Genomic DNA, 71,707 nt, shown 5'->3' with positions numbered 1-71,707 from the left:
CAGAAAGAGCTATATCCACAGCAGCAGCCCAGGGAACTACAGAGACGTATGGATGTAAGGTGGGCATGCAGATACATGGCATGCCGTAATCTGAGGGACAGGCCTCCAGCAGTTCTGAGAGTGCTACAGGATATCATACTTGAAAATAGTGGTGCTAGATCAGTGGAGGCAAGGGGCCTTCTTTCTCAGATAGATTTACATTTAATGGGGCTTTTGGGTACCTTTTGTAAAGTGCTTGGTGATGCCAAATGTCTTTCTGACATGCTCCAATCAAGCTCTCTTGACCTAGCAAGGGCTGTGGATCTAGTAGGTGCCCTTACAGACACATTACAGGACTACAGAAGTGAGGGTTACTTTGGAGAACTATGGAAATAGGTTGAAGAGATTGCAGAGCACTGCAAAATAAGTGTACAAACAGTGTGTAAAAGACAGTCTAAAACAAGCTTAAGATTTCACGACTCATTGATGATGAGCACTGTAGGACAGAAAAATAGTGACCAAAGTGATGGTGAGAGCTTCCAAATAGCTATCTTTTATCAGGTGCTTGACAGTCTCGTAGCTGAGCTGGGGAGGCGTTTTTCAAAGAAGAATTGCGAGATAAGGCAAGGGGTCCAGTCTCTCAACGCAGAGTACAACATTCTTGTATGACGAGCCTCTGTTTGCCTTTGCTCAGACCTTTGAGTCAGATTTAGAGGACCTCAAACATGGTTTATTAATGAACCTTCATTAATAAACCAAGTGGCTTCTTGATAGGTGAGAGAAAAGTGGAAGGGACAGACCGTCTACTCTCCTTGTTGTGTTTCTAGAACCTTATAAAGAGGTCTTCCATGAGCTATTTCAACTTTGTAAGATTTCTGTTGTTACACCAGTCAGCAGTGCTTCTTGCGAGAGAAGCTTCTCAGCTTTAAAACTAATTAAAACCCACCTAAGTAGAACAATGGTTGTGTACTTCCGGTCCGGAGCGAGCAGTCGCACTTCGCTTCGCTCCACAGGTAATATTACACTTCTTTACATTACAACGGTTTGGTTTGTTTGATCTGAGCAATTTTTCTTAGCTATCAAAGATAATTGTGTAGTTTAGAGTAATTATCGAGGCTAGCTATTTTTTTCGTCCTCCTAACGTAGTCAACACTGCTAGCTGCTAGCTAGTCAACACTGCTAGCTAGCCAACCTCTACCGACTAGCAGCACTGTAGAAACTATTACATTACAACGGAACGACTTGATTAGTGTAGTGTTAGTGTTAGTTAGCTAGCTACATAGTTGTCTTTGCTGTCTTTGTATCTAAGATAATTGTGTAGTTTAGAGTAATTATCGAGGTTAGCTAGCCAGCCACGACGCGACGCCTTGTCCAGACTCCAGACTTAGTCAACACACCTAGTCATCAAACCCACTGCTAGCTAGTGGGTTTGCTAGCTAGCCAACCGTTACCGACTAGCAGCGCTGTAGATACTAATACATTACAACGGAACGATTTGACTAGTGCAGTGTTAGCTAGCTAGCTACATAGTTGTCTTTGTCATAGCTTAATAATTGTGTAGTTTAGTAATTATCGAGGTTAGCTAGCCAGCTATTTCCGTCCCCCGCGACGCCATTGTTCCATACCTAGCCAACTATTACCGACGAGCAGCATTGTAGAAACTAAATACATTACAAAGGAACGTCTTGATTAGTGTTATGTTAGCTAGCTACAAAGTTGCTTTTGTATAATAGCCAACCTCTACCGACTAGCAGCACTGTAGAAACTATTACATTACAACGGAACGACTTGATTAGTGTAGTGTTAGTGTTAGTTAGCTAGCATTTTCGTCATTTTAGTCAATAAGATTTTCGCAATGTAAGCTTAACTTTCTGAACATTCGAGACGTGTAGTCCACTTGTCATTCCAATCTCCTTTGCATTAGCGTAGCCTCTTCTGTAGCTTGTCAACTATGTGTCTGTCTATCCCTGTTCTCTCCCCTCTGCACAGGCCATACAAATGCTTCACACCGCGTGGCCGCTGCCACTCTAACCTGGTGGTCCCAGCGCGCACGACCCACGTGGAGTTCCAGGTCTCCGGCAGCCTCTGGAACTGCCGGTCTGCAGCCAACAAGGCTGAGTTCATCTCAGCCTATGCTACCCTCCAGTCCCTAGACTTCCTGGCGCTGACGGAAACATGGATTACCACAGATAACACTGCTACTCCTACTGCTCTCTCCTCGCCTGCCCACGTGTTCTCGCATACCCCTAGAGCATCGAGCCAGCGGGGTGGTGGCACTGGAATCCTCATCTCTCCCAAGTGGACATTCTCTCTTTCTCCCCTGACCCATCTGTCTATCTCCTCATTTGAATTCCATGCTGTCACAGTTACCAGCCCTTTCAAGCTTAACATCCTTATCATTTATCGCCCTCCAGGTTCCCTTGGAGAGTTCATCAATGAGCTTGACGCCTTGATAAGTTCCTTTCCTGAGGATGGCTCACCTCTCACAGTTCTGGGTGACTTTAACCTCCCCACGTCTACCTTTGACTCATTCCTCTCTGCCTCCTTCTTTCCACTCCTCTCCTCTTTTGACCTCACCCTCTCACCTTCCCCCCCTACTCACAAGGCAGGCAATACGCTTGACCTCATCTTTACTAGATGCTGTTCTTCCACTAATCTCATTGCAACTCCCCTCCAAGTCTCCGACCACTACCTTGTATCCTTTTCCCTCTCGCTCTCATCCAACACTTCTCACTCTGCCCCTACTCGGATGGTTTTGCGCCGTCCCAACCTTCGCTCTCTCTCTCCCGCTACTCTCTCCTCTTCCATCCTATCATCTCTTCCCTCTGCTCAAACCTTCTCCAACCTATCTCCTGATTCTGCCTCCTCAACCCTCCTCTCCTCCCTTTCTGCATCCTTTGATTTTCTCTGTCCCCTATCCTCCAGGCCGGCTCGGTCCTCCCCTCCTGCTCTGTGGCTCGACGACTCACTGCGAGCTCACAGAACAGGGCTCCGGGCAGCCGAGCGGAAATGGAGGAAAACTCGCCTCCCTGCGGTCCTGGCATCCTTTCACTCCCTCCTCTCTACATTTTCCTCTTCTGTCTCTGCTGCTAAAGCCACTTTCTACCACTCTGAATTCCAAGCATCTGCCTCTAACCCTAGGAAGCTCTTTGCTACCTTCTCCTCCCTCCTGAATCCTCCTTCCCCTCCCCCCCTCCTCCCTCTCTGCGGATGACTTCGTCAACCATTTTGAAAAGAAGGTTGATGACATCCGATCCTCGTTTGCTAAGTCAAACGACACCGCTGGTCCTGCTCACACTGCCCTACCCTGTGCTTTGACCTCTTTCTCCCCTCTCTCTCCAGATGAAATCTCGCGTCTTGTGACGGCCGGCCGCCCAACAACCTGCCCACTTGACCCTATTCCCTCCTCTCTTCTCCAGACCATTTCCGGAGACCTTCTCCCCTACCTCACCTCGCTCATCAACTCATCCTTGACCGCTGGCTACGTCCCTTCCGTCTTCAAGAGAGCGAGAGTTGCACCCCTTCTGAAAAAACCTACACTCGATCCCTCCCATGTCAACAACTACAGACCAGTATCCCTTCTTTCTTTTCTCTCCAAAACTCTTGAACGTGCCGTCCTTGGCCAGCTCTCCTGCTATCTCTCTCAGAATGACCTTCTTGATCCTAATCAGTCAGGTTTCAAGACTGGGCATTCAACTGAGACTGCTCTTCTCTGTGTCACGGAGGCTCTCCGCACTGCTAAAGCTAACTCTCTCTCCTCTGCTCTCATCCTTCTAGACCTATCTGCTGCCTTTGATACTGTGAACCATCAGATCCTCCTCTCCACCCTCTCCGAGCTGGGCATCTCCGGCGCGGCCCACGCTTGGATTGCATCCTACCTGACAGGTCGCTCCTACCAGGTGGCGTGGCGAGAATCTGTCTCCGCACCACGTGCTCTCACCACTGGTGTCCCCCAGGGCTCTGTTCTAGGCCCTCTCCTATTCTCACTATACACCAAGTCACTTGGCTCTGTCATATCCTCACATGGTCTCTCCTATCATTGCTATGCAGACGACACACAATTAATCTTCTCCTTTCCCCCTTCTGATAACCAGGTGGCGAATCGCATCTCTGCATATCTGGCAGACATATCAGTGTGGATGACGGATCACCACCTCAAGCTGAACCTCGGCAAGACGGAGCTGCTCTTCCTCCCGGGGAAGGACTGCCCGTTCCATGATCTCACCATCACGGTTGACAACTCCCTTGTGTCCTCCTCCCAGAGTGCTAAGAACCTTGGCGTGACCCTGGACAACACCCTGTCGTTCTCCACTAACATCAAGGCGGTGACCCGATCCTGTAGGTTCATGCTCTACAACATTCGCAGAGTACGACCCTGCCTCACACAGGAAGCGGCGCAGGTCCTAGGCCAGGCACTTGTCATCTCCCGTCTGGATTACTGCAACTCGCTGTTGGCTGGGCTCCCTGCCTGTGCCATTAAACCCCTACAACTCATCCAGAACGCCGCAGCCTGTCTGGTGTTCAACCTTCCGAAGTTCTCTCACGTCACCCCGCTCCTCCGCTCTCTCCCCTGGCTTCCAGTTGAAGCTCGCATCCGCTACAAGTCCATGGTGCTTGCCTACGGAGCTGTGAGGGGAACGGCACCTCCGTACCTTCAGGCTCTGATCAGGCCCTACACCCAAACAAGGGCACTGCGTTCATCCACCTCTGGCCTGCTCGCCTCCCTACCTCTGAGGAAGCACAGTTCCCGCTCAGCCCAGTCAAAACTCTTCGCTGCTCTGGCACCCCAATGGTGGAACAAGCTCCCTCACGACGCCAGGACAGCGGAGTCAATCACCACCTTCCGGAGACACCTGAAACCCCACCTCTTTAAGGAATACCTGGGATAGGATAAAGTCATCCTTCTAACCCCCCCCCCCCCTAAAAGATTTAGATGCACTATTGTAAAGTGGTTGTTCCACTGGATATCATAAGGTGAATGCACCAATTTGTAAGTCGCTCTGGATAAGAGCGTCTGCTAAATGACTTAAATGTTAAATGTAAATGTATGACAGGTTAAGTCACCTCGGAATTCTCAGTGTTGAGTCAAGGCGGGCACGCTCCCTCAACATGGATGAGTTTGTGAAACATTTTGCCAGTTCTCACCAGAACCGTAGAATTATGCTGTTTAAAATCTACCTAGGATAATTTGGCACTTAGGCGGTTCCTCTGGTCATGATTAAAACCTGTACTGTGTATACTGACATTCTAAAAGGATAAATCCAAAGGGTATCATGTCACACAGATTTAATTTGGTCTTGATTAGGCCAATTCCAAAACTTTTCTTTGCTATTAGTTAACATAAGATATATGAGCCTAAATATGATACTGTAAGTTTGTAATATTGATGGGCACCAAAAGTATAATTTATTTTCAAGTCCATTTCTGCTTCATACCTGGTATGTAAAATTACAGTGTGTTCTTTTTGTAAATTTACTTTTTTGTAAATAAACTATGCAATTTATGTAACACACAAGTGCTATCTTATCTCCCTGCTGCTTGAGCTTTATTTTCAGAAAATATTTTGGATGTTCAACAATTATAGAAAGAAAGAAATTGAGCTGCAGTTCCGAAGTAGAGACACTGACTATTCATAGTATGTTAAATAATTCAAGTGAAGTAACCCTTTTTGACCATCTGCTACATTGAAGAACTCCGGGTTAAGTGAATTATTACTTCTACCTCTAATCAGCAATCATAGGATTCATTCATGCTCCTTAGATGCCAGGTTAGGGTTACACACATTTTTTGTCATGGTCTATGGACCCCCTGAAGTAGCCTTGGCCACCCCATGTACAAAACTCTAGTTCTGCCAATGGGCAGAAGTCATGCTGGATTGACAGCATGGCCAATGTATTCAACCTTTTCTGGCCCATGGTGTGTTGCGAGTGAAGGGCTTGCAAAGGGAAGCACAGCCGCGAGCTGCCCAGTGACGAGCCTACCAGACGAGCTAAATCACTTCTATGCTCGCTTCGAGGCAAGCAACACTGAGGCATGCATGAGAGCATCAGCTGTTCCGAACGATGGTGTGACCACGCTCTCCGTAGCCGACGTGAGTAAGACCTTTAAACAGGCCACCTTACACAAGGCTGCGGGGCCAGACGAATTACCAGGACGTGTGCTCTGGGCATGTGCTGACCAACTGGCAGGTGTCTTCACTGACATTTTCAACATGTCCCTAATTGAGTCTGTAATACCAACATGTTTCAAGCAGACCACCATAGTCCCTGTGCCCAAGAACACAAAGTCAACCTGCCTAAATGACTACAGACCCGTAGCACTCACGTCTTTAGCCATGAAGTTCTTTGAAAGGTTGGCAAGGGCTCACATCAACACCGTCATCCCAGAAATCCTAGACCACACCAATTTGCATACCGCCCAAACAGATCCACAGATGATGCAATCTCTATTGCTCTCCACACTTCCCTTTCCCACCTGGACAAAAGGAACACTTATGTGAGAATGCTATTCATTGACTACAGCTCAGCGTTCAACACCATAGTACCCTCAAAGCTCATCACTAAGCTAAGAATCCTGGGACTAAACACCTCCCTCTGCAACTGGATCCTGGACTTCCTGACGGGCCGCCGCCAGGTGGTGAGGTTAGGTAGCAACACATCTGCCACGCTGATCCTCAACACTGGAGCTCCCCAGGGGTGCGTGCCCAGTCCCCTCCTGTACTCCCTGTTCACCCATGACTGCATGGCCAAGCACGACTCCAACACCATCATTAAGTTTGCAGATGACACAACAGTGGTAGGCCTGATCACCGACAACGACGAGACAGCCTATAGGGAGGAGGTCAGAGACCTGGCTGGGTGGTGCCAGAATAACAACCTATCCCTCAACGTAACCAAGACTAAGGAGATGTGGACTACAGGAAAAGGAGGACCGAGCACGCCCCCATTCTCATCGATGAGGCTGTAGTGGAGCAGGTTGAGAGCTTCAAGTTCCTTGGTGTCCACATCACCAACAAACTAGAATGATCCAAACACACCAAGACAGTCGTAAAGAGGGCATGACAAAGCCTATTCCCCCTCAGAAAACTAACAAGATTTGGCATGAGTCCTCAGATCCTCAAAAGGTTCTACAGCTGCAACATCGAGAGCATCCTGACTGGTTGCATCACTGCCTGGTAAGGCAATTGCTCAGCCTCCAACAGCAAGGCACTACAGAGGGTAGTGTGTACAGCCCAGTTCATCACTGGGACTAAGCTGCCTGCCATCTAGGACCTCTACACCAGGCGGTGTCAGAGGAAGGCCCTAAAAATTGTCAAAGACCCCAGCCACCCCAGTCATAGACTGTTCTCTCTACTACCACATGGCAAGCGGTACCAGAGTGCCAAGTCTAGGACAAAAAGGCTTCTCAACAGTTTTTAGCTCCAAGCCATAAGACTCCTGAAGAGGTAATCAAATGGCTACCCGGACTATTTGCATTGTGTGTTCCCCCCAACCCCTCTTTTTACGCTGCTGCTACTCTCTGTTTATCATATATGCATAGTCACTTCAACGGTGTTGATTCATGTACATACTACCTCAATTGGCCGACCAACCAGTGCTCCCACACATTGGCTAACCGGGATATCTGCATTGTGTCCCGCCACCCACCAACCCCTCTTTTTCGCTACTGTTACTCTCTGTTCATGATATATGCATAGTTACTTTAACCATATCTACCTGTACATACTACCTCAATCAGCCTGACTAACCGGTGTCTGTATGTAGCCTTGCAACTTTTATAGCCTCGCTACTGTATATAGCCTGTCTTTTTACTGTTGTTTTTTTCTTTACTTACCTATTGTTCACCTAATACCTTTTTTGCACTATTGGTTAGAGCCTGTAAGTAAGCATTTCACTGTAAGGTCTACACCTGTTGTATTCGGCGCACATGGCAAATAAACTTTGATTTGATTTGATGTTTATCCTTTTAAGCTTGGAAAAGAGACCCTTAAACCATGACTTGGACAACACACTGTCTCCACTGAATAGCAGGCTAGTGATTGCTTTGCAAAGCTTGTAGTTAGCCACTGATTCCTTCCAAACCACTCATTGTTGAATTTGCAATTTCCAACTTGTTGTGTAATGTTTATGTCCAATGGCCGATGAGCACTGATACATTTTATCTATAATTTCTCTTCATAAGGATTGAAAGGGATTTGCCAGTAGATTGTCAACTTGATTCATGATGATGACTGCTTGTCTAGCTTGCTAGCTAAGATTTTGAAACTATGAGGTTGACATCAGTCCAATCAAAGCTATGGTAGATATAACGTGATTTGATGTCCTTTTATCTGTGATCAACGACCTCGAGCCTTCTTGGATGGGCAGTTCTAATGTAAATCTATGGCAGCACCCAAGGGGATAGACTTTTCGAGCTCTCAACGTAGATTTTGCAGTGATGTAGTGCCCCCATGAGTGACAGAACACTGAGCCAATCACGGCGCAACTAGGGAACATTACCAACCCCTGCGCTCCGTATATTCTACTGGCTGCCCCACCACCACAGAAAGCACTGAACTAGGCTGAAATACCTACATTTTGGAGCTGCCTTACACAAGAAAACAAAAAGAGAACATGTTTGTATGCAGCTTTATTAGCTCAATTAATTTAATTTTTTTTAATGTTTGCAAACTGATAGGTGACACATATTATTGCCAAAATAACATGCAAAACAGGCACAAAAAAACAATAAAAAAGGTATTATATACAGTGTATACAGGTACCTGTCAAAAGTTTGCACACACCTACTCATTCAAGGGTTTTTCTTTATTTTCACTATTTTAGAATAATAGTGAAGACCAAAACTATGAAATAACACATATGGAATCATGTAGTAAACAAAAAAAGTGTTAAACAAATCAAATTATATTTTTGATTTTTGATTCTTCAAAGTAGCCACCCTTTGCTTTGATGACAGCTTTGCAAACTCTTGGCATTCTCTCAACCAGCTTCATGATGTAGTCACCTGGAATGCATTTCATTTAACAGGTGTGCCTTGTTAAAAGTTAATTTTTGGGTTTTCTTTCCTTCTTAATGCATTTGAGCCAATCGGTTGTGTTGTGATAAGGTAGGGGTGGTATACAGAAGATAGCCTTATTTGGTAAAAGACAAAGTCCATATTATGGCAAGAACAGCTCAAATAAGCAAAGAGAAACGACAGTTCATAATTACTTTAAGACATGAAGGTCAGTCAATCCGGAAAATTTCAAGAACTTTTAAAGTTTCTTCAATGCAGTGCTATGATGACACTGGCTCTCATGAGGACCGCCACAGGAAAGGAAGACCAAGAGTTACCTCTGCTGCAGAGGATAAGTTCATTAGTGTTACCAGCCTCAGAAATTTCAGCTCGAATACATGCTTCACAAAGTTCAAGTAACAGACACATCTCAACATCAACTGTTCAGAGGAGACTGTGTGAATTAGGACTTTGTGGTCGAATTTCTGCATAGAAACCACTACTAAAAGACACCAATAATAAGAAGAGACTTGCTTGGCCAAGAAACACAAGCAATGGACATTAGACCAGTGGAAATCTGTCCAAATGTGAGATCTTTGGTTCCAACCGCCGTGACTTTGTGAAACGCAGAGTAGATGAATGGAGGATCTCTGCATGTGTAGTTCCCACCGTGAAGCATGGAGGAGGAGGTGTTATGGTGTGGGTGTGCTTTGCTGTTGACACTGTTGTCATTTATTTAGAATTCAAGGCACACTTAACCAGCATGGCTACCACAGCATTCTGCAGTGATAAGCCATCCCATCTGGTTTGCTCGTAGTGGGACTATCATTTGTTTTTCAACAGGACAATGATGCAACACACCTCAAGGCTGTGTAAGGGCTATTTGACCAAGAAGGAGAGTGATGGAGTGCTGCATCAGATGACCTGGCCTCCACAATCACCCGACCCTAATCCAATTGAGACGGTTTGGGATGAGTTGGACTGCAGAGTGAAAGAAAAGTAGCCAACAAGTGCTCAGCATATGTGGGAACTCCTTCAAGACTGCTGGAAAAGCATTCCAGGTGAAGCTAGCTGAGAGAATGCCAAGAGTGTGCAAAGCTGTCAAAGGCAAAGGGTGACTACTTTGAAGGATCTAAAATACAGGATATATTTTGATTTGTATAAAACTTTTTGGGTTACTACATTATTCCATATGTGTTATTTCATAGTTTTGATGTCTTCACAATAGTAGGTGTGTCCAAAATTGACATAATTTGAATCAATTGGAGGTGTACCTGTGGACGTATTTCAAAGCCTACCTTCAAACTCAGTGCCTCTTTGCTTGACATCATTGGAAAATCTAAAGAAATCAGCCAAGACCTCAGAATTGTTTTTTGACCTCAACAAGTCTGATTCATCCTTGGGAGCAATTTCCAAATGCCTGAAGGTACCACGTTCATCTGTACAAACAATAGTACGCAAGTATAAACACCATGGGACCACGGAGCTGTCATACCGCTCAGGAAGGAGACGCGTTCTGTCTCCTAGAGATTAACATACTTTGGTGCGAAAAGTGCAAATCAATCCCAGAACAGCAGCAAAGGACCTTGTGAAGATGCTGGAGGAAACAGGTACAAAAGTTTCTATATCCACAATTAAACAAGTCCTATATCAACATAACCTGAAAGGCCGCTCAGCAAGGAAGAGGCCACTGCTCCAAAACCGCCATAAAAAAGCCAGACTACTACTACGGTTTGCAGCTGCACATGGGGACAAAGATTGTACTTTTTGGAGAAATGTCTTCTGGTCTGATGAAACAAAAATAGAACTGTTTGGCCATAATGACCATCATTATGTTTGGAGGAAAAATGAGAGGCTTGCAAGCCGAAGAACACCATCCCAACCGTGAAGCACGGGAGTGGCAGCATCATGTTGTGGGGGTGCTTTGCTGCAGGAGGGACTGGTGCACTTCACAAAATAGATGGCATCATAAAATCAAAACTGGAATCTTTCCTCAAAAAAAAGGCTGTAAATGTATGCTAGACATTTATAGAATAAATCATACCTAGTTTGATGTTTCTGTGACAAACAGTGAATTAGTTATTGATTTTGACATTTTTAAATGGCTTTTGGCGAATGTCTGTTGAATGTCTGATGAATGTCTGTTGAACGTCCGAATGTGTGAATATAAAACCAACTTAACCTCGGTTGTCTACGTGGTCATGCTTTTTACTTAACATTACACCTTCGTTATCGTTCAGGGGATGCGCTGCTGTAACAGGCAAGCTGTCTTTCCAGAGTGCGCACTGATGCTGTAACTAGTAAGTTGGTTGTCTCTTCTTTCTTCAGTCGCGTGCTGCATGCTGTTGTGTGAACGATTGGCTGAGCCTTGGATACAGCCAGTATTGCTCCAAACGCACATCACTCGCTCACAGGCAGTAGTGATCCAAACCCCCCTCCCTTCCCAAACTTTTCTCATCAGATCTACACAAATCACTTAGGTCACCTACTTTGGATTCAAAATGCCGAATTTCACCGAAAAGGTGACTAGTTTGCATCCCTGTGATGTGTGTGAATTGGACCATTTTCCTGTCCTGCTAAGCATTCAAAATGTTATGAGTACTTTTGGGTGTCATGGAAAATGGAGTAAAAAGTACATTATTTTCTTTAGGAATGTAGTGAAGTAAAAGTTCTCAAAAATATAAATAGTAAAGTACAGATACCCCAAAAAATGACTTAAGTAGTGCTTTAAATTATTTTGACTTATAAGTACTTTACACCACTGATCATTTCCTGTTTCCATCAGCCCGGTCGTCAAGTAATTAATTTGCATGAAATGTTTGGATAAGGTATGGGCAACTTTGATGGGGGTGGGGTTAACAAAACATCTGAACTCATCATGAGGGTCTGCAGTGGCTCGCTGGTTTCCATACCCACATAGTCAAAACCGGCCCTAGCCTTTCGGGGCCCCAAAGTTACATTTTATCAATTCAACATCGATTCCACATTGGTTCAACAATATTTAATTGAAATGACGTGGAAACAACATTGATTCAACCAGTGTGTGCCCAGTGGGATATGAATGGACTGACAAGAGGAGTAAATGGAGAGGCAAGACTGCAGGTAGACAATAACTAGAATGCACTAATCCAAGTAAAAAGAATATGAATACTTTATTGTGACAAGTAAACAGTGATCTGTATGACCGTCCACAAATCCTGCCTGCGGTTGCTATGGTAACAATCCTCTCACCACAACATCAGTAAAAAAATACTAGAGAACAACGTGGCTTCAGGAAGTTCAAATCTAGATGACTAATACCAAACTTCTGTAAATACTAAAATACCAACAACAAAAAAATACAGAAATATTTTAGGCTGACAGCTGTAGACAACCTAATAACCAACAGTGCTGACAGTTTAAAAAAACAATTTTAGGCTACAGGCTGTGCTGTGACAACATTGACACTAATTAGGTGAATGTGCTCTAAAATCACTGACAGCCGGCCTGAGATGATGAACTGGGTTTAGGCCACTGTAATTAGTCAAATAGATCATTTGCAGAGAACCACAAAGCCAAGGAGTCTATTGGGCCACTTCAAGTACAGTATATGGGCTTGTTTTCCTGTTTGAAGTACAGACCATTTAGGAACATATTTGGATGCACACACACCTTCAATGCAATAAAATTGATCAGCCAAATAAGAATCTTTCAATTAAACTAACACATTAAGGATACAGTCACCATTAAAATGAATATAGTCCTAAACACTGTTGGTGAGTGTTTTGAAATAAGTAGATTTAATGTGTTGCCTTATGACCTGAAGGGTACAAGAGATTATTCAATATTCATACAAAATAAATAGTTAGCCAAATAGTTGCATTATAATGCATTACAGATCAGACAGCGCAGTATAGCTAAGTCACCTGGTTACAATGTGATCCCTTCCTGTCAGAACTCATCATCAGAGGAAGCTAATGCCTCTTTAGCCTCAACATAGTCTCTGATCTCCTGAGGAGTACGGATGTAACTGTCAATCTCACTGTCTGAGATCTCCTCATCACCAGTCACCTCCACCACCGGGACCTGCACCCTCCTTATCTTAGCGTACCTCACAGAAGGGGGTTCAAACAAACTCCTCTTGCCAGAGTTTAGTGCTGAGGGCTGGCTGTACTGAGAGTCTGTGCCAGGCCCCGTATGTGGTAACACCTCCATTACAACAGCGTATGTCAGGTCAACGTCTCCTTGTTGCTGGACGTTCCCTGTGTCTGGTTCCCCCACAAAGGGTTCTTTAGGGGTCTGCCCTGGGGTCTGGGATGAAGCTGCACCCTCCAGGCAGGGCGTGTTGGTGTGGGATCCAGGTAGGGAGTCCTCTAAGCTTGGTGGGAGTACCGATTCAGAGGCCAGGGCTTCCTCGTGGCTGCTCAGGGCCCTCCTCAGTAGCGTGAGTCTATGGTTCAGGATGTCATCCACCATCTGGATCACAGTCTGGGGTGTCACCTCGTCCCCCCTCAACCAGGGCAGCTCCTGGCCCAGCTTACACAGCACCTCCTTCAGCTCGGTCACCCGCTTCGGAGCTATGGAGGACTTGGTCACCTTGGCCATCTGGCAGAACCTGGCCAGTGTGTATTTGAGCCGGGCCTGGGTGGGTTTCAGGGACTGCCAAGCCAGGAAGATGGAGGCCGTGAGGATGGGGACGGGCTGGCGGCCAGTCACTAGCCAGGCATCTGCAGCCAGCTCCAACAGGACAGCAGCTCGCTTTGTCAAATCCTTGGAGGACTCCGACAACTCTTCATGGACATGTTGAGGGCTTAGTTTGTATCTGACAGAGAAAGGAGAGAAAAGACAGTTTCTCAATAAGCATCAAATGTCTACCTAATAACAACATGTGCTTAGTCAGGCAATTTATTTATCATCATGCAATCAAGGCTAATGTTTATAGTTGAGGTGATTGACTTACGCCTGACAGTGTGTCTCCAGTAGGTCAATGATACTGGTGGGGGGAGCCTCTATCTTCAGAGTCTTCACCATCTCCTGGTAGACCACGCCTATCAGCCTGGGGTTCGCCTCCAGGAGACAACAAATAGTTCCCATGGCAATGGGCCAGCTGTGCTGCCTGCAGGTCGCCAGCACGCAGCATCCTGCCAGAACCTCTTTCTTCTGTAGGCTGACCCTGATGAAGTTAGGGTGCTCATAGGCCTGCTTAAAATGGGTCTCTGCAGTCTCCTCCATGAGGAAAGTGAGTCTGAGAATACGACAGAGAGCACGCACCCGGTGTATGCCTGTTTGGAGGAAGTGATACAGTATTGCCAGCCACACATGATTAAAATACACAGCATTTTGTGATATCCAACCCTCACATTGTGTCAGAAACAGGTAGTCAGTAGTTCTACAGGGAAACGGTGCAGTTCCTACCATTGATTAGATTCCGGCATGGCTTCTTGTCCACTTCTGTGCTATTAGTGTATCTTACATCTACAGGACCAAAACAAGCAGACAAGGAAATACAAACAAAGTGCTCAATTAAATCAGAGTCATAATATAGACAGCAGGCATGTGGAATAGCCTTACAGAAGACTGCATGACCAACAGTCAGTATGAAAGCACATTCTTACAGGCAGCTGCATAAATAATTGTGCTAAGAAGGTGACAGATAAACCAGTTAGTTAGATAACTAGCTACCTGTGCCCTGTGTCTCTTCACTTCGGGTAGTGGTGAGTAGACCTTCGGATACCACAGCGCCACAATCTGCACATACAAGTTGTGGCTGTGAATAATGTTCGTCATCCACTATGTCGAGCGAGCCACAGTCCGGACACTTCAGACCGACAGTAGCCATCTTCAGTTTGATGTATGTTGGTAAACGTTAGCTAGCAAATCATAAACTTGTGAGTCAGCCAGAACCTACTACAATACCGTTCATGTGCTGTGAACGACCAATGAACGTTTCGAATTCTTAACTTGAGCTCAACCTATATAATCCGTGTGGAAACAAGGCATCCTTACTTTCGTTCCGCTATTGAAAGCTACTGCAACGTTCAACTTCTATTGGAAGAGCGCATTATATCCATACGTTACGTTCATCGCGTGGAATAGATGCGTCAAGCTTTATTTAAAGGTTTATCACAAGGTATTAATACACACTTTACAGATGAGAGAGCGATAGAAAGTGTGCGCGAGTGAGAGACAAAGAGAGAAGAGAGAGAAAGTGGTGTGTGTTTGTCAACCGGAGGCTAAATAAATTACATTATTTTTTGAAAATGAGTCTTTATTTTATCATTGTAAAATAGGCTTTACATGGACCGAATATAAACGTCCCGACTTTCACCTAATCTCTCGTGGACAGATGTAATTGAGCGTTTGACGCAATTACGTGGGATACATGAGATTTTAGTTCTGGGTGTCCGAGATTAACTTTCCCCCCCAACTATACAGTAATAATGTGTATGACCAAAGGCAGACCAACATACTCTGACACATCTTGCTACTATATCTACCTATGGCCAGTGGTAGCTGGTTTAAGAAAACAGTCTCTGAATTTCAATAGCTTTCTTCACAAGGAAATGCCACTTTGAACGGTGTCTATAGGTTACACCCATGCAATTTGTTTCCAGAGGTGCATCTGTCAGTGAGATTGCCTTTTGATGAATGCACTCTCGATTCATTGCATAGTCCACACTTCCCAGTAAACCTTGCTTATCTGTAGTCTAAATTGTAAAAATTATCAATCCATGTTTATCTCTTAGACTAGCAATTTATCAATTATTTCCTCCTCAAAGTGATTCAACATGAAGTTGACAATAGGAAAAGGACATCTCTATGTACAACATTTATACGAGTTATACAGTATCAGGGAATAATATCTGTACCTCAGACAAGCAATACAAACACTTTACCGACAGATATTACTCATTACGTGATTATAATTCATTGTAATACTTGTCATAAGCATGTATGACACCTTAATATACCAGTCTGTCTGCTTCACAGAAAGTGTTACCAAATATGCAAACTCCACTGTTCTGTTGGAGCTTTTATTATTCAATTCATTCTTCAGTGTCATTGCGCTGGATTTAACCTTCATATCATACTCATCGTAAGAAAATCAAAACATTAATACTAAGAAAAATCAAACTGTCAAAAACATAAGGCAACTTCCCACAGGCTTATATGGACTTGTGCTTTGTTTGTGTTCTTATACCATCTTTACACACCATAAAGTAAAGAAATCCTTTAGTCAAAATGTAATGAACAATCAAATAGTCAACAATCAAAATGTAATGAACAAAAGTGCATCTGTTCAGTAGAAACAGAAAGCCAGTGTTTGGTATGGTATACTGTACATGGGTGTTGGGTGAATTCAAAGTTATTTGGGAGGAAAGCCAGAAATATTCAACCAGCCCAATACATGTGCATTGAGGAAGATTCACATTTTAGGAAGGCCCTGCTCTGAATGATTAGGAACACTCATTTGAGTGAGTTCATGGTCATCAGGATACTGGGTTGCTCCTCGATGATGCGCACTAGCAGGTTGTCAATGTACTGCTCCAGCTCCTTGATCTTATTGCCCCTTTTGGAGAGCTGCTCCTGCTGCTTCACCACCAGGGAGATCAGCTCTTCCTGGGTCAGCTGGGAGTAGGGACCTTTAACCCCTGTGTCTTTGACCTAGAAGGAAAGGGAGGGAATGGAGGTGGTACAATCAGTCAGTGCCATTTATATTTTTCCATAGACTTCTCCGAGTATACTATATGCCATACATTATCTATAATGTCTGGCGGCAGGTAGCCTAGTGGTTAAGAGCATTGGGCCAGTAACTGAGAAGTCCCTGGTTTGAATCCCCAAGCCAGCAAGGTGGAAAATATTCCATTCTACCCCTGAGCAAGGCAGTTAACCCCCAACAACTGCTCTCTGAGCACTGATGACGTTGATTAAGGCAACCCCCCGCACCTCTCTGATTCAGGGGGGGTTGGGTTAAATTTGGAAGTCAAATTTTGGTTTAATTCAGTTGTGCAACTGACTAGGTATCCCCCTTTCCCTATAAAGCAATGTTTGAACTATGCACAAACCCTTACATAGAGAAACATTCAATGCACAAGAAAGGTCTAGCTTTCAGACACTAATAATGGAGGGCATTGGATGGGTGCAATGTTAGCTAAATCTCCATTCTAAAAAGTCTTTGAGCCTATGATATGGGCACAGAAACGCAGAGGTTTGTGAGCTCTGACAGCTTTGTGAGAACTCTGTTAGAGCTCGTATGTCTCAGATCCCAACACGATAGGCAAAGCCCAGTGTTATTCACAGTGAGCTTATGGTGCGCCATCGACAAGAGAAAGAATGTTGTAGAATAGATCAATTCATCTGTGGCAATTCTTTACAGGGAGCATTTGGTGGGAGGGCTTGTTGCGACTGTGTTTGTATGTATGTGAGTGTGCGTCCGTGTTACATGTAGCTAGAATGGGATTTTATTGTACTAATGTTTCATTAAAACCAACTGTGCATCAAATAACTTGTTGGATAAATTGAAACAGCAGCACAGGACATTTGCATGAGGTGCCTGGGGGATTGATTTCAAATATATCCTGGTACGTTAATTGCATAAGATTATTATGATAATATTATCAAAAAGAGCCCCTGCTGTGCATATTAACACTTTTCCCAACATACACTCTTAGAAAACAGGGTTCCAAAAGGGTTCTTTGGCTGTTCGCATTGGATAACCCTTTTGGGTTCCATGTAGAACCCTCTGTGGAAAGAAACCGAAAAGGGTTCATCAAAGGGTTCTCCTATGGGACAGCCGAAGAAGCCTTTTAGGTTCTAGATAGCACCTTTTTTCTTAGACACAATGGGGTCTGATTATTCAGTACACATACAGAGGGGTGTGGTGCCATTCTTTTAGATACGGAAATGCATTTGTTTTTTTTAAATGACGTCATCATTTCTCAAAGTTTGTAACAGATGCATTATAGAATAATGCATCCTCCAACTGCAACATCTGCCTATGCCCACACATATTGTCTCAAATTATTCCCAATTTTTTGTTGTTGCCCTTTTTCTCCCCAATTGGTAGTTACAGTCTTGTCCCATCGCTGCAACTCCCGTACGGACTCGGGAGAGGCGAAGGTCGAGAGCCGTGTGTCCTCCGAAACAACCCAGCCAAGCCGCACTGCTTCTTGACACAATGCCCGCTTAACCCGGAAGCCAGCCGCACTAATGTGTCAGGGGAAACACCGTACACCTGGTGACCATGTCAGCGTGCATTGTGCCCAGCCCACCACAGGAGTCGCTAGTGCGCAATGGGACAAGAACAGCCCTGCCGGCCAAACCCTCCCCTAACCCGGACGACGCTGGGCCAATTGTACGCCGCCCCATGGGTTTCCCGGTCACAGCCGGCTGCGACAGAGCCTGGACTTGAAACAGGATTTCTAATGGCACAGCTAGCACTGTGATGCAGTGCCTTAGACCACTGCGCCACTCGGAAGGCCAAACGTTTCTATTTTTATTACCCTCACACCAAAATAGGCAATCATGAATGCTAATTATTCAGGTGTAATGTCCAAACTCCATGCTATTCATTTGATCTCAATCAGTTTCATGGGAATATGCATTTAGATCTTCTTGAACTACTGTTCTGTAAGCGAATTACAGCAGATGGCCTAAACAATTAGCCTTTCTTGTATTTTGTTTCAATCGAAGCATAGACTATACATCCTGCCGAGTTGTGTGCTCAGTTGAGTTTTGGCCGCATGAAAAAAAAAAAAAAGTGACTTCAGCGAGAACCCTAAGTCATAAATTACTGAGGTGGTGTTTTTGGTGTAACAGTAATATAGGCCTACTTCTACGCTATTATATTCGGGTCTGTTATGTAAATACTAATTAAATCATTAGGCCTATGTGATCTTGCAAGACATAGGCTACACTTGGACAGGGCAAGTTCATTAAATGCGTTATACATGAGCCCAAGTCCATAAACTATTTTGAGGACAGACGTCTTAGCAGCCTGGTCTCGAACTAGACGTACCATAGTAAATGTAAATCCGGGACACTGAAATTAGTATGTGTTACAATTTGTATGGTTACATAAGACAGGTTGCTTAAGGCAAAAATGAAAGTAAGGTGGCTGGTCGAGTGTATGACGCGAACATCTCGCAAACCAAAGGTTGCTTGTTCGAATCTCATCATGGACAACTTTAGCATTTAAGCTAATTAGTAACTTTGCAAGTACTTTTTAGCTATTTTGCAACTAATTAGCATGTTAGATTCTCCTTCCCCTAACCTTGCAAAGTAGTTGTAAAGTTATGTGAGAATGCTGTTCATTGACTCAGCATACAACACCATTGTTCCCTCCAAGCTTAGGACCCTGGGACTGAACTCCTCCCTCTGCAACTGGATCCTGGACTTCCTGACGAGCCAACCCCAGGTGGTGAGGGTCGGCAACATCCCCTCCGCCACGCTAACCCTCAACACAGGGGCCCCACAGTGTGCCTAGTCCCCTCCTGTACTCCCTGTTCACCCATGACTGCGTGGACCCACATGACTTCAACACCATCAAGTTTGCTGACAACACGAAAATGTGGTGGCGGGACAACAGCCTATCCCTCAACGTCAGTAAGACCAAGGAGCTGATCGTTGACTACAGGAAACGGGGGCCGCGAGCATGCCCCCATACACATCGACGGGGCTGTAGGGGAGCGGGCCAAGAGCTACAAGTTCCTCGCTGTCTAAATCACTAAGGACTTAAAAATGGTCCACTCACACACGTAAAGTTGTGAAAGCGTGACAGCGCCTCTTCTGCCTCAGGAGGTTGAAAAGGTTTGGCATGGGCCTCAAATCCTCAAAAAGGTTCTACAGCTGCACCATTTAGAGCATCTTGACTTTTTTAAAATATTTTTGTTATTTAACCTTTATTGTACGCCGCATTTAACAGGCTGCATCATTGCTTGGTATGGCAACAGCACCACCCTTGGTCGCATGGTGCTACAGAGGTTGATGCCGACAACCCAGTACATCACTGGGGCCGAGCTCCCTGCCATCCAGGACCTCTATATCAGGAGGTGTGAAAGACCAGCCACCCAAGCCATAGACTGTTCTCTCTGCTTTCGCACAGCAAGCGGTACCAGTGCATCAAGTCTGACACCAAAAGGCTCCTGAACAGTGTCTATCCCCAAGCCATAAGACTGCTAAATAGCTAACATAATGGCAACACAGACTAAGTTGACCCTTGTATTTTTGTTGTCTCTATGCACACTGAAACGCCAACATACACATAACATGCAGTCACATTTATACTGACTCTATACACATACATAATAATAATTTAAACTACTGCTACTCTGTTTATCATATATCCTGATGCCTAATCACCTTACCCCTATACATATCTACAGTTGAAGTCGGAAGTTTACATACATTTAGGTTGGAGGCATTAAAACTCGTTTTTCAACCACTCCACAAATTTCCTGTTAACAAACTATAGTTTTGGCAAGTTAGTCAGGACATCTACTTCATGCATGACACAAGTAATTTTTCCAACAATTGTTTACAGACAGATTATTTCACTGTATCACAATTCCAGTGGGTCAGAAGTTTACATACACTAAATTGACTGCGCCTTCAAACAGCTTGGAAAATTCCAGAAAATGATGTCATGGCTTTAGAAGTTTCTGATAGGCTAATTGACATAATTTGAGTCAATTGGAGGTGTACCTGTGGATGTATTTCAAGATGTATTTCAAGGCCTACCTTCAAACAAAGTGCCTCTTTACTTGACATCATGGGAAACTCAAAAGAAAATCAGCCAAGACCTCAGAAAAAAATTGTAGACCTCCACAAGTCTGGCTCATCCCTTGGGAGCAAATTCCAAACGCTTGAAGGTACCACTTCATCTGTACAAACAATAGTACGCAAGTCTAAACACCATGGGGCCACGCAGCGGTCATACCGCTCAGGAAGGAGACGTGTTCTGTCTCCTAGAGATGAACGTACTTTGGTGCGAAAAGTGCAAATCAATCCCAGAACAGCAGCAAAGGACCTTGTGAAGATGCTGGAGGAAACAGGTACAAAAGTATCTATATCCACAGTAAAACAAGTCCTGCAACTGCACATAGGGACAAAGAGCATAATTTTTGGAGAAATGTCCTCTGGACTGATGAAACAAAAATATAACTGTTTGGCCATAATGACCATTGTTATGTTTCGAGGAAAAAGGGACGCTTGCAAGCCGAAGAACACCATCTCAACCGTGAAGCACGGGGGTGGCAACATCATGTTGTGGGCGTGCTTTGCTGCATGAAGGACTGGTGCACTTCACAAAATAGATGGTATCATGAGGAAGGAAAAACATGTAGATATATTTAAGCAACATCTCAAGACATCAGTCAGGAAGTTAAAGCTTGGTCGTAAATGTGTCTTCCAAACGGACAATGACCCCAAGCATACTTCCAAAGTTGTGGCAAAATGGCTTAAGGACAACAAAGTCAAGGTATTGGAGTGGCAATCACAAAGCCCTGACCTCAATCCCATAGAAGATTTGTAAGTAGAACTGAAAAAGCTTGTGCGAGCAAGGAGTCCTACAAACCTGACTCAGTTACACCAGCTCTGTCAGGAGGAAGGCGCCAAAATTCACCCAATTTATTGTGAGAAGCTTGTGGAAGCCTACCTGAACGTTTGACCCAAGTTAAACAATTTAAAGGCAATGCTACCAAATACTAATTGAGTGTATGTAAACTTCTGACCATGTGATGAAAGAAATAAAAGCTGAAAGAAGTAATTATCTACTATTATTCTGACATTTCACATTCTTAAAATAAAGTGGTGATCCTAACACAGGGAATTTTTACTAGGATTAAATGTCAGGAATTGTGAAAAACTGAGTTTAAATGTATTTGGCTAAGGTGTATGTAAACTTCCGACTTCAACTGTACATCTTTTGTCTTGCCCATTCCCCCTCAATGGCACACATACACACGCCATGTCTGAGTTATCTCAAGGCTTAAAAATTATTCTTTAACCGGTCTCCTCCCCTTTCGTGTGCCGTCGACTTGTAAAAGACGCTTCAGGAGGGCGGTCACATGGTTTTGGGATTGAGCCCGTGTGATACGAATCAGGAGGAAGTGGTACTTGCTAACCAAGCGGCGTGACGTCCTTTACACTGGCTAACATAATGTAATATCCTACATAGAGTCAGTTCAGCGTCTAGTTTTTATTTACATTTGGCTGAGTTGTCAACTGACATGAAATCATAAAAAATTTGTACCATCATCTTTGAAATGCAAGAGAAAGGCCATAATGTTTAATTCCAGCCCAGGCGCAAAAAAAAAAAAACTATGAAAACTACAAAGGCTGGCATTTCTGTAGTCATACTGGCCGAGGGCTTTGTGTGAATGACATCACAATTAAACAACTAGCAGAGAAAAATGACATCTGCATTAATGACTTAGTAGCTAAGTGCTCTTTGATGACATAATATACTGTTACTATACTGTTCCTTTTGCTTTATGTTAAACTCCATAATAATAATAATAATAATAATAATAATAATAATTAATAAAATAGTACCAGCTATGATTTCCTTTGCACAATTTTTGAAAGTATTGCAAATACAACCTAGTCACAAGTTAGTGGTCAGATGACATGAAAATAGAGCTCTTTGACCACCCATACCAGTGGTGGGTTTGAAAAACCGAAGCTTACACTGTATGCAGAAAAGTACTTCATACCTACAGTTAAATATGGTGGTGGTTCTATGATGTTATGGGGCTATTTTGCTTCTACTGGTCCTAGGGCCCTTGTTAAGGTCACCGGCATCATGAACTTTACCTAGTACCCGGACATTTTAGCCAAAAAACCTGGCCACAAGTGGATCTTCGAGCAAGACAATAACCTCAAACACTGATCAAAATCGACAAAGAAATGGTTAATTGACTATACAAACAACATTTTACAATGGCCATCTCAGTCTCCGAACATGGAACCCATTGAAAACCTGTGGTTTGAATTGAAGAGGGCCTTCCATAAGAGCAGACAAAGGATATCAAGGATCTGGAAAGATTCTGTATTGAGGAATGGTCTAAGATCCCGCCCAACATGTTCTACAATCTCATAAAACATTTTACAAAAAGCCTCATTATCCTCGCAAGGGGAGGGTGCTAAAGTATTGAAAATAGAGGTGTCAATTATTTTGTTAAACAAAATCTTTCTCTGAGCAAGCGTATTAGTATAAAATAATACAGCTCAGTATTTGTATTATTTATTTTATCTTTATCAAGGGTGCCAATAATTATGGACCTGACTGTATATTCCTTTAAAGTACCTTTATCTTCTCTTGAAGGCCACCGAGGATCCCTGTACATTTGCCAGCCTGTTCCTCGTGGATGTTGGAGGCTGGCTGGTTTTCCAGGGAACTCAAGGGCTTTACTGGGTGTGGCCTGAATCGAGAGACAGAGACAGTGAGAGTAAGAGACTCAAACTTTTCTGAAAAGTATTGTGTTATTAGAGGGGATGCAGCAGGTGGATGTGGGGGATATCGGGATAAATGCCTTTTCTCAAAAAGCAGGTCTGATTATTATCTGTCTCCTAGCACAGAAAAAAAAAGAGTTGAAGCTTGCTGCCAACAGTGGGAAACGATTTGTTTGATCAGTTAGAAATTACAAGAAATCTGAGCAGGGTTTGTCTTCACAATTGACTGTATCTGTACTCTTCTTTACCTCTTAGATAAGGTTAGACTGCAGAGGATCCACAGTGTACACACAGTCTGAGTAATGGCATTTTACAGGCTCCACTGAGCTTTATCAGATTCTACAGGAAGAATAACATGACAAAAAGCAATGAAAGCTACAAAGGCTGGCATTTCTATAGACGTGATTCATACTGGCTGAGGGCATTGTGTGAATGACATCACAATTAAACAACTAGCAGAAAATAAATGACATCTGCAGTAATTAGTAGCTAAGTGCTCTTTGATGACATAATATACTGCTAATTGCTCTGGGGAGCTATGTTCCTTTTGCTTTATGTTAAACTCCATAATAATAAAATAATTAATAAAATAGTACCAGCTATGATTTCCTTTGCAAAATGTTTGAAAGTATTGCAAATACAACCTAGTCATAAGTTAGTGATTTAATTCAGGAAAGTGCAGATAAACATTTGATAAGAGAGTAGAAGAGTTTTATAAAGGGTCACATTCATGAAGTGTTCTGGAACAATGCATTTTACAAGCGATTGGGGAGGTTTAGTAATTCTAACTACAGTACATTCTACAGGAGAGGTTTGGTGGACAGCACATAGCTGCTACACGCTTCAGGAAAAGGCTGAGATCTCTCTCACCTGCATGTGCTTGAGGCAGACCTGTCCCCTCTCCCTCCTGCCTCCTCTCCACTGCACTGCTCTGTAATGGAGGGCAGAGCTCCAGCATGAAGCAGGGTCTTCTGGCCAGGGACAGAGCTTGTTGTCTGGGGAGGGCAGTCTCTCCTGCCCCCTGATCCCTTCAGGGGCTCGGGGTGGGGTATGGCGGAGGGGGCAGGTGAGGGGAAACATGGGGGCTGGGCAAGGGTAACACATGGTAGTGCCACACCCACTCCGCAATTCTGCTTTTTTACCCAGTTACCTGAGGAAAGCTTACTCGAAGTGGGAGCCCCTGGGCTTTGTAGTTTTCCAGAACTCCGTTTACCAGCTCCCTCCTCTCTAAAGGTGGATGTTATCTTCACTGGAGGCAAGGGAGCACGGGCCCGCTTTGCTGATGTGCTTTTGGTGGGACAGGAGACATCCTCAGCTGGCAGAACATCTGGCGTTGGAAGCTCAGTTGTGTCCCCAACCACATGCTTCTGAAACGGACCTAGATCTGCATCTGTGGAGGTACAACTCTGTTGATTGTGAGAGTCCAGGCTCTCCTGACGCTCACCAGTTAGACTCTGTTCTTCACCACATCCAGAGGACTTCTCCATTCTGCAGTCTTCTGCAAAGGGATTATTTGGACCAAACTCAACTGAAGAGTCATGTTCCTCAGTATTTGATTGCTCATCTAACACATCAACTGTTGGCATTGTCTTCCCTGGAAGGTGCTGGGGCCTGGAGGGTGCTGGACCTTTATTGTGTTTCGCAACCATCAACCCCCCAGTGGCTGATGGCATGGGTTCCTCTGCTTGATTCCCATGGTGGGCAGAGCTCTGGCCTCCACTGATGTGTTCTGTTGTAGCTGTGGAGGAAGATCTCAGTGGTGTGATCATCTGTACCACACGTTGAGAAACCTTGGACATGGAGGCACCCACTCTGTCCTTATGTCCCTGATTCACACTGGTCATACTCTGGTCCCTCTGTGTCTGGCTTGGAGCCTGGATTGGTCTGTCAGGAGGCAGTGGAGCAGGACGCTTGTCCCTCCTGACACTGGAATCATCCTGACTAACACTCTCATTTAAGTGCTGGTCATGTTCGCTTCCCACCAATGACGTGGCAGAGTGGCGTCTTGGAGGAGGCTGTGGTTTTGTTGCCGTTTTTTGGGTGAGGGTAGGAGTGGCAGATTCAGGGTTGGACTTACTGGGCCAGTTGTCCTTATGAGCCCATCGCTGGTTGTCTGGAGGCAGTGGAGCTGGGCCCTTATCCTGTCTGACACTGGAATGGTCCTTACCACTAACACTCCCCCGGTCATCCCCACTTCCCACCAATGACGTGGAAGATTGACGTCTGAGGGGAGGGGGCGGTTTTGTTGGCTTTGTTTTAGCGAGGGTAGGTGTGGCACAATGAGATTTACTGGGCCAGTTGTCCTTACGAGCCCAGGGCTGATTGTTGGGAGCCACAGGGTCAGGGTCTTTCTTCTCCATCAGATCAGTAGACGGGTCAATAGCGTCTCCGGTTTCCCCATCGCCTCTGGGGGAGTCCATAGAACTCTCCAGTTCAGGAGACGAGGACGATAAGAAGGGGTTGGAAGATATAGCAGGCTTTGAAGGGTTCCCCCATGAAGAGGGTCTGGAAGAGCAGGGTTAGGAAGGGGAGGGTGCAGTGAGACTTTTTGTTGTTGTTGCTGATGACAAGGTCTAACTACCAAACATTGAAAATGGAACAACCTTCAAAACTTTCTAAAGAACATAGAATTTGTTTCTAAAACTAAATGATGAAATGCTATGAAAGTCTTGTTGGAATCCACACACAAGCACATTCCAGTTAGCGGAGAGGTAGGCAATGCAAACTACAAGAGGTGTTACATAAAGTCGTTACTAGTTGCTCGTAACTCACCAGACAAGAACATGGGAGAAAGGGTGGGATTTAATTTTATTAGGTCTTTATGAGAGGGACATGAAGGTTAGTTATAATGTTTATGTTAGTAACACATACACACTAAGGAACGGAAAGATTTTACATGTAGATTTAAAATAAAACATGAATGAAACATGGATCACAACGAGAAATAAAAAAGATAAATCATCTTTCTAGCATCTGAACCTTGCCTGTTCACATGACCAAACAGCCTTGCTTGAATACACTGAGTCGCATCATCCTGTTGTTTTGTTTCATCCTCATCAGCATACATACTCATGAGTCATTCAACATCAACGCCCTAGTTAAAAACCTGAGCAATAACATAATGCTTTGTGTCTCACTGTAACACCTTTAATATGACATCTGTAGAAACTGTATAGCAAGGTATGATTCATGGGAGTAGCAGCCAATCCTAGCTGAGCCAAAGGTTTCCAACACGAACATCCACATTTTCCACTGCACTGCAACTTTCATGACGGTGTCATATTACTTCAGGGGATTGTGCTTTAATGAGATGCGCATGTGAGAGTAGTGTCATACACCTCAGGCCAACAGATACCAGGACATCTCGCTTAACGCCAAACAGCCATGACTCCAACACTCGGAGATGAACTTAATATTCTCTACTGAGCATCACCCTGTACCAAAGTCATTTATAAGGCAACAGGTTTTCTGCTCAAATCTCAATTTTGTACCAAAGCAGTAAAGATCCAATAAAACCAACCCAATTACATCCAGCCGAGTCTCGTCCATACATTGGGCTTGTTGCCTCCCTTGATTAACTGGTGGTATAAAAGTCTCTCAGACAAGTTGGTAGGTTTTCCACATAAATCTGACTTGTGCCACCCTGCTCTGACAGCGCAGAGGAAAAAGAATGTTAGCATTATTGATATTGTTTTGTTAGAAGATGAAATGGGATGTCTGAATCAGAGAATCTGAAGATTTGAGAGAGGGAAAGTTAGTGTGTGCGGATGAAAGGAGAGATCTCAGGGGGTTCCAGAAGACACTTGGGTATTTTCCCCCTGCTGCTTTTGGAGACTAAATAAATAGCGCATCCATAATTTATGGCACCCAAGGGCTAATGGAATTCTGGCAAAGGGAACTGAGACAGTGTGTGTATGTGACTGACCTTGGCTTGACTGCTGATACTTTATTTATCCGGCAGCTGATGGGTCCAGTAGTGGTCATAGGGTTCTCCTCAAACAGATTATTTGAAGAGGTGTCAAATGAACTGGTGGGAGAGGCTTCCTCAAAAGGATTATTGCATACGGTGACCTTCGCCTCGCTATTCTGCTCCATCTGCTTCTCAGCTTCCTCACGCCTTTGCTCTTCCTCCATCTGTGCACTTCTCCTTTTCTCTTCCTGTCTCAACTCCTCTTTTTTCACATTTTCTTCCTCCACCCTAAATCTTTCTTTCTGCTCCTTATCCCTCCTCTCCTGTTCATTCCCCCTTTCTTCTTCTTCAAGCCTCATTGTTTCTGCTTCCTCCTTCCTCAGCCTCTCCTCCTCTAATCTCCTTATCGTCTCTTCCTCCTTCCAGATCTTCCTCTGCTCTTCATCCTTCCTCAACATCTCCTCCTCTAATCTCCTTATCCTCTCTTCCTCCATCCTGATCTTCCTCTGCTCTTCCTCCTTCCTCAACATCTCCTCCTCTAATCTCCTTATCCTCTCTTCCTCCATCCTGATCTTCCTCTGCTCTTCCTCCTTCCTCAACATCTCCTCCTCTAATCTCCTTATCCTCTCTTCCTCCATCCTGATCTTCCTCTGCTCTTCCTCCTTCCTCAACATCTCCTCCTCTAATCTCCTTATCCTCTCTTCCTCCTTCCAGATCTTCCTCTGCTCTTCATCCTTCCTCAACATCTCATTCTCTAATATCCTGATCCTCTCTTCCTCCTTCCTCTCCTCTTCCTCCTTTCTCAGCCTATCCTCCTCTTCTCTCTTAATTCTTTCCTCCTCCTCTGTCCTCTTTATCCCCATTTCCTCTCTCAGCCTCTCTTCCTCCTCGGCCTTCCTCACTCTTTCTTCCTCCTCCCTCACTCTTCTCTCCTCCTCTCTCAGTCTATCCTGCTCCCTCTTCACTCTTTCTTCCTCCTCCATCACTCTTCTCTCCTCCTCTCTCAGTCTATCCTGCTCCCTCTTCATTCTTTCTTCCTCCTCCCTCACTCTATCCTGCTCCCTCTTCATTCTTTCTTCCTCCTCCCTCATCTCCTCTTCAGCCCTTAGTCTTTCTTCTTCCTCCCTCATCTTCCTCTCCCGTTCCTCCCTTCTTTGCATATCTTCCTCTTGTTCTCTCCTAATCCTTTCTTCCTCCTCCTTAATCCTCTCCTCTTTCTCCCTCTTCAATCTTTCCTCCACCTCCCTCATTTTCCTCTCGTCCTCCTTCCTCAGTCTATCCTCCCTCTTCATTCGTTCATGCTCTTCTCTCCTCATCCTTTCCTCTTCTTCCCACCTCTCTTGTTCCTCCATTTCCTCCTGTAACCTAATCATTTCCTGTTCTTTCTTCTTTTCCCTCTCCTCTCCCTCCTCCTTCAGTCTCCTCTTCCTCTCTTCCATCATTCTACTTTCCTCCTCAACCCTAATCTTTTCCTCCTCCATCCTCTTTCTGTTTTCCTGCTCCCGTTTCCTTGTTTTCTCTTCCTCCTCAAACCTCAACTTCTCCTCTTCAATCCGTTTCCTCTCCTCCTCAAACCTAAGTCTTTCTACCTCCTTCCCAATCCTCCTTTTCTCTTGTTCCTCCTTCCTCATCCTCTCTTCCTCCTCTAACTTCTTTCTCTCCTGCTCTTCCTTTCTCTTCATCTCGTCCAGTTTAACTCTTTCTTCCTCCTCCTCCTCCTCCTCCTCCTCCTCCTCCTCTTCCGCCCTGCTGCTCTCCACCTCTGCCCAGGGTGAGGGCTGCTTCAGGGCCGTGAGAGAGTCCATGGAGGTGCTGGAGCTCTTACGGCCCTGGGCCCTGCGTAGGTCTTCCATGGAACCATGGCCTGAGCTGGCAAGGCTGAAGGTGGAGCCGGTGCGTGCGCTCCGGGGCTGGGGATGTTCTGTGTACACGTGACTGCCGTTGATGCACAGGTTACTCTGCTCTGCAAGCGGGGCAGGGATCTTAGAGCGCCCTAGAGACAAGGAGCCCTGAGAAGCCTTACTGTCGGAACTGCCTGTGCGCTTATGGGTCAGAAACTTGAATTTATTTTTACCTGTGGATGAGAAAGAAGGGGAGGAAGTTTGATTTGTAAACACAGTGTAACAACTTTTCTAATAGATTATGCTATATTTAAAATGGAAGGCCAGTCTGTAATGATGCTCACCTTCAGAGGAGTCCTCGTTGAGGCCTGAGGGGCTGCCACTCAGTGAGGAGTTCTTCTCAGGCAGAGGGCCCAGGACAGACATGGATTGCGACAGTCCGTGACGCTGCAGATTAGACTTGGGAGAAAACAGAGACTTCAGCTTGTTTTTCTTCTTTTTCTCTTCTTTGTCTGCACCTCCCTCCCCTTCCCCCTCTCCCTCGCTGTCCGTCAGAACCTGGGTGCAGGACGGCACCACGGCAGACGCTGAGTCCGACAGACCCTCCTTCTTCTTGCCTCGAACCTTGTCCTTGAACTTGCCCAGGCGGGAGCGAGGCTTGTCTGTAGCAGAGAGGTCGAACATGCTGGCTGTCAGGTTGTTCCTCATAAACTGGATGTCCACCAGCACCTCTCCCCTGTCTTTGTCTGGCTTGCCTGCCTTATCCAACAGCTTATGCCAACTGTTGAGAGAAAGTCTATTGTTTATCAAATAGTCTCATTGAATTGGTTTGAAACACATGCTGTTCTTATCTGAGAGATGGCTCAAGAACAAGGTCTATGAATGTGAGGCAGTGAAAGAAAGAACCAAGGTAATGTTATATTTGTTTCGATGTCTACTGAGCTCCTCCAATAACATGTAAGGGCACTCAGAATTAACTAGAAATGTGTAGGCATTCACTACTCTTTTCAGATAACACACACACTTAGCAGACTGATCTGTCTGAACAACCACAGTCTGCATAAGCAGAGGAAGGCTGAAGATCAAATAATGTGTCATGTATTCATCAGCCCCTGGGCTTCACCTCCCAGTTCTAAAATATATAGTGTCTACATGTTGTTAACTATCACAAAAAGAAAGCTGTCACCCATTGCATAGCTTTAGTCAAGGCTGTATTTTTTTCCCCCTTATTTGTTGCACTCTAATCCTATTGGTTCCAAGGGGTTTATCATAACCAAGAATAATTCCAGTAAGTTGGGGCTGCTGCTATTTTTCCTTTCAAATGTTAAGAGTTCTTCCATGGAAACAGTGATTTCTTTGGAGAGGCCCAAGGGTGGAGGAGCCAGGGGAAATGACCGAAGATGCGGTAAGTGATCTTGAGAGTCAGTGGGCATTATGATTCATACTAAATGGTCACATAGTTGTAGCACACTTCTGTTGTATGTTAAGACTGAACACCATGCCTTAAAATGTACTGTATATACTACTACAGGCCAGGAGTGGAAATGGGTTTACCGGGATCCGGGAGTGAAATCATTTTTCAATGTGAATCTCTAAACTGAATTAATGGACTTTACATTGGAGGGTTCTAGGAGTGATCATAGCTACAGGCTATGCAGGAAAAATATAGTTATGAGTCTGTTACGATTACACTCAATTTAGGTTCATATTTAATTAATGACTTACAAAATCCCCAGGCACTTCTTTTAATGAATGCAGTAAATAAAATATAATCAGAATATCACAAAACGAGTTCCTCTACACCTAGTCCGTTTCATTTACTGGTTCACTTGTATAGAAGATGCCTTCTGGGAAAAAGAAGGTCAGAGTACAAAGAGAAAGACTCGCATTGTAAGAACTGCATCAAGTCATTTCTTGTCGTTCATGCTGATTTGTTCAATGACCCTCAAGATATCACTATTGTCTGTATTCTGTTATAAAGAAGGTTCTGTTCATACATCTGTATGTTTCCGCTGTACATATAATGGAATAACAGTCAAAACAATCATTCATTTATAGTTTAGAACTGAGCAATGCAGAGCTGAGTCAGCATTAAAAGTCTGTCAAGCAAAACCCATAAGGCCTGAGGTCGCCTGTTCCTCAACAACCCAGCTGAAGTCTGGAAGGAAATGAGTGAGGAGGGGGCCAGGAAGAGTCAACCAGGGGTCTCAAACCCTCTTGGAGGTTACAAAAACAAAATGAACAATGAACACAATGCTGTGACTGCAGCTTCTTATCTTCGGTGAAGCACTCAATGTGAATCCAAACAGAAAGGCAATAAAAAAAACAGACTGACTGCTCACAGAATGACAAATATGATGAATAACTGTATGGGGGAGAGCATCACCTCACTATTACTGCAGCTGTGTTGAGAGGACAGTGTGGAGAAACGTAGGGCAAGGTAGGTAGGGGTGGCAGCTTTCATTGTTGTCCAATGTTATTATTCATTTCACAGAAAAATTGAGCAATACATTTGGGAATTGTACAACATAAAACAAATCAAAACTTTGTCACATGCACCGAATACAACAAGTGTAGACCTTACCGTGAAATGCTTTCTTACAAGCTCTTAACCAACAATGCAGTTCAAGAAAGAGTTTAGTTTATTTAGTAAATATTTTCTTAAGTAAAAAAGAATAAAAAAGTAACAATAAAATAACAATAACGAGGTTATATGCAGGGAGTACCGGTACCGAGTCAATGTGCAGGGGTACAGGGTAGTCAAAGTAATTTGTACATGAAGGTAGGGGTAAAGTGACTATGCATAGATAATAAACAGCGAATAGCAGCAGTGTAAAAAAAAAGGGGGGGGGGGGTCAATGAAAATAGTCTGGGAGGCCATTTGATGAACTGTTCAGCAGTCTTATGGCTTGGGGGTAGAAGCTGTTAAGGAGCCTTTTGGTCCTAGACTTGGCGCTAGGATTACCACTTCACGCGCGGTAGCAGAAGGAACAGTCTATGACTTGGGTGACTGGAGTCTTTGACAATTTTCTGGGCTTTCCTCTGACACCGCCTAGTATATAGGTCTTGGATGGTAGGAGGCTTGGCCCCAGTGATGTACCATACGCACTACCCTTTGTAGCACCATACCAGGCGGTGATGCAACCGGTCAGGATGCTCTCGATGGTGCAGCTGTAGAACTTTGAGGATCTGGGGACCCATGCCAAATATTTTCAGTCTTCTGAGGGGGAAAAAGGTGTTGTCGTGCCCTCTTCACGACTGTCTTGGTGTGATTGGACCATGATAGTTCATTGGTGATGTGGACACCAAGGAACTTAAAACTCTCGACCCGCTCCACTACAGCCCCGTTGACGTTAAATGGGTGTCTGTTCGGCACGCCTTTTCCTGTAGTCCACGATCAGATCCTTCATCTTTCTCACATTGAGGGAGTTGTTGTCCTGGCACCACACTGCCAGGTCACTGACCTCCTCCCTATAGGCTGTCTCATCGTTGTCGGTAATCAGGCCTACCACTGTTGTGTCGTCAGCAAACTTGATGGTGTTGGAGTCATGTATGGCCACGCAGTCGTGGGTGAATAGGGAGTACAGGAGGGGACTAAGCACGCAGCCCTGAGGGGCCCCAGTGTTGAGGATCAGCGTGGAAGACGTGTTGTTGCCTAACCTTACCACCTGGGGGTGCCCTGTCAGGAAGTCCAGGATCCAGTTGCAGAGGGAGGTGTTTAGTCCCAGGGTGCTTAGCTTAGTGATGAGCTTCGTGGGCACTATGGTGTTGAACGCTGAGCTGTAGTCAATTAACAGCTTTCTCACATAGGTGTTCCTTTTCTCCAGGTGGGAAAGGGCAGTGTGGGGTGCGATTGAGATTGTGTCATCTGTGGATCTGTTGGGGTAGTATGTGAATTGGAGTGGGTCTAGGGTATCAGGGATGATGCTGTTGATGTGAGCCATGACCAGCCTTTCAAAGCACTTCATGGCTACCAACGTGAGTGCTATGGGGCGGTAATCATTTAGGCAGGTTACCTTCGCCTCCTTGGGCACAGGAACTATGGAGGTCTGTTTGAAACATGTAGGTATTACAGACTCGGTCATGGAGGTTGAAAATGTCATTGTAAACACTTGCCAGTTGGTCCGCGCATGCTTTGAATACACGTCCTGGTAATCCGTCTGGCCCCGCGGCTTTGGAAATGTTGATCTGTTAAAAGGTCTTGCTCACATCGGCAACCGAGAGCGTTATCACACAGTCGTCTGGAACAGCTGGTGCTCTCATGCATGCTTCATTGTTGCTTGCCTCGAAGCGATCATAAAAAGGCATTTAGCTCGTCGAGGCTCATGTCACTGGGCAGCTCGCGGCTGGGTTTCCCTTTGTAGTCCGTCATAGTTTTCAAGCCCTGCCACATCCGACGAGCATCAGCGCCGGTGTAGCATGACTCAATCTTAACCCTGTATTGATGCTTTGCCTGCTTGATGGGTCGCCTGAGTCCGTAGCGGGATTTCTTATAAGCGTCCAGATTAGTGTCCCGCTCCTTGAAAGTGGTAGCTCTAGCATTTATCTCAATGCGGATGTTGCCTGTAATCCATGGCTTCTGGTTGGGATATGTACGTACGGACACTGTGGGGACGACGTCTTCGAAGCAATTATTGATGAAGCCGATGACTGTGGTGGTATACTCCTCAATGCCAATGGATGAATCCCAGAACATATTCCAGTCCGTGCTAGCAAAATGGTCCTGTAGCATAGCATCAGCGTCATCTGACCACTTCCATATTGAGCGAGGCATTGGTATTTCCTGCTTTAGTTTTTACTTGTAAATAGGAATCAGGAGGATAGAATTATGGTCAGATTTGCCAAATGGAGGGCGAGGGAGAGCCTTGTATGCATTTCCGTGTGTGGTAAATGTGGTCTAGAGTTTTTTTTACCCCTCTGACATATTCACGTGACATGCTGGTAGAAGTAAAATAGATTTAAGTTTGCCTACATTAAAGTCCCCGGCCACTAGGAGCACCACTTCGGGATGAGCATTTTCTTGTTTGCTTATGGCCTTATACAGCTTGTTGAGTGTGGTCCTAGTGCCAGCATCGGTTTGTGGTGGTAGATAGACGGCTACGAATAATATAGATGAGAAATCTCTTGGTAGATGGAGTACTCTATGATAAACTGTAGATCACACTACCTCAGGCGAGCAATACCTTGAGACTTCTTTAAAATTAGACATTGCTCACCAGCTGTTGACAAATAGACACGCACACCCCTGCCCCTTGTCGTACCAGACGTAGTTTCTCTGTTCTGCCGATGCATGAAAAATCCCGCCAGTTCTATATTATCAGTGTCGTCGTTCAGCCACGACTTGGTGAAACATAAGATATTACAGTTTAATGTCCCGTTGGTAGGATAGTCTTGATCGAATATCATCCATTTTGTTTTCCAATGATTGCATGTTGGCCAATAGAACGGATGGTAGTGGAGGTTTACTCACTCGACTACGAAATTCTCAGAAAACAGCCTGACATCCGCAACCTTTTTCTCCGTCTTTTCTTCACACAAATGACGGGGATCTGAGCCCATTCCCGACAAAGCAGTATATCCTGCGCGTCGGACTCGATAAGTAAAAAAATCTTTCTCCAGTTAGAGGTAAGTAATCGCTGTTCTGATGTCCAGAAGTTATTTTCAGTCATAAGAGACGGTAGCAGCAACATTATGTACAAAATAACGTTTTTTAAAAAAGGGCAATGTGGTCAGGCTTGTTCAACCTGTCCCTCCATTCCATTGAGTCAATTACTGTGAAATGTACATAGAGAAATGACATAATTGATGTAGATTACTGTGTGTGTAAACAAGTTCTGTTTAGTTAAACGCATCTCCCTTCAAGAGGGAGGCCATTCAGTCTAAAAATACTGATCCAGTCTGGAATATTAGTCAGGTTCACACACCATCCTTCCATGTTACTGAGTGACTGACAACACCCCAAAGACTCATCCTTTCCTTCTACACCCCCCTGCTAGTGTTTGGAATACTGAGCAAGTATGTCAGGGAAATACGTGCCCGCTTGTGGAATCTACTTAGGGGCCACATAGCAGCCACAGCTGTTATACTGTATGCAGTAGCTGAGTAGTTATGTAAACATAAACATTTTAAACCAACACTCTGGCCTTACAGCTGCACGATCACAAGCTGCATTGCCAAAGCAGTAAGGATAGGGCACTTACAGTAAGCCCAATTATTATTTCATCCCAATATAGCTCTGTAATTCAATTGACGTTAGACAACAAAGGACTGTTCATTCTTCTCTCTGTGAAAATGTCAAGTGGTTTTGAAAGTTTCTCAGTGAACAGGACACACCCAGACAATCCTTGTAGTCGTTCACTGATTTGATGCCTGTGTGGACGTCACATCACGCCTCTCAACAGACCCTTGTGAACAACGCCCTGCTAGGGAAGGGCCGGGCATTGGAGAAAGGGAAAGGGGGATACCTAGTCAGTTGTACAACTGAATGCATTCAATGAGAAGAACAAGAGGAGAAGTAACTTAACATCAGTAAAAAGGAAGTTACAACAGTTACAGTAAACTGTAGTGGCGTTAGCTGGGTGGAGGGAGGGAGCTGACTAAGAACAGGATAGAACAGTCAATGAAAGGGTCATTTAGTATGAAAAGGCCCGGCGTCAGAGTATCATCTCAACGCAGCAGTCTCGCATCCCAGTGTGAAGTACACAACGTGCAGTACTACTGCTGCTCACAGGCAGGATAAACTAATGGAAAGAGATGGAACACTGAGTCAGCATTTAGGCTATTATTATTCTAATGGCTCTTCAGCACATACTCTTCCTGTGTAACCCTGAATGGCTGATAAAACAATGACTTCCTTGACACAAACCTTTCTTATCACAATATGCAGCTGAGAATCTCCCCCTCATACAGAGAGAGAGAGAGAGCGAGAGAGAGACAGAGAGAGACAGAGAGAGACATAAAAAATATGGCCTATAATAATAATAAGGTTTGCAGATGAAATTGTGTTTGGTGCAGTCACTCTATTAAACTATCTGTGTATGAACAGCCTTGTCCGTGACATAGTTATGCCACAGAGGTACTCCATGTACCTTCATTGTGATAAAAAGAGCTGAAGAAAAATATGCACAGATAAATGTGCTGCCATGTCGCTTTCCATATCCTCATGGAAATCAAGCATTAGTAACGAGTATGGTTACATGCACACAATAATATGATCATTAGTATTAAATAAGGTTAATATAATAGTTCAATTTAAATGTTTACATGCTTTGAAAGAATCATTATTTTCCTAATAATCCTGTTTACATGGACACATCTGAAATCCGGTTACCTGATGGGACTTTGGTAAACGCAGAAAATCGCCAATCAAAATAAACAAACATTCTATCACCGCAACCGTGTTATTTTTGTGATGCATATTTGATTCTGAGTTGGGACATATGAAGTTTGTGTGTGAAAACTATTTCTAAAATGCATACTTTCAGTTTTACCAAACTCACAAAAGAGGGATGCTTGCATATGCGCAGATCAAATACACCTCTAACACACTAAGGCGTTTACATGTCCTAATAATTCTAAAGATTGCTCCGAAATCCAGGTGTTCAATTGGCGTATACTTACTGTGATTATGACTTTAGGCCAATTAAGATAAGCAGAGTAAGGTGTTTACATGACAAATGCCATGCTCAGCCTACTGCCATAATCAGTTTAATATTGAATTATTAGTGTGCATAAACATACTAAGTGTTATATTAATACACTATTCAGAACTATCCAAATGTTTATGGTCCCCATTGTACATCTACCCTAGTTCTATACATGTGTCAGATCAGTAACACACAGAGAAGGGATTTGAGGCTGATTTATAAGGTCCATGTTCCCCCTTCAGAAAATTGATGGGGAAGCGCTTGCAGGTATATACAGTACCAGTCAAAAGTTTGGACACACGAACTCGTTCAAAGGTTTTTCCCTTTATTTTTACTGTTTTCTACATTGTAGAATAATAGTGAAGACATCAAAACTATGAAATAACACATGTAATCATGTAGTAAGCAAAACAAGTGTTAAATCAAAATATATTTTATATTCTTGAAAGTGGCCACCCTTTGCCTTGATGACAGCTCTGTACACTCTTGGCATTCTCTCAACCAGCTTCACATGGAATGCTTTTCCAACGGTCTTGAAGGAGTTCCAACATATGCTGAGCACTTGTTGGCTGCTTATCCTTCACTCCGCGGTCCAACTCATCCCAAACCATCTCAATTAGGTTGAGGTCAGGTGATTGTGGAGGCCAGGTCATCTGATGCAGCACTCCATCACTCTCCTTCTTGGTCAAATAACCCTTACACAGCCCGGAGGTGTGTTGGGGCATTGTCCTGTTGAAAACAAATGATAGTGGAACTAACTGCAAACCAGATGGGATGGCTTATCCCTGCAGAACGCTGGTTAAGTGTGCCTTGAATTCTAAATAAATCACTGACAGTGTCACCAGAAAAGCACCCTCACACCTCCTCCATGCTTCACGGTGGGAACCACACATGCAAAGATCATCCGTTCACCTACTCCGCGTCTCACAAAGTCACGGCGGTTGGAACCAGAAATCTCTAACTTGGACTCATCATCAGATTTCCACCGGTCTAATGTCCATTGCTCGTGTTTCTTGGCCCAAGCAAGTCTCTTCTTCTTATTGGTGTCCTTCAGTAGTGTTTGTTTTGCAGCAATTCCACCATGAAGGCCTGATTCAAGCAGTCTCCTCTGAACAGTTGATGTTGAGATGTGTCTGTTACTTGAAGCATTTATTTGGGCTGCAATTTCTGAGGCTGGTAAATCTAATGAAGTTATCCTCTGCAGCAGAAGTAATGCTGGATCTTCCTTTCCTGTGGCGGTCGTCATGAGAGCCAGTCTTATCATATCGCTTGATGGTTTTTGCGACTGAACTTGAAGAAACTACCTCATGAAGCTGGTTGAGTGAATGCCAAGCGTGCAAAGCTGTCATCGAGGCAAACGGTGGCTACTTTGAAGAATCTCAAATATATTTTGATTTGTTTAACACTTTTTTGGTTACTACAGAATTCCATGTGTTATTTCATAGTTTTGATGTCTTCACTATTATTCTACAACGTAGAAAATAGTAAAAATAAAGATTAACCCTGGAATAATTAGGTGTGTCCAAACTTCTGACTGGTACTGTACAAACACAGTTCAGAGTTAAGAGTAAGAAATCATTACCAGAGGGATATTTGTGCTGTGTCAATGTCTAGATACAGTGCCAATGTATGAAACTGCCCTTCGAATAAAACATGTTAATCTTTCAAAAGGCAATCAGCTAGTCCTTTAGAAAATGACAAAAAAAATGTCTGAATGAACTGCATCTGTTTCAGAAAGAGGTAGAAGCTGTCTGCAGCAGGCAGGGGCTAGTGAGAATTGGAAGGAAGGCGGTGTAAACAGTAACACCGAGTTGTCTGCTTTAAGTCAAACATAAAGCGGTCTGTTTGGGAGCTGGTAAAGCCACGGTCAAGTCCCAACCACCGGAGAGGGGGAGCACAGGGACAATAATAGGTTTGTTTTTCAAGTTAAACACTCTGGAATGTGAGGTTAAGTCTGGATTTGGCCGCCGCAGAAATCAGGTACACCATAGTCAACCTTGAGAAAGCAGAGTAGAACACAATAAGAAAAAACCAGTGAGCCCTGTTCAGGGAGTTAAGACATTTTCTGAAGAACTCAAAGCTAAGGTCGATATGCATTGTATACAGTACTAAGGTGTATGAATCAGGTTTTATGAGTTACCATGGACGTCCTTTGACCTGACATAGAAAACAGTTGAGACGCTATGAAGATGGCATATAAAAGTAGCTCTGGGAAGAATTCAGGTCTGAGAAGAAAAGAAAAATAATTCTGCTGAAGTTGGGCATTTTAGCTAAAGGTCAGCGATAACAACGTCACATGAACCTATCACACAGAGAGAAAAAAAAAACTATCCGCCGTGGAGATCCTCAGCCCTGTCTCCAGACTGTCTACTACTCAGATAAAGCATGTAGCATGAAACCAATTATCATCATGGAGAATGGACTTTACATAGGGCATGAGAAGTCTGATCCTATATAAGGAGATGGCAAATCATGATGGATCTTTGCATAGGTCATCAGAAAGATGCAATAACCAAACTAGATTTACTCTAACAGTCTGACCAAGAAGCGCTCTCCTTACACATCACAAGACACAGCAATATCCACTTTCAAGAGTGTCCACTTACCAGACTTAAGTGTGTGTGTGCACTGCACATCACCTGGTGCTGCGTATAGCAGCGAAATAAGACATGGTCACATCTTGTGTGTGGACTGAAATACCCAGAGACAGCTTAGTGAGATGTAATATTTCTCAAGAAGTTGTGAAATAAATAAGCCTGCAGCCTAATTAATAACCCCCCCCGCTGCTGTACTCTCTAAATCCGTCCGCATACATAGGTTCGGCTTGCTCCTAGCAGAACTCGACTAGGTGAAGTGAATGTCTGTGCTCGCATACTCTCTGAAGAGCTTCGGTTGAAAAACGCTTTAAAAAAGCGCCAATATTATTGTTGTCCCTCTTCAGCCATCGTAGTAATAACATAACCAATAACACTTCCTCAAAATAGTCTGGATTAGTCTGACAAAAGTAATTACAGATTTCTTGATTTGACATTTTTGCAGGGGAGGTCTTAGTCTCGCAATTTTACATCTAACTAAGATGTTCGGTGCAGTATTTCTCAAGTGACAAGATGTGCATGAAAACTAGTCTCCCCTTGTTAAATGACAACAAACACTTAATTTAAGAATCCAGTCCACAGTTCCCACTCCTGCTAGTCTATACTGTTGACCAATCACTGACGAAGGGGCGTAGACTTTAGCTATATAACTTTGACTTGCCTCCCAAAAAATCTGGACAAAAATGTGGAACAACAAAATGTCACCAAATCATAATACATGCACAAACTGTTTCAACTGGGAATCATGCGACAGGCTTAACAAGAACGTTACTTAATTTAGGACGAAAAACAGTAAAGACTATTGCATGCTTCCCAGTTGAAACAGTTCCCGCATATATTATGATGAAATTTCGTGACGTTTTTGTTCGGTTTGGATTTTAGGCAGGGTTTTTTTTTCAGCTGTTCGCTCGTACAAAAAGATTATTAAATGAAGTGTTTGTCATTCAACGAGAGAACTAGAAAACTTGTTTACACACACACACACACACACACACACACACACACAGACAGACAGTAATGTACATCAATTATGTAATTTCTATATGTACATTTCACAGTAATTGACTCAATGGAATAGAGCAGGGCTCTCCAACCCTGTTCTTGGCAGAACATTTATCTGTGCATATTTTTCTTCAGCTCTTTTTATCACAATGAAGGTACATGGAGTACCTCTGTGGCATAACTATGGCACGGACAAGGCTGTTCATACACAGATAGTTTAATAGAGTGACTGCACCAAACACAATTTCATCTGCAAACCTTATTATAGTGGCCATATTTTGAATAAAAGGCTGGCTTTCAGTTGTCTCTCTCTCTCTCAGTGAATGTGTGTATGAGGGGGAGAGACTCAGCTGCATATTGTGATAAGAAAGGTTTGTGTCAAGGAAGTCATTGTTTTATCAGCCATTCAGGGTTACACAGGAAGAGTATGTGCTGAAGAGCCATTAGAATAATAATAGCCTAAATGCTGACTCAGTGTTCCATCTCTTTCCATTAGTTTATCCTGCCTGTGAGCAGCAGTAGTACTGCACGTTGTGTACTTCACACTGGGATGTGAGACTGCTGCGTTGAGATGATACTCTGACGCCGGGCCTTTTCATACTAAATGACCCTTTCATTGACTGTTCTATCCTGTTCTTAGTCAGCTCCCTCCACCCAGCTAACGCCACTACAGTTTACTTCCTTTTCACTGATGTTCAGTAAAGTTACTTCTCTTGTTCTTCTCCAATGCCCGGCCCTTCCCTAGCAGGGCGTTGTTCACAAGGGTCTGTTGAGGCGTGATGTGACGTCCACACAGGCATCAAATCAGTGAACAACTACATGGATTGTCTGGGTGTGTCCTGTTCACTGAGAAACTTTCAAAACCACTTGACATTTTCACAGAGAGAAGAATGAACTGTCCTTTGTTGTCTAACGTCAATTGAATTACAGAGCTATATTGGGATGAAATAATAATTGGGCTTACTGTAAGTGTCCTATCCTTACTGCTTTGGCAATGCAGCTTGTGATCGTGCAGCTGTAAGGCCAGAGTGTTGGTTTAAAATGTTTATGTTTACATAACTACTCAGCTACTGCATACAGTATAACAGCTGTGGCTGCTATGTGGCCCCTAAGTAGATTCCACAAGCGGGCACGTATTTCCCTGACATACTTGCTCAGTATTCCAAACACTAGCAGGGGGGTGTAGAAGGAAAGGATGAGTCTTTGGGGTGTTGTCAGTCACTCAGTAACATGGAAGGATGATGTGTGAACCTGACTAATATTCCAGACTGGATCAGTATTTTTAGACTGAATGGCCTCCCTCTTGAAGGGAGATGCGTTTAACTAAACAGAACTTGTTTACACACACAGTAATCTACATCAATTATGTCATTTCTCCATGTACATTTCACAGTAATTGACTCAACCCTAATCAAGCCCACCGGAATCTAATAATTACCTGGTTGATAAGCCGAATCAGGTTAATTACAACTGGGGTTGGAGCAAAAACCTACAGGAGGGTAGCTCTCCAGGAACAGGGTTGGAGCAAAAACCTACAGGAGGGTAGCTCTCCAGGAACAGGGTTGGAGCAAAAACCTACAGGAGGGTAGCTCTCCAGGAACAGGGTTGGAGCAAAAACCTACAGGAGGGTAGCTCTCCAGGAACAGGGTTGGAGCAAAAACCTACAGGAGGGTAGCTCTCCAGGAACAGGGTTGGAGCAAAAACCTACAGGAGGGTAGCTCTCCAGGAACAGGGTTGGAGCAAAAACCTACAGGAGGGTAGCTCTCCAGGAACAGGGTTGGAGCAAAGACCTACAGGAGGGTAGCTCTCCAGGAACAGGGTTGGAGCAAAAACCTACAGGAGGGTAGCTCTCCAGGAACAGGGTTGGAGCAAAGATCTACAGGAGGGTAGCTCTCCAGGAACAGGGTTGGAGCAAAAACCTACAGGAGGGTAGCTCTCCAGGAACAGGGTTGGAGCAAAAACCTACAGGAGGGTAGCTCTCCAGGAACAGGGTTGGAGCAAAAACCTACAGGAGGGTAGCTCTCCAGGAACAGGGTTGGAGAGCCCTGGACTAGAGGGACATGTTGAACAAGCCTGACCACATTGTTTTACATTTTTGTACGATTCCCAAATGTATTGCTCTATTTTTCTGTGAATGAATAACAACATTGGACAACAATGAAAGCTGCCACCCCTACCTACCTTGCCCTACGTTTCTCCACACTGTCTTCTCAACACAGCTGCAGTAATAGTGAGGTGATGCTCTCCCCCATACAGTTATTCATCATATTTGTCATTCTGTGAGCAGTCAGTCTGTTTTTTTATTGCCTTTCTGTTTGGATTCACATTGAGTGCTTCACCGAAGATAAGAAGCTGCAGTCACAGCATTGTGTTCATTGTTCATTTTGTAACCTCCAAGAGGGTACTCATGGTCACACACCTCACAGATCTGAGACCCCTGGTTGACTCTTCCTGCCCCCCTCCTCCTCCTCCTCCTCCTCCTCCTCCTCATTTCCTTCCAGACTTCAGCTGGGTGTTTTATTCCAGGACAGAGTGTCGCGGAACAGACGACCACAAGGCTCAGCTTTTGTTTGACCGAGGCTTTTACTGTTGACTCAGATCCTCATTGTTCAGTTCAAAACTATACATTAGGGATTGTTTTGACTGTTATTATAATATATGAACACCTGAGACATACAGATAGATGTACATAACGTTGCCTTTATAACATAATAAATGAATACAGTCAAAATACAGTATACAGTCAACCAAACCCCTCTTTCAGGGCTTCAGTACGGCAAACCAATGGTTCGGGGATATTAAACCTTTACAGATATTCATAAAGGGAGAGAACACTGCTATGAACTAATGACTCAGAGGCAATTTGTGAGGTATTGGTAATGGGGTGTTGTGCTGCTGCACTATTATGAGCTAAATCAGTGGGCTGTCAAAACAAACAGTGTCACTCAATGGGAGGTGAAGGCAAGCAAGAGGAGTGAACTAAAAAGCAACAGGGCAACAATCAATATTATACCATAGGCTTAACGACTGGTTGTAGCACTCTACTGAGGGAATTGTCAGAGTTAAACCATGTGGGTTAACACTTCAGGCCTATAGCCTGCTCTTATACTGTATTGTTGTAATTATTACATAACATTGTTGTTGCATGTTGAGTAATTATTACACAAGTGGAATATGAAGCAGTCTCTGTTCTTGTATAATTACAACCCCTTTTGAAGGCCAATGGAGTAGTGACATTGTGGTGCTCCATTGTGTTAAATAGGCTATTACAACTACAGAGATCATCCATTTAAAAAGGAATTGTGTAACTAACGGCAAACACTTTCTTGAGCAATGTAGAAATAGAAAGCTGTGATTATTACTGGACAGAGACGTGAACACTCACTCAGTCTTATTGCGGGATTTAACCTCGCTGAGCTCCAACAGGTTGATGACTGCGTGCCCGAGCAACTTGTCCGATCCCACGAGAGCCCGGTGCATTACGTGGACATGCAACGTACACTTCTCTGTGTTACCGTTGTGGAAGAGCGGCAGCTCGAACGTGGCCTCCTCTTTCCACACCGGTGCCACGCTCTTTTCTGCCACCGACGTAGAGAATTTATCCTTGGCCACTTGCATGATAGCGTATGAGTCGTTGGTGCCATTTTTTCCCTTTATCCTCAGGCTTCTTGCCTGAAGCACAGTTACCTTTACGCTGGTGGGATACCACTGTTGGCTCTGGTCCGATAGAGACATGGCTGAGACCTGCGGAGGTTTGGACGAGGGGGCCTCTGAATAACGTCTAGAAACGTGTTGGTGTGCTAAATAGAAGTAGAGAAGTTAGTGTAGCGCGACAGAGAAAAACTTTTACCTATGGACGGTTGAGGAAACAGCTGAGTGGGAGTGGTATGTTGAAATACTCTTGCGAGACAGGTTATTTGCTAAGCCAAGACACTCCCACAAATGAATGACAAAGCTCGACTTTCGACCGGATGCCTGAAAAAATACCCACATCATTAGGAAACATTATCCAATAGAAGTATATATACTGAACAAAAATATAAACGCAACATGTAAATTGTTGGTCCCATGTTTCATGAGCTGACATAAAATATCCCAGAAATGTTCCCTACACACAAAAAGCTTATTTTTCTCAAATTGTGTGCACAAATTTGTTTACATCCCTGTTAGTGAGCATTTCTCCTCGGCTAAGATAATCCATACACCTGACAGGGATGGCATATTAAGAAGCTGATTAAACAACATGGTCATTACACAGGTGCACCTTGTGCTGGGGTCAATCAAAGGCCACTCAAATGTGACATTTTGTCACTCAACACAATGCCACAGAGTGTAATTGGCATGCTGACTGCAGGAATGTACCCCAGAGAATTTGTCAGTATGTCCAACCGGCCTCACAACCGCAGACCACGTGTAACCACGCCAGGCCAGGACCTCCACATCCGGCTTCTTCACCTGCAGGATCGTTCGAAAGGGGGGAGGGGTGCTGAGGAGTATTTCTGTATGTAATAAAGCCATTTTGTGGGGAAAAACTAATTCTGATTGGCTGGGCCTGGCTTTTCGGTGGGTCTATGCCCTCCCAGGCCCACCCATGGCTGCACCCCTGCCCAGTCATGTGAAATCCATAGATTAAGGCCAAATTAATTTATTTCAATTGACTGATTTCCTTATATGAACTGTAACTCAGTAAAAATCTTTGAAATTGTTACATGTTGCATTTACATTTTTGTTCAGTACAGTATATGCTTCATATTAAAGTAGTAGGGTATTAATAGGCACTACAATATTTACATTAATCTCTATTTCCCATTAAATGCAGAAATTGGTTTTATCATAGTAGGCTAGGCCTACAGCAAACGATAGAGGTAGGCCTACATTTGGATTTATTTTGTTTAAAAATATACAGTACCAGTCAAAAGTTTGGACACACCTACTCATTCAAGGGTTTTCTTTATTTTTACTATTTTCTACATTGTAAAATAATAGTGAAGACATCAAGACTATGAAATAACACATATGGAATCATGTAGTAAGCAAAACAAGTGTTAAACAAATCAAAATATATTTTATATTTTATATTCTTCAAAGTGGCCACCCTTTGCCTTGATGACAGCTTTGCACACTCTTGGCATTCTCTCAACCAGCTTCACATGGAATGCTTTTCCAACAGTCTTGAAGGAGTTCCAACATATGCTGAGCACTTGTTGGCTGCTTTTCCTTCACTCTGCAGTCCAACTCATCCCAAACCATCTCAACTGGATTGAGGTCGGGTGATTGTGGAGGCCAGGTCATCTGATGCAGCACTCCATTACTCTCCTTAGTCAAATAGCCCTTACACAGCATGGAGGTGTGTTTTGGGTCATGGTCCTGTTGAAAAACAAATGATGGTCTCACTAGGTGCAAACCAGATGGGATGGCGTATAGCTACAGAATGCTGTGGTAGCCATGCTGGTTAAGTGTGCCTTGGAATTCTAAATAAATCACCAACAGTGTCACCAGCAAAACACTCCCACACCATCACACCTCCTCCTCCATGCTTCACAGTGGGAACCACACATGGGGAACCTACTTTGCATCTCACAAAGACAGCGGTAGGAACCAGAAATCTCAAATTTGGACTCATCATACCAAAGGACAGATTTCCCCCGGTCTAATGTCCATTGCTCGTGTTTCTTGGCCCATTTAAGTCTCTTCTTCTTATTGGTGTCCTTTAGTAGTGGTTTCTTTGCAGCAATTTGACCATGAAGGCCTGATTCACGCCGTCTCCTCTGAACAGTTGATGTTGAGATGTGTAGGTTATTTGAACTATGTGAAGCATTTATTTGGTCTGCAATCTGAGGCTGGTAACTCTAATGAACTTGTCCTCTGCAGCAGAGGTAACTCTGGGTCTTCCTTTCCTGTGGCGGTCCTCATGAGAGCCAGTTTCATCATAGCACTTGATGTTTTTTGCGACTGCATTTGAAATTTTCCGCATTGACTGACATTCATGTCTTAAAGTAATGATGGACTGTCGTTTCTATTTGCTTATTTGAGCTGTTCTTGCCATAATATGGACTTGGTCTTTTACCAAATAAGGCTATCTTCTGTATACCATCCCTGCCTTATCACAACACAACTGATTGGTTCAAACACATTAAAAAGGAAATAAATTCCCCAAATTAACTTTTAACAAGGCACACATGTTAATTGAAATGCATTCCAGGTGACTACCTCATGAAGCTGGTTGAGAGAATGCCAATTGTGCAAGGCTGTCATCAAGGCAAAGTTGGCTCCTTTGAAGAATCTCAAATCTCAAATATATTTTGATTTGTTTAACACTTTTTTGGTTACCACATGATTCCATGTGTTTTTTCATAGTTTTGATGTCTTCACTATTATTCTAAAATGTAGAAAATAGCAAAAAAAAAGAAAAACCTTGAATGATTTTGTGTTTCCAAACCTTTGGCTGGTACTGTATATTATTTGTGAAAGAATTCCTGTCAAGACTTTTCTCAGTGTGCAGACATTTCCCTGCATCCTCTTTAAAAGTTTTGTTGTGACATTTATGCTGTAATATGGAGAAATATAATATTATGTATGCACATATTTTACCAGGTACAGTAATGAAAACACTATATTTTGTCCATGTCTTCGCTTAATGCAAAACTAGACAGTATAGGCCTACACATGTGAGACTTCGTAGCTACTACCAACCTGTCCATGATAGCTGACCAACCTGTGTCAGTCAAGTCGTCATGGCTTTAATGAGAGATCCAAGCTCACCAGGACAGGTCTATTGAAGCAGGAGCCTGCAGGAAATGGGCGCGTTCCCCTCCCCAAGTGTTGCTGACGTCTGCTAGATCTTGCAACGCCTAGATAGGTATTTTACGTATAAGCAAACTACATCATATGTTAAAGAAATCTGTCAGTCGATGACACGGTCGATGACGTGGTACGCAATCATTGGTTGATGCATGCAACATCTGAGCCGGGGAGCATGACCAATATCTACCTGACACTCAGACCAAGTAGTAGTGAGGAGGAAAAATGAATCTCTGCTCACACAGCATCAACTAATTGTCATTCCACTAGAATTTAGTGAGCAAAATTCTCTCTCTCTCTCTCTCTCTCTCTCTCTCTCTCTCTCTCTCTCTCTCGCTCTCTCTTTCTCTCTCTGTCTCTGTACCAGAGAAGTTTAATTTTGTCTGTTGGAAGAGGACTGAATTGCCAAAACACCCTCTCATGGTTTTAGTTCTAAAGCTATACAAGAAAAACCTATTCTCAGTGTTATCCTGGAAACCCAGTAGCCAGTTATGATTGAAAGCTTGAGGCATTCAGTATTGAAAGAAGTGGTTTATAATCATTTTGGCTTCTGGCCCCTGCTGAATGTTGAATGTCCGTCTTCCACATATGCCTTCAGAGCTTTCTTATATCTCTCATGCAAATGTCTCACCTCCTATTCAAAAGTGATTACTTTATTTTTTACATAATAACAGCGTGATTTGTATTCAGATCGTTCTATTTAAACTCATCAATTTAATATAACAGCCCAATATCTAAATTCAATTAAAATCATGGTTACACATAATTAAATGATGTAGTTTTATCATAATAAAATCACACACACTTGGGGCAAACTAACACAGGCAGCAAACGTGTAAAGGTTGCCCCCTACTGCTCCATTCTGTAGCTAGAGGACTCCAGGGCCCTGTTTCAGAACGCAGGTTTAACAAACTCTGAGTTTAAACCTGAACTCTGGGTTGACTAACTCTGAGCTGTCAAACTCAGAGTTTTCGGTTTCAGAACAGGTGATAACAATTAGTTCAATCAACTCTGAGTTAAGTTAACCCTGAGTAAAGCGCATGCATGAGGAGATAAAAAGCCCTCATCAATGGAACGCAGACAACATGATTCATCAAGGCAACAGGAGAAAAAAGGTCTCAATCCTCCTACTTCTCCCCCAGTGGAGTTAGAAATATTAATGAATGCATATGTAGAATATGAATATATATTTAAGAAAAAAAGCAATACAGTAGCAGCAGCAAAAGAACGTAAGCTGGCGTAGCAGAAAATTGCTGACCGAGTCAATGCGTGAGTATTAATTGAAAAAAAAGTTTTATCTTGAGTGTTTCACTTATTCAACAATTTATATAGTGTGTGTGTGTGCGTGTGTGTGTGTGTGTGTGTGCGTGTGTGTGTGTGTGTGTGTGCGTGTGTGTGCGCGTGTGTGTGTGTGTTTAATATTTATGCAGGTGCAACCCAACAGGCACAAAACATACTTGGCAGCAACTGAAGATGAAATATAAAAATATACTTCAAACAGGTAAGGTATAATTTCATTACAAGCAATTGTGATGTTGTTTAGCCTACACTACATAATTAAACAGCATTCAGTGGCTACATTCAACATGTGATATATTTAAGTATTTTTTCAAATATATATTTTTTTCAGCCATCCCAACACTGCCAGTATTTAATATTGTTTATTTGAAAGTAACACCTAAATGCCTTTATACATACAAGTCTCCAAATGTTGTGCTTACTGGACATGTTCAAATTCGACCTCCATTATAGAAAATATAAAAAAGTCTGAGGGCCGAAAGGTAGGGGTCCACCACCACTCAGGTAGGGGTCCAGCACCACTCACAGAGGCTGAAGAGATGGCCCTCAGTCAAACAGTGGGTGACCTATTGCTGGAGGCATCTCTGGAGGAAGCTCATCTGACCCAACCACCCCCCAGGACACAAGGGCCTACATAAGAGGTTAGTTATTCAGATTAATGATATACTGTATGTACATTCATCCTTTTGCCAGTGTTACCTCAGTGACGCCCACCCATCCATCTTAGACACAACTTGGCACGTTGATTTTCTTGTAGCGGTACAATTCTTTGCAATTGACTGTTACTTTTTCAGATTCTTAGTTGTCCTTCAATCTATTTTAAGGTGACTCAGAGTTATATATTTGAACAATTGTGATGTAGCCTGCACACTGTTGTAAAAACAAAATTCAAATTAGGTGAAGCACTTTTCTAGGTAAAGTTTATCATTTGTCTAATCTTCATCTTCTACCAGTTACTGATGGTGTAATGTCTGGTGGAGCCTTCTGCCATAACAGACATCCATGCAGTTGTCAGTACTCTTGATACTCCACAGATGTTTCATAATGGTTTAGAGTAGAACATCAGAATTGTTCATTTTCATTACAGGAGGATAATGAAGACACCTTGCCAGCTGCCACAGAGAGAGAAGATACAGAGGCCTATTGAGGTTTACACCGTAAAAATAACATCTAGCAGTTGATAGTGTTGTATCATAATAAAACATTTACATTTACATTTTAGTCATTTAGCAGACGCTCTTATCCAGAGCGACTTACAGTAGTGAATGCATACATTTCATACAATTTCATACATTTCATACATTTTATTTTTTTTTCTGTGCTGGCCCCCCGTGGGAATCGAACCCACAACCCTGGCGTTGCAAACACCACGCTCTACCAACTGAGCTACAGGGAAGGCTAACATTCACCTTCTTTTTCTCTAACAGAGCAATGCAATTACAATGAGGAAGAGGGTCCATCCACCTCCACAGCACAACTTACCTCAGTAAGATGTTGTTCAGCATTGGCCCATGACTTACAGTGAAACTAACTAGACCTGGCACTGTGAAATTTTAATGTCATTTTTTTGTGTTCCTATAGCTCCCTGTGAAACACCTGTACAAAGTGTACTTAGAGAAACAAATTGAAAAATGTAATTTAGAAATGTACCACATAAGGCTGCAGATGCAAAAGATAAAAATAGAAATACAACTGCTGGAACATCAGTTAAAGGTGGGTGAGGTGCCCACAGCTGGATGATTTGTCTGAACAACACAAAAAATACAAACTACTGTACTGCATTTGTACTTGCAGGAAATAAGGAAGACTTCATAAAAAGAAAGGCATATTGTCTTTATTTGACACTGGGGAGGTGATGGGTCAATCAGAAATGATGGTAGCGTATTGTGTCTCTGACTGCTCTTCCATCTGGTGCGTCCGCGGGGTGGTCAGGATCGTTCACTGGTTGAGTAGGACATTGATCTCCTCTAATTGTGGCAATGTTGTGGAGAATCACATATGCCACAATGTCACATGCCCTTTCTAGGGTGACCCTGAGCCTACGAAGGCACTGGAACCGGACCTTGAGCATCCCAATGGTCATCTCTATCCTGGCTCGTGTCCTGCAGTGAGCTAAGTTTTAACATTGCTGTGGGCCGGGCTTAGGATCAGGGTCAGCAAATAGGGGTGGCAGGGGTACCCTCTGTCACCGAGCAGGTAACCATTAAACTCTCCTATGATAATATGAGGATACAGTTTACATTTTTAGTTGCAATTGGAGGAAACGAAATATTGATTATAATAGGATATAGCTCTCTCTCTATATATACACACTGCTCAAAAAAATAAAGGGAACACTTAAACAACACAATGTAACTCCAAGTCAGTCACACTTCTGTGAAATCAAACTGTCCACTTAGGAAGCAACACTGATTGACAATAAATTTCACATGCTGTTGTGCAAATGGAATAGACAACAGGTGGAAATGATAGGCAATTAGCAAGACACCCCCAATAAAGGAGTGGTTCTGCAGGTGGGGACCACAGACCACTTCTCAGTTCCTATGCTTCCTGGCTGATGTTTTGGTCACTTTTGAATGCTGGCGGTGCTTTCACTCTAGTGGTAGCATGAGACGGAGTCTACAACCCACACAAGTGGCTCAGGTAGTGCAGCTCATCCAGGATGGCACATCAATGCGAGCTGTGGCAAGAAGGTTTGCTGTGTCTGTCAGCGTAGTGTCCAGAGCATGGAGGCGCTACCAGGAGACAGGCCAGTACATCAGGAGACGTGGAGGAGGCCGTAGGAGGGCAACAACCCAGCAGCAGGACCGCTACCTCCGCCTTTGTGCAAGGAGGAGCAGGAGAAGCACTGCCAGAGCCCTGCAAAATGACCTCCAGCAGGCCACAAATGTGCATGTGTCTGCTCAAACGGTCAGAAACAGACTCCATGAGGGTGGTATGAGGGCCCGACGTCCACAGGTGGGGGTTGTGCTTACAGCCCAACACCATGCAGGACGTTTGGCATTTGCCAGAGAACACCAAGATTGGCAAATTCGCCACTGGCACCCTGTGCTCTTCACAGATGAAAGCAGGTTCCCACTGAGCACGTGACAGACGTGACAGAGTCTGGAGACGCCGTGGAGAACGTTCTGCTGCCTGCAACATCCTCCAGCATGACCGGTTTGGCGGTGGGTCAGTCATGGTGTGGGGTGGCATTTCTTTGGGGGGCCACACAGCCCTCCATGTGCTCGCCAGAGGTAGCCTGACTGCCATTAGGTACTGAGATGAGATCCTCAGACCCCTTGTGAGACCATATGCTTGTGCGGTTGGCCCTGGGTTCCTCCTAATGCAAGACAATGCTAGACCTCATGTGGCTGGAGTGTGTCAGCAGTTCCTGCAAGAGGAAGGCATTGATGCTATGGACTGGCCCACCCGTTCCCCAGACCTGAATCCAATTGAGCACATCTGGGACATCATGTCTCGCTCCATCCACCAATGCCACGTTGCACCACAGACTGTCCAGGAGTTGGCGGATGCTTTAGTCCAGGTCTGGGAGGAGATCCCTCAGGTGACCATCTGCCACCTCATCAGGAGCATGCCCAGGCATTGTAGGGAGGTCATACAGGCACGTGGAGGCCACACACACTACTGAGCCTCATTTTGACTTGTTTTAAGGACATTACATCAAAGTTGGATCAGCCTGTAGTGTGGTTTTCCACTTTAATTTTGAGTGTGACTCCAAATCCAGACCTCCATGGGTTGATAAATTGGATTTCCATTGATTATTTTTGTGTGATTTTGTTGTCAGCACATTCAACTATGTAAAGAAAAAAGTATTTAATAAGATTATTTCTTTCATTCAGATCTAGGATGTGTTGTTTAAATGTTCCCTTTATTTTTTTGAGCAGTATATATATATAGCTCACTACAGGCAACTCTAGCGCTCAGTGTACACTCAAAGTATTTGCGAGTCATGCACAGACCCAGGCCACTTTGCTTCCACGTTGCTGATGACGTGGGCTGCATCACATATGATCTTCACAGTGCAGAACAGTAACTAGCTGCAGTAGCTGTATTGTAAAGTATCTTTTATTTGGAATGCTAAAGGCTACTATTTAGGCCTACCTGCATATTAATTCTGTTCGGGAAGACTTCCTATTCACATATGCAGCCAATCACACCTGGAAACCATAAAATATATCAAATTAACTGATTAGTGCTTCAAGTCTCAAAGCTTCATACTAAATGAATTAATTATTGCTTAAATTGATACCTGCAATTTTGTGGAATTCTTCTCTGATGAGTCTTGTGGGTCTGTGACTTGGGAACACCACAAAAGTGTACAGTAAACGTTTCAGTGCAAGAGTCACATTTCTGACAGCCAGCCAGACAGACGGTTGCCTTGGAAATATGCTCAGCGTCACCGATGTTATATAGAAAACTCCCGTTGGCAAAAAAAACAAGTGCAACACAAATCATTTGTTTCCGAACTGAGAGTATGTCCACGATGTGTCATATGAACGATATGAGGGCTGAGAATATTGTTCAGATGAATGATCGATTGTGCAAAAAACCGGAAATGCTCAAACAGATAAACATCAGGGAATGATTAAACATCCAAGCGGGGTCTGATCACCCTCTCCCAACGGAGAATTCTGCAGAGTATTTGCATTTCAATATCAACTGGCTCTTCCAGAAAAGGACATGCCATGTCTGACACCTCATTCAGTCTGCAGGCTTCAGCTAAAGAGGAGGAGAAACTCCGGGTTAGTTGAAAACCTGCACGCTGGCAGGTTAGCTTCCTTCAATGAGTACGTTGCCATAGTAACTGACTCGGAGTTAAGCTGAACTGGCTTTGTGAAACCAAAAACCCAGAGTTTCCTTCAACTCTGAGTCAACTGAGTTTTCACTAAACCTGCTTTCTGAAACAGGGCCCTGATATCTCAAGAGGTGATAAGTACAATGTTTGTCTTGATCTGTTGTTGTCTAGTATTGTTTTTTTGCTAGATTAGGCAATCTACTTTAAGTGCCGCCTGTCTTCCCAGTAGCCTACTTGGTGCGTGAACTGCTGTCTGCTCATACCTTGCAGATGATTGTTGACACATCAACCAGGATTCAATTTGTGACTGTTGTTGTTTTGGTAATCAGTGGCTGTATTGGAGTGGAAGTGGTTTCTTCTCTCCTTGGCAATTAGTACAGGGAAGCGGGCTCAACACCTTTGCAAGGCAATTAACAATTAGTATTAGTACTTCAGTCTCTTCTGTTTTCTCATCGCCAGCTGTAAGCAGCGGTCTCGTCGCAAAACTAAGACCGTTGCCGAAACAAAGACAGTTCTGCAGAATTATTCAAAGATGGAAAGAGAGTAAGGTTCCACACCGCTCTCTCACTTTAGTATCTTACTTAGTTATTTCCAGATCTCATTTTGCTCTTTTGTGGCTATGGCAACTAAGAGTGTGTTGTCTAAACCTGTTTGCTCCTCCTCCTGTACGCTTTACAGATGCTCCCCACCCCTTGGCTAAAACCCTTCTAATTTAGTGTACCGTGCACACACAACCCATGTGGAATTCCTGGCCTCTGGCAGCATTTGGAACTGCTGATCTGTGGGCAAGAACGCCGAGTTCATCTCAGCCTATTCTGCTCTTCAGTCCCTTGACTTGTTGGCCCTGACGGAGACATGGATCACCCCAGAGAACACTGCTACTCCAGCTGCTCTCTCTTCATCTGAATATGTTTTCTCTCATAGTCCGAGAGCATCTGGTTGTCGCGGTGGTGGCACAGGTCTACTCAGTGGAGATTTTCTCTTTTCTCCCTCTCTCACCTGTCCATTTCCTCATTTGAATTCCATGCTGTCACTGTCACTTATCCACTCAAGCTTAACATTGTTTTCATCTATCGCACTCCAGGTGTCCTTAGATAGTTCCTCAATGAGCTTGACACTTTTTGATAAGCTAATTTCCTGACGATCGCTCACTGCTCTTTGTACTTGGCGACTTCAACCTCCTGACATCTGCCTTCGATTCATTTCTTTCCTACTCTCTTCCCCTCCTTGCCTCTTTTGACCTCACCCTTTACCAGTCCTCTCCCACTCACAAGGCAGGCGTATTGCCTGACCTCATCTTTACTGGAGCCTGTTTGCCCACTATTCTCACTGCAACCCCACTCCAGGTCTCTGATCACTACTTTGTTCCTTTTCTGTCTCCCTTTCCTCCAACCCTAGCCACTCAGCCCCTACCCAGATGGTCATGCTCCGTCACAATCGTCGCTCGCTATCTCCCACTACTCTCTCCTCTTCGACCCTACACTCCTCCCTTTCTGCATCCTATGACTCACACTGTCCCCTTTCCTCCCGGCCGGCTCAGCCCTCCCCCTGCTCTGAAAATGGAGGAAAATGAAACATCTGGAAGACCTATCATTCTTTCACTCCCTCCTCTCTACCTTCTCTCCCTCTGTATCCACTGCTAAAGCCACTTTTTAAAGTTCAAGCTTCTGCTTTTAACCCTAGGAAACTATTTTCCTTTCTTAATCCTCCACCTCCTTCTCCCTTTCTGCAGATTACTTTGTCAACCACTTTGAAAAGTAGGTTGACAACATTCGCCCCTCATTGAGTCCACTGGTCCTGCTCACACAGAACTACCCTACGCCTTGACCTCTTTCTCCCCTCTCTCTCTCCAGATGAAATCCTGCGACTAGTGAGGTCCAGCTGCCGACAACCTGCCTGCATGCCTCCATCACCTCCTCCAGACCATCTCTGGAGACCTTCTCCCATTCCTCACTTCCCTCATCAACTCATCCTTGACCGCTGGCTACGTCCCCTCAAACTTAAAAATGGCCTGAGTCGCTCACCTCCTCAAGAAACCAACACTCGACTCCTTTGACTTGAAAACCTAAAGACCGGTATCCCTTTCTTTTCTTTCCGAAACACCTGAGTATGGTGTCTCTGACCAACTCTCTCACAACAATCTTTTTGACCCTAACCATTCAGGCTTCAAGACGGGTCACTTAACCAAGACTCTTCTCTGTGTCACGTAGGCTCTCCACACTGAAAAAAGCTGCCTCTCTCTCTGTTCTCATCCTCCTAGATCCATCTGCTGTCTTCAACACCATGAGCCATCAGAATCCTCCACTCCACCCTCTCAGGGATTGCATCCTACCTAGCAGGCCGCTCCTACTAGGTGACGTGAAGAAGATCTGTGTCTGCACCACATACTCTCACCATTGGTGTCCCTCAGGGCTCGGTTCAAGGGCCTCTCCTTTTCTCTCTATACACCAAGTCACTCGGCTCTGTCATATTCTCACATGGTCTCTCCTATCATTACTATGCAGATGACAACTACTTTTATCCTTCCCGCCTTCTGACACCTAGGTGGCGACGCACATCTCTGCGTGCCACCTCAGCTTGGATGTCGGCCCACCACCTTAAGCTCAACCTTGCACGAATGCGCTACTTTCCTCCCGGGGAAGTTCTGCCCGCTCCAAGACCTCTCCATCATGGTTGACAACTCCATGGTCTCCCCCTCCCAGTGCAAAGAACCTTGGCGTGACCCTGGAAAATACCCTGTCATTCCCTGCAAACATCAAAGCAGTGGCTAGCTCCTGCAGGTTCAAGCTCTAGTGAAACTTATCCAGAATGCTGTAGCCCACCTGGTGTTCAACCTTCCCAAGTTCTCCCTTGTCACCCCGCTCCTCCGCACACTCCACTGTCTTCCAGTCGAAGCTCGTATCCACTACAAGACCATGGTGCTTGCCTATGGAGCAGCAAGAGGAACTGCCCCTCCCTAGCTTCAGGCTATGCTCAAACCCTACACCCCAACCCGAGCACTGTGTTTTGCCACCTCTGGTATGTTGGCTGTCAATCCTCTATGGGTCCTCTATGGGTCAGCCCCCTCCAAGCCCAGTCCAAGCTGTTCTCTGTCCTTACACTACAATGGTGGAACCAACTTTCCCCTGAAGCTAAGACAGCAGAGTCTCTGCCCATCTTCTGAAAACATCTGAAACCCTACCTCTTCAAAGAGTATCTTAAATAATTCCTACAGTACAGCTCCTCATCCACCAAGAGGTGGCGCCTCTTGAGCAGGCTCAGCCCACAGTCCCTACAGGTGTAACACTACTGGTGTCTGTGATGCCTCTCTCTGGTCCTGCCGGGTAGAGTACCGCAGAGAGAAACTCCATTACCATCACAGTCAATGGCACAGAGGATCAAACATTTACCCAGCTGCATGGATCTCAGAATGGCATACATTACAATTTGTACATTAACTTTGGACAATGACTATTTACTCTGTGTGAATGTTTTACTAGAAAGCTCGAAGGTATTTCAAAATACTTGATACAATAATTGGCAAAAAATATCATGGCACACCCTGAGAAGAAAGTAAATATTTTACTGGAGACCAAGAGCAGGGTCATATTCTTACACGATAAGAGTTCCACAGCTTCACATTCGCGGAACCTCTGCACTCTCAACAGGGAGGGGTTGCTGGGTGGCCAAGTTTTTTTGGGATCCGCAGAGCCGCATCTCCCGAAATCATTCACACTACTATTAACTCCCTATCTGTTCTTATAGATAACCTCTCCGTGTGTCCAAAAAAAGGTAGCATTCACTTCAGTCCTGTTTCTTCTAAGTTTGACCTATAAATTGTCTCACTTCTACAGTCCTTACCCAGCACCTCCTCTTCCAGGCAGAAGGAGTTACGACTGCTGAGGGGCTGTGGATGTCTCTCTCCCCTGCCCTGGATTTTGTGGTAGACATCAGAGCCCAGAAGAGGATACCTCTGCCTGGGGACATCACAACTGTGGCAAATGGGAGGGAGCGGCGAATAATGATGCAATTATGATACTCATTATACACTATATACAGATGCGTTACCTTTAGGTAATAAAAATGCATACAGTAATTGGAAGCATCACCTCTCCCTGCATGGGACACTTTAAAGAGTATCCACATGGGGGCAGCAAATTACTTTAATCGCAATCTGTTGGCTACGATCATTGATTTACTGTCCTGAATCAGTCACCTCGTTGTTGTTGGGGATATGATCAGTCTTCCTGTTCACAGGAGTCATGGAAAATATGTTAGGCACGGAAATCAAGGTAACTTGCTGTGATGGAATATTTTAGTTTGCTGTAGTTCTCATTACTCCATTGACTGGCAGCAATCTAGAGACATTGAATAATTAAAAAAATATACTTGAATTATTTTTAAACTGTCTATAGCTGCTTCAATCTGTATAGAGTATAGTCATACAAATCATATTAGAAATACAGCACATAAAGATCTGTTCAATAAATCTCTTTACAGTAAACACACAGTAAAAGAACCAACCTGGTTATGACAGACTAACTCCTGAGGAAAAGCCACCCTTCTGGTCAGTCCAAAGACTGTTTCAGATCTGTCATGTAGGGACAGATTGAAACAAAGTGAACAGAACCCAGTCATCTGTTTACAATACGCTAATGAAGTGAATATATAACTCTTCTCTTTCTCAGCATACCTGTCTATGAGAGAGTGGGAGCTGAGGTCTGGATTTCTTGCTGTTTTTCTGAGCCAGCACATGCAGCATCCCTGCAGGACTCTCCATTTATCTCCACTATGATATCACTCACTCACAAGTTAGCCAGCTCAGCTTCACTTAACCCATTCACCTGTAGTTGTAGATGTAGAGACGGTGTGAGAAAATACACAGAAATGTTACTAAATTAAGAATGTTGTATCTGTTCATTTGTGTAGTGTGTGTGGCAGAGCAGTCTGTGTTTGCAGCTACCTTGGTGACAGTCAGAGGCGGTGGCACCATGGAGGTCTAGTCAGGGTTACCATGTCATCAGGGTAAGAGGTCGAGGAAACAGAGCAAGCTGAGTAAATCTGACAAGTGAGTGTGATATAACGCAGATACAGCAAAGAGCGTGGTTACAGCAGTTGAGCGCCTATGCACTTGTGCGATATGGAGCCTCCACCCAAGAACATCTGTACATGACGTTCTCCGAAAGATTGTATCTCTGTCAGTAAATCGACTTACTGGTATACACTTAAGCAATAAGGCACGAGGGGGTGTGGTTCATGGCCAATATACCACGGCTAAGGGCTTTTCTTACACACGACGCAACGCGGAGTGCCTGGATACAGCCCTTAGCCGTGGTATATTGGCCATAAACCACAAACCCCAGAGGTGCTTTATTGCTATTAGAAACTGGTTTAACGTAATTAGAGCAGTAAAAAATATGTTTGTCATACCCATGGTATACGGTCTGATATACCACGGCTATCAGCCAATCAGCATTCAGGGCTTGAACCATCCATTTTATAATAGAGTAACATATAACAGAGTTAAAGCCTTATGTCTGTGGAATTGAACCCACCGATCACATTACTTTTACAATGTCTGCCTAATAAACTATTGTTAATATTGCACTGCCTCCCTCCCCTTCCACATGAATTACAAATGCTTATTGTTACGAATCCCTTTGGCCCGGCAGTCTAGGGGGGATGGAGACGAGACCCGTAGCATAACTCATGCAAATTATAATAGTGAAAAAGTAACAGTGAGAACAAATAACCACAGACAACTTAAATTTACCATCAAACACTATTGGTTTATTTCTAAACACACGGTAATGGGGTGTGAGAAAAGGGGCTGAGCTGGACCCAAGGAAAGAAACAATAATCCAAAAATTCCCCTAAGCTAGACTAGCCTATTTCAATAACAGCTAGCTAACTAACCATAAATACAGTGGGTGCTAACTAGGGTACTTAGACAGTAGTCCTACGGGTAATGTATGCCCATGGGTGACTTGTCTTGGTACCCCCTTTTCCCACCAACAAACAGTGAGAGAGAGAGAGAGAGAGAGAGAGAGAGAGAGACGTTTTAAACTAAGGGAAAGGGATGTGATAGGGTAATGAAAAAGGAGAAGGTGTCTACTGATTGGGAAATGATGATTGTCACCTGTGAGGAGAAGGAGAGAAGAGAAATACACATACAGGATACACACTACCTGTATCCGTAACGACAAAACTCATGTAGCCTAAACAACATTAGATATGTCATAGCCTAGCCTTATTTATTTGACAAATATGAATAGATAGTGCATTAAATTCAACAAAATATTAATCTCACCTGCCTTGTTATTTAGTGCCCAGACAGGAAAGCTTGGAGACGGCGAAAGACGAATAGAGAACCACGACCTGTATCTAGATCCAAGCCCTGAGACTGCCCACAAGGGCTGCTTCACCCGGCCCTTGTGAGTCTCGGACAAACTTTCCATGGGCCAAAGTATTGTAAGTGGATAAAATTAATAAACTCAGCAAAAACGGAAACGTCCTCTCACTGTCAACTGCGTTTATTTTCAGCAAACTTAGCGTGTAAATATTTGTATGAACATAAGATTCAACAACTGAGACATAAACTGAACAAGTTCCACAGACATGTGACTAACAGAAATGGAATAATGTGTCCCTGAACAAAGCGAGGGTCAAAATCAAAAGTAACAGTCAGTATCTGGTGCGGCCACCAGCTGCATTAAGTACTGCAGTGCATCTTCTCCTCATGGAATGCACCAGATTTGCCAGTTCTTGCTGTGAGATGTTACCCCACTCTTCCACCAAAGCACCTGCAAGTTCCTGGACATTTCTGGGGGGAATGGCCCTAGCCCTCACCCTCCAATCCAACAGGTCCCAGACATGCTCAATGGGATTGAGATCCGGGTTCTTTGCTGGCCATGGCAGAACACTGGCAATCTCAACGCTGTGCGTTACAGGGAAGACATCCTCCTCCCTCATGTGGTACCCTTCCTGCAGGCTCATCCTGACATGACCTACTGCATATTGCACACCGAAGTTGCACAAGATCTCTGCTGTAGCCTGGTATAGAAACTGTGTTTGTAGTACCAGAAATATTGATATGCTTACATTTTGAGAAGAAACCCTTTTCTCCAGTTGGCTACATAGTTGTCTATGACTGTCATTTCCCTAGGCCTATTTATTTAAAGTTATCAAATAAAAGAGAAACTCTTCATTTTGGGCGCATTTATTTACATTTGTATTCATTGACAAAGACGAATAGGCAAGTATACATGTCTACATGTAGTATACATGCCTACACAATAACATAAGTCACAGTGAAAAATAGACAGTTGATATAAAAGAAGAACAAGGGAAATGTTTACAATATTATGTACTAATATAATGCTGATTTGATCATCTTTGCTTTTCTCCCTCCTTTCCCCATCGGTCGGTCAACTTTTTATCCACCTGTCCTCATCGCTGTATCTGATTGACTGGCGACACAGCGGGCAGTTTCCGAACTCGGCCGCGACCCGCAGGGCGCAGTGAGCGCACAGGCAGCGGTGGGTGCAGGGAAGGACCACAGAAGCTCTAGCAGATAGACACACCACACAATCGTCCGCGAAGTCCCGATCTACAGTGCAGAATAAATAGAAAGCAAGTAACTTTACGCTCACCAACACAAGAGAGGCTGGCAAGAAAACTATATTGTAAATAGACCACAGTTCCTTTAGGTCAACAGAAATCCATATCCAATCATTGAAATAAAACTGTATTACAACTGCACAAGTGGCGACCCATCATTCAGGGTAGGTGGGGCACCTGTTTAGCATTTTTTTGTTTTGCATGTTATTTTGGCATTAATACGTGACACATCAGTTTGCAAACAATGTAAAAAAAAATGTATTATTAAGTTAATGAAGCGGTCTATTTTTTGCTTTCTTGAGTAAGGCAACTCCAATATGCAGGTGTTTCAGCCTCGCTCAGTGCTTTACGTGGTGGTGAGGCAGCCAGCGGAAAATATGGAGCGGTAATGTTCTCTTGTTGCGCTGTGATTGGCTCAGTGTTCTGTCACTCATGTTGACACTACGTCACCTCCAAATCTATGGGGAGAGCTCGAAAATTCAAGCCTCTTAGGTGCTGCAATAGGCTGCATTCAAACACTTAAGACACACCCTATCCCCTCAGCCCTCAAATGAAGTGGACACTTCTGATGACGTATCATGACATCTGATGAGTATACACTTGCATGGCAAGGGGTGAGGGAGGAAGGAATGATTTTTAAAATGGACCGCCCTTGCCCGAAATTCGTCACTCGTTCATTGTGCGATGATTGTGCTTTCAGCCACTGTAGCTTGTGGGTGCTTAATATGCACTACAGTCAATTATGATTGCATGTTTACTTACATTAACTATATAATTATTAATATACGCCTACTGTATGATAGCAAATTAATTAGCTAACTACCGTTAGCCTGACTAGCTGGAACTTCTGAAGAAGGAAAATGTTTTATTTCTACAATTTCCAAAAGCTAGCCAAACAAAAACATCATTACTTTTACGAGACGTGTTTGTGCTGTCATTAGTAGCACATTTTCTAACCTTTTTACATTTGTTTTTACTTACACGTGTATGTTGACTTATCCATATTAACGTTGAGGTTTTAAGTTTTGGCTGACTTTTCTTAGCGGATGTACAGTCATTCCGAATTTAATTATGGGACAGGCCCCAACGTGAACATAATTGTACACTCGCAAACGCGATCAAAAATGAGGGCTGAGGGGCTTACTTTGCGAACTTCCCTTGTTTGGCTAATCGTTTGGACCGACGTCCAAGATGGTGATGGGGATTCCCCCAAGGGAAAAAGGTGAGGGTAAGTGGACGAGGGTGTGTCTTATGAGTTTGAAATGCAGCCATAGAGTTACATTAGAAGTGCCCATCCAAGAAGGCTCAAGGTCATTCGCCAAGGTAAAATTTCGTAAAATCCCGTTATATCTACGGTAGCGTTGATTGGACTGATCATGCCAACATCAAACTTTCAAAATCTTAGCTAGCAGTCATCATGAATCAAGTCGATAATCTACTGGAAAATCCTTTTCAAACCTTGATTGAAGAGAAATTATGAAGAGAAATTATAGATAAAACGTATCGGTGCTCATCGGCCATTCGACATAAACATTACACAAATTCAACAATGAGTGGTTTGGAAGGAATCTGTGGCTAACTGCAAGAATTGCAAAGCAATCACTAGCCTGCTGTGCAGTGGAGTGGATGTGTGGTCAAAGTCTGGGTTTAAGGGTATCTTTTCCAATTTTAAAAGGATAAGCATTCAACATTGGCCATGCTGTCAATCCATTATGACTTCTGCTGCATTCAAAACAACTGGAAACTCGGAAATCTCAGACTTCAGTGAGTTCAAGACAACTCGGAACTCTGGAAAAAAAATTAGCTCAGACTGGGAAAATATGTTTTGAACGGTCATCCAACTCGGAATTCCAAGTCGAGAACTCTGACCTCTTTCTAGAGCTCCAACCTGAAGATCACTGACGTCATGACCTTGTTTTTACCCCCAGAGTTCCCAGTTGTCTTGAAAGCACCATAAATCCAGAGAGTGCTAGACTTTGATGACAAAATCTGTCCACAAAAGATTGTTGCGCCACCTTCCTCTTCAAGTGAGCACAGCACAACAATGTGAGTCCAGCAATGGCTTGTATGCTGCTGCATAAATGATGTAATATGTCAGTCAGATATGTATACTGTAGCTAAGAAAGTAATACTAAGTGTATGGTGTGTAGTAAGATGTTAGTAGCCCATGTGCCTCACCCTAATAATTTGGTCCCTTTTCCCCCTCATAACTTAGCCTACTGTTCTGACTTGGTGGTGCACATGTAGCCTATAGCCTGTTTTAGAGAAATGTAATCATTGAATATTGTAAGAGCTTTCATTGTCTGCTTATATGCACCCTTTATTTATCCTACAGCTCTGACTTGGTGTACAGGGAGAACACTAAGAACGACCCATGTTCTGAATTCTGTTCACTGTACATTACAAAAGTGCTGAACAAAATAGTTATATTGACTAAATCCGTCCTAGCTCGCTCATTAATATCTTAATCAAAGTTACGGATTGCCTCTTATCTGCTCGTCGTCCCCTAATGCCAAAGTTTGTACATCTCAATTGTCAGTAGAAACCACATTTTTTTAAGCAAGTCAGCTATATCAGCTAGGTTTTTTTAAAAGGCTGTAAATGATGCTGAATGAACTGTTTCGCTGCCAGACAAGGCTCCACTGATAGGCAGCTGTAGCAGTGGAAAGGAGTTGGGACAGCTTTATGTTGGCCCTAACAGTGTGTGGGCACCGTTTGTCACCGTTATAGTGCAATGAATGTATTGTTTAGGCTTGTTTAGTGGCTTTGCTGGCAGGCATCTACACATTTTCTTCTTTTTTTGAGTTTGCCCCAACAAGATTTAAATTGCATTCAGAAGGTATTGAGACCCCTTGACTTTTTCCACATTTTGTTACGTCACAACCTTATTCTAAAATTGATTACATTAATGTGTTTCCTCATCAATCTACACACAATACTCCAAATGACAAATCGAAAAAACAGGTTTTTAAACATTTTTGCTAATTTATACAAAATAAAAAACATATCTTATTTTCTTAGATATTCAGACCCTTTGCTATGAGACTTGAAATTGAGCTAAGGTGCATCCTGTTTCCATTGATAATCCTTGAGATTTGACTGGAGTCCACCTTTGGTAAATTCAATTGATTGGACATGATCTGGAAAGGCACACACCTGTCTATATATGGTCCCACAGTTGACAGTGCATGTCAGAGAAAAAACCAAGCCATGACGTCGAAGAAATTGTCCCTAGAGCTTTGAGACAGGATTGTGTCGAGGCACAGATCTGGGGAAGGGTAACAAAAACTGTCTGCAGCATTTAAGTCCTCAAGAACACAGTGGCCTCTATCATTCTTAAATGGAAGAAGTTTGGAACCACCAAGACTCTTCCTAGAGTTGGCCACCCGGCCAAACTGAGCAATCGGGAGTGAAGGACCTTGGTCAGGCAGGTGACCAAGAACCCGATGGTCACTCTGACAGAGCTCCAGATGGAAGCCACTCCTCAGTAAAAGGCACATGACAGCCCGCTTGGAGTTGGCCAAAAGACACCTAAAAGGTGTCAAGGAAACAAGATTCCCTGGTCTGATGAAACCAAGATTGAACTCTTTGGCCTGAATGCCAAGCGTCACGTCTTGAGGAAACCTGGCTCCATCCTTACGGTGAAGCATGGTGGTGGCAGCATCATGCTGTGGGGATGTTTTTAAGCGGCAGGGACTAGGAGACTAGTCAGGATCGAGGGAAAGATGAATGGAGCAAAGTACAGAGAGATCCTTGACGAAAACCTTTTCCGGAGCACTCAGGACCTCAGACTTGGGCAAAGGTTCACCTTCCAACAGAACAACAACCTTAAGCACACAGCCAAGACAATGCAGGAGTGGCTTTGGGACAAGTCTCTGAATGTCCTAGAGTGGTCCAGCCAGAGCCTTGACCCAATCAAACATCTCTGGAGAGACTTGAAAATAGCTGTGCAGCGACACTCCCCATCGAACCTGACAGAGCATGAGAGGATCTGCAGAGAAGAATGGGAGAAATTCCACAAATACAAGTGTGCCAAGCTTGTAGCGTCATACTCAAGAAGACTCAAGGCTGAAATCACTGCCAAAGGTGCTTCAACAAAGTACTGAGTAAAGGGTCTGAATACTTATGTAAAATGTGATTTCAGTTATGATTTTTAATACATTTGCAAAAAATTCAAAAAACCTGTTTTTGCTTTGTCATTATGGGGTATTGTGTGTAGATAGATGAGGGAAAAAACTATTTAATTAATTTTAGAATAAGGCTGTCACATAACAAAATGTGTAAAAACTCAAGGGGTCTGAATACTCTTTGAATGCACTGTATATGCTAAAATCGTCACTGCAACTGTATCAACTTTGTAAATATCTACACTCGCCAACCTGAATGCCCTATCCTTTTGGGGGGCCCTAAGCGAGATTTGTTTGGGAGGCCCCCTCTTGAAGGTGGGTAGAAAAATGTACATTTTAAAATGAATTTCCTGCAATTCTACACATTTTGCCATGAGGAGTAGAGAAAATGTTGCAGTTATAGAGCAAGCTTTCTATAATTCTACACATGTTGCCATTGGGTGGAGAAAAGCTTAGCAATTTTATAACAAATATAATTTTGCCATGGGGCAGAGAGAACAAATATGCAGTTTTACAGCTAATTTCCTGCAATTCTAGACATTTTGTCAAGACTTAGGCCATATTAATGATATCTGAGTGAGAGTGACTAACAAAATCAATGGGGGAGATCAGGGCCATTGGGCACATGGTATTCGGCCATGGTTACTACAAACTTAGATAGCTGGCTAGACTAACTTACCAATCTAAAAACTGTTAGCTGACATGGCTAATTGAGTGACTGTCAATGACTGACATAAGAGAAAAACTGCTGATGCACAACCAAATTTCAAAATGTCACCTTGTGTATTCTACTATTCTAATTCTCAACAGTAAGTTGAGTCACCGACTTGAGTTCATATATAAATATATATATATTCATTTTGGTCGGGGTCCCCTAGTGGCTGAGACCGTTTGTCGCTTATGCCTGGAGCCGGCACTGTCTGGCTTTAATAATGCAGTTAGTTACATACCTATAGAGGGGTCTATCTGTGTGGTGGTGATAGGGTCAGCAGAGAGCCTGTAGTCCTGAGGGGTGCGACAGGGATGACCCTTGTTCACACACATGCAGCTGTCCCCATGAGACACAGAGGGAGGACAAGGGACAGGACAGGACTTCTGGATCCGCAACTTCAGTAAGTCTTTCTTTTCTGATCCTGAAAAAGGAAGGAAGAACATAAAGCACTGATCAGTCGGAGTTAATGTGATACTATCTAAAAATAAAAGAAAGTACAAGCTACTTTATCAACCAAGAAATTCACCATGTGCCTCACCCAATAGGAGCACAGCTCTGGTCTGTCCGTAGACATCTATCATGGCCCACAGGGGGCGTGTCACATCCACCCCCTTCAGTAGCTTGTACCGCAAACCATTTGGCCCCTCGTAAACCAGCATACCTCGAGGGGTCACCCAGAAGCGGAGCTCTGCCCCTGGCATGATGAGGCTGGAGGGCACGGTGGATGCCCAGTACCCGTAGGTGGTTGTGAGGTCAGGGATGGCCATAGCAGGAGGGAAGAGGGGCCCAGAGGAGGAGGGGGGTATGATGGTGAAGCCCAGCCGCAGAGCTCCATGCCAGTGTTGGTCACAACATTCCACCCGCAGATGTATCTTCTCCTGGACCCTGATTGGACGACTGCTGAAAGTCAGACCATTCTGGAAGGTCTCTCTGTCCCTCTCCACACGTCTACCTCCCAGACTCAGACACACATTGGTCCCCAAGGCCCCTTTGTGGAAGGACAGGGGCCCCAGACAGTGACGCCCACATATATTGGGTGGATGCATCTCTAAAGGGGAGGGAGGAAGATTGTTTAATTGTGTTTTATAATGTTTTGCTAACAATCAGCTGACATTATTTACCAGGCAAGTTTACCTTCCTTTAAAACCTAAAGATAACACAGAGATTTTAAACTTTCTCGCAGATGGCTGACAAGTCAAAACATGTGGGAAGACTAAGTTTATGGATTTCATCTATTTAGTACCTTAAACATGTTTCATGTGTTGTATAGAATATTCATGAACTTTATTATTATATCATGGTGTTGACTACACTCAAGCAGAAATGTCCTTTCGTTTATGGTTTCATTATTTGCTAAATATGGGTTAATCTTTCAATATGAACATCAAATCAAAGTTTATTTGTCACATGCGCCGAATACAACCTTACAGTAAAATGCTTACTTACAGGCTCTAACCAACTGTGCAATTTTTAAGTAAAAGAAAGCCATTACAGTTGAAGTCAGAAGTTTACATACACTTAGGTTGGAGTCATTAAAACTCATTTTCAACTACTCCACAAATTCTTGTTAACAAACTATAGTTTTGGCAAGTCGGTTAGGACATCTACTTTGTGCATGACACAAGTCATTTTTCCAACAATTGTTTACAGACAGATTATTTCACTTAAAACTCACTGTATCCCAATTCCAGTGGGTCAGAAGTTTACATACACTAAGTTGACTGACATTAAAATGTCAGACTATGGTTTGCAATTTCACATGGGGACAAATATCGTACTTTGTAAACTTCTGACCCACTGGGAATGTGATGAAAGAAAGAAAATCTGAAATAAATCCTTCGCTCTACTATTATTCTGACATTTCACAATCTACAAATAACGTTGTGATCCTAACTGACCTAAGACAGGGAATTTTTACTACGATTAAATGCCAGGAATTGTAAAAAATTGAGTTTAAATGTATTTGGCTAAGGTGTATGTAAACTTCTGATTTCAACTGTAGGTGAACAATAGATAAGTAAAGAAATAAAAACTGTAAAAAAGACAGTGAAAAATAACATTAGGGAGGCTATATACAGTAGCGAGGCTATAAAAGTAGCGAGGCTATATACAGGCACCAGTTAGTCGGGCTAATTGAGGTAGTATGTACATGTAGGTATAGTTAAAGTGACTATGCATATATAATAAACAGAGAGTAGCAGCAGTGTAAAAGAGGGATTGGGGGGGCACACAATGCAAATAGTCCGGGTAGGCATTTGATTACCTGTTCAAGTGTCTTATGGCTTGCGGGTAAAAACTGTTGAGAAGCCTTTTGGTCCTAGACTTGGCGCTCCAGTACCGCTTGCCATGCGGTAGTAGAGAGAACAGTTTATGACTGCAGTTTAGCGCCAGTGATGTACTGGGCCGTACGCACTACCGTCATGTTACGGATCTTTCAGTTTCATTATATGTCAATATGTCTCGTGCTAAACCCTTCTATTTTTTCCATAGTCCAAAAGTCATATGAATGACTACATTATTGTCATTATTATATGCAAGCCATTTCTCTGAAACATCCTCCTTATACCTTGCTCTACATGATTAACAAGATCACGTGGGAAGCAAGTTTTCAATACTGAAACTGATGTTAAACTCTATATATAGTGTACTGCATATTATGACTCCACAAACATTCCACTGTATGTGCTTGTATGGTATCATTTACCTGGGTGCATTTCTCAGCGGCTTTCATTAAATCATTTGGTAGATACTTGCTAATAATTGGTCCCTAATTATTACATTTGCAAATTTAGAAATTATGTTAATTTCCTAACTTGCACAATCTACACACAAACAACAATGGACATTTTTCCTGTTATTAACCTAATCTCACAGGTTACCATTTAATATTAAAGTTGCCATTTTTTGTTAGTTTTTACCTGGTTATTTCAAGACCTTTGAAATAGTTCAAATGATTCACCGCAGTTGTTTTGATGCTTTGTTCACATCCTGGTTGTGAAGTATGCATTTATCAAATCTGTACAATTGATTGTTTTTAATTGTTGTATATATTTATTTAGAAAACCCCAGCTGTTTACTCAATTACAGGAAAAAGTTTACATACTCCTCTCGGTCAAGGTCCCTTTTTATGGCCTAGAATAAATAGACTCAGGGGTCTCCCGAGTGGCGCAGTGCTAGCTGTGTGTCACGTCCTGATCATAGAAGCTTTTATTTTCTATGGTAGAGTAGGTCAGGGCATGACGGGGTTGTGTCAAGTTTTGATTTTCTATGTTGTCATGTTCTTGTTTCTGTATTTCAATGTTTTTTTTGGGGGGGGTGATCTCCAATTAGAGGCAGCTGGTCATCGTTGTCTCTAATTGGAGATCATACTTAAGTAGTTGTTTTCCCACCTGGGTTTGTGGGAGATTGTTGCACCTCATCGTCACGGTTTGTTGTTTTTTGTTCTTTAGTTTTTTTGTATATCTTGCATAGTTTCACAGTGAAAATAAAATGTGGAACGATACACACGCTGCACTTTGGTCCCATTCTTCAGACAGCCGTGACACTGTGCCACTAGAGATTCTGGGTTTGAGTCCAGGCTCTGTCGCAGCCGACCGGGAGACCCATGGGGCGGCGCACCATTGGCCCAGCATCGTCTGGGTTAGGGGAGGGTTTGGCCGGCAGGGATGTCTTTGTCCTATCGCGCACTAGTGACTCTAGTGACTCCTGTAGCGGGAAGGGCGCAGTGCACGCTGACACGGTCACCAGGTGTACGGTGTTTCCTCCGACACATTGGTGCGGCTGGTTTGGTTGGGTTTCGGAGGACGCATGGCTCTCGACCTTCGGCTCTCCCAAGTCCGTTACAGGAGTTGCAGCGATGAGACAAGACTAACTACCAATTGGATACCACGAAATTGGGGAGGAAAAAGGAGTAAATAATAATAATAATAATAGACTCATTCAGAAATTATACTTAACTATACTTAAGTATATTTAAAACCTTTTACTCAAGTAGTATTTTACTGGGTGACTTTCACTTTTACTTGAGTCATTTTCTATTAAGGTATATTTACTTTTACTCAAGTATGAGAATTGGGTACTTTTTCCACCACTGATAAAAACAACGCTACAGAGCGCCAGTAACAGATCTTCAGTTTAACTCTCTAGAAAGCATGCATATCAGTTAACTACATACTTTTTGTGCAAAATGTTGGCAAATATTATTTAAAATTTTGAATGTCTAATTCTATCTACATTTCTAATTAATTTAAGTACACGTGTTATATCTGTCTAGACATCTGTTGATGAATACATCAGAATGTGAATAATATTAATATTGTATTCTTACCAGTGCTCCTACCGATTCCCATCCTCTTCAGGTTTGTCTGTCTTGAAGTTTGCTTCTTCCCATGGAGTCTTCGGACTGGACTGATACAGTAGCAAGGCAGCAGTGATGTTGGCTCTTAGTGTGGCGTTTATAGTTTTGTTTTGAGACAGCACAACCTCTTCAGTTAAAGGTTGGGGGAGTTGCATAACAACACAGCCTCACCTACCCACTCTTCCCCATATCACATTGTCTTTGCTTAGCAAAATTACTTGGCAATATTTACACTTTAATTGTTTTATTTCATGTCTGCAATAAAGTAGAGGTGATGCCGGATCTGACAATTAATCTTGATGATTGTACAGTCGTCTCAAGTAAAACTGGAAGGACCTTGGCGTTACTCTGGACCCTGATCTCTTTTGACGAACGTATCAAGACTATTTCAATGACAGCTTTTTTCCATCTACGCAACGTTGCAAAAATAAGAACATTTCTGTCCAAAGATACAGAAAAGTTAATCCATGCTTTTCTCACTTCTAGCTTAGACTACTGCAATGCTCTACTTTCCTGCTACCTGGATAAAGCACTAAATAAACTTAAATTAGTGCTAAACATGGTTGCTAGAATCTTGACTAGAACCAAAAAAGAATTAATATTACTCCAGTGTTAGCCTCTCTACACTGGCTTCTTGTTAAGGCTAGGGTTGATTAAGGTTTTACTGCTAACCTACAAAGCATTATATTGGCTTGCTCCTACCTCTCTCCCCGATTTGGTCCTGCCATACATACAGTTGAAGTCGGAAGTTTACATACACCTTAGCCAAATATATTTAAACTCAGTTTTTCACAATTCCTGACATTTAATTATACCAAAAATTCCCTGTCTTAGGTCAGTTAGGATCACCACTTTATTTTAAGAATGTGAAATGTCAGAATAATAGTAGAGAATGATTTATTTCAGCTTTTCATCTTCCCAGTGGGTCAGAAGTTTACATACACTCAGTTAGTATTTGGTAGCATTGCCTTTAAATTGTTTAACTTGGGTCAAACGTGTCGGGTAGCCTTCCACAAGCTTCCCACAATAAGTTGGGGTAATTTTGGCCCATTCCTCCTGACAGAGCTGGTATAACTGAGTCAGGTTTGTAGGCCTCCTTGCTCGCACACGCACTTTCAGTTCTGCCCACACATGTTCTATAGGCTTGAGGTCAGGGCTTTGTGATGGCCACTCCAATACCTTGACTTTGTTATCCGTAAGCCATTTTTCCACAACTTTGGAAGTATGCTTGGGGTCATTGTCCATTTGGAAGACCCATTTGCGACCAAGCTTTAACTTCCTGACTGATGTCTTGAGATGTTGCTTCAATATAGCAACATAATTTTCTTTCTCATGATGCCATCTATTTTGTGAAGTGCACCAGTCCCTCCTGCAGCAAAGCACCCCCACAACATGATGTTGCCACCCCCCGTGCTTCACGGTTGGGATGGTGTTCTTCGGCTTGCAAGCTTCCCCCTTTCCCCTCCAAACATAACGATGGTCATGATGGCCAAACAGTTCTATTTTTGTTTCACCAGACCAGAGGACATTTCTCCAAAAAGTACAATCTTTGTCCCCATGTGCAATTGCAAACTGTAGCCTGGCTATTTTATGGCGGTTTTGGAGCAGTGGCTTA

At 43.6% G+C, this 71,707-nt stretch overlaps 3 protein-coding genes across 5 annotated transcripts; all 3 read right to left on the bottom strand.

The window, feature by feature from the left end:
• Positions 1-12,100: 12,100 nt before the first annotated feature.
• Positions 12,101-15,090, bottom strand: brf2 (BRF2 general transcription factor IIIB subunit). The gene is made up of 4 exons (XM_029709126.1): positions 14,635-15,090; positions 14,368-14,427; positions 13,913-14,234; positions 12,101-13,774 (listed from the first exon to the last, which is right to left on the bottom strand). The coding sequence occupies exons 1-4, from the start codon at positions 14,789-14,791 to the stop codon at positions 12,904-12,906; spliced, it is 1,410 nt and encodes a 469-aa protein (XP_029564986.1). The 5' UTR covers positions 14,792-15,090; the 3' UTR covers positions 12,101-12,903.
• A 112-nt stretch (positions 15,091-15,202) lies between these two features.
• Positions 15,203-44,291, bottom strand: rab11fip1b (RAB11 family interacting protein 1 (class I) b). 2 transcript variants are annotated; one of them, XM_029709124.1, is made up of 6 exons: positions 43,785-44,291; positions 29,502-29,938; positions 27,332-29,390; positions 24,277-25,911; positions 23,261-23,375; positions 15,203-16,617 (listed from the first exon to the last, which is right to left on the bottom strand). In XM_029709124.1, the coding sequence occupies exons 1-6, from the start codon at positions 44,132-44,134 to the stop codon at positions 16,420-16,422; spliced, it is 4,794 nt and encodes a 1,597-aa protein (XP_029564984.1). In that variant the 5' UTR covers positions 44,135-44,291; the 3' UTR covers positions 15,203-16,419. The 2 variants fall into 2 exon arrangements, with proteins under 2 accessions (XP_029564984.1, XP_029564985.1); XM_029709125.1 differs by lacking the exon at positions 24,277-25,911 and having other exon boundaries at positions 43,785-44,290.
• Positions 44,292-60,479: 16,188 nt separating this feature from the next.
• Positions 60,480-70,626, bottom strand: LOC115159422 (E3 ubiquitin-protein ligase NEURL3-like). 2 transcript variants are annotated; one of them, XM_029709122.1, is made up of 4 exons: positions 70,063-70,626; positions 66,274-66,783; positions 65,974-66,156; positions 60,480-60,885 (listed from the first exon to the last, which is right to left on the bottom strand). In XM_029709122.1, the coding sequence occupies exons 1-4, from the start codon at positions 70,082-70,084 to the stop codon at positions 60,704-60,706; spliced, it is 897 nt and encodes a 298-aa protein (XP_029564982.1). In that variant the 5' UTR covers positions 70,085-70,626; the 3' UTR covers positions 60,480-60,703. The 2 variants fall into 2 exon arrangements, with proteins under 2 accessions (XP_029564982.1, XP_029564983.1); XM_029709123.1 differs by lacking the exon at positions 70,063-70,626 and adding an exon at positions 67,999-68,032.
• Between the last annotated feature and the right edge of the window lie 1,081 nt (positions 70,627-71,707).

Source organism: Salmo trutta, chromosome 23 (assembly GCF_901001165.1).
Source record: "Salmo trutta chromosome 23, fSalTru1.1, whole genome shotgun sequence".
Taxonomy (NCBI): Eukaryota; Metazoa; Chordata; class Actinopteri; order Salmoniformes; family Salmonidae; genus Salmo; species Salmo trutta.
Note: the sequence above shows the minus strand (reverse complement) of the source record. Positions and strands in the feature narration are given on the sequence as shown.

Bases quoted from the DNA above. Each gene is read 5' to 3' on its own strand.
- rab11fip1b (XM_029709124.1), bottom strand. From the start codon at position 44,134: ATGTCTCTATCGGACCAGAGCCAACAGTGGTATCCCACCAGCGTAAAG. The intron at 29,939-43,784 runs GTGAGTGTTCAC...TTCTCTCAACAG, and splicing joins AAATCCCGCAATAAGACTGA to TTGGCATAAGCTGTTGGATA. The intron at 29,391-29,501 runs GTGAGCATCATT...TCTCATCCACAG, and splicing joins CAACGAGGACTCCTCTGAAG to GTAAAAATAAATTCAAGTTT.
- brf2 (XM_029709126.1), bottom strand. From the start codon at position 14,791: ATGGCTACTGTCGGTCTGAAGTGTCCGGACTGTGGCTCGCTCGACATA. The intron at 14,235-14,367 runs GTAGGAACTGCA...TCCTCCAAACAG, and splicing joins ATGCCGGAATCTAATCAATG to GCATACACCGGGTGCGTGCT. The intron at 13,775-13,912 runs GTAAGTCAATCA...TTTCTCTGTCAG, and splicing joins CTGGAGACACACTGTCAGGC to ATACAAACTAAGCCCTCAAC.
- LOC115159422 (XM_029709122.1), bottom strand. From the start codon at position 70,084: ATGGGAATCGGTAGGAGCACTG. The intron at 66,784-70,062 runs GTAAGAATACAA...CCTCCCCTTTAG, and splicing joins GGGAATCGGTAGGAGCACTG to AGATGCATCCACCCAATATA. The intron at 60,886-65,973 runs GTATGTAACTAA...TCTGCACTGTAG, and splicing joins ACAGATAGACCCCTCTATAG to ATCGGGACTTCGCGGACGAT.